Below are 72,089 nucleotides of genomic sequence, written 5' to 3'. Positions count from 1 at the left end.
ATCCAGCTCTCTGCGTGCACCTCCAAAGAAGAAAATCGCTAGACATTACCTGTAGCCAGTTTAGAGTGGATCAGTTACCAAAGTATGAATCTGTCATAGTCACAAAATGCCTTACCTAATGTTAATCTGGTTGTCATTGGAAACGGGCCTGGCTTCCTTGTGCTGCTGCAAACTCATCTTCGTGCTCATGTCCTGCAACAGAACAAATGAAAGTTTATTGGACTTGAAGTTTTCAGTTTTGTTTTTTGTTTTTACATAACTGCTTAAATCACTGTAATTTTTGGCTAAATGGTCAGCTAAAGTCTTATGCCCTGTACACACAGTCGGACATTCCAACGACAAAATCCGATGGGAGCACACACACACACACACACACACACACGTCTGGAATTTGCGACAACACAGTCCGATTGCACATTTCATTTCAGGAAATTCCAACCGTGTGTTCAGGGCATTGGACCTCGTTCACACAAGGCATTTCAATCTGTGCCCCATGTACCCACAACAGATGTTCCCTGCACACCTGTGCAGAAGGCCCATTGCTGTCATTTGGGACACAGGCGCTGCTCCCAATGTGACACCCATGCGGGTGCACAGCACCCAAGGCATCTTGGATGTGTTCGGGGCTATGCACTCGCACAGATGGCACATTGGGAGAAGTGGCTGTGTCCATGCCGCTGCCTAGCAATTGACAGCAATGGGACAGCCAGCATGGGGTTGTACAGAACTCCTGCCCATCCTCGTGTGGGTAGACACGGCCCTCGCACGCCCTGTATTAACCCTGGTGAAAGCTCTGACACTGAGTGAAGGGTATTTTGCAGCAGCTGCAACAAAGTAAGGGGTGGTGGAGAAATGCTGTGAAAGTTAGTAGTAGTGGGTCAGTGCGGGCTTTAAAAGCAGATATACAGGCAAAAACAAGATATAGATGAATAGCTCATGAAAAGATTAAACCAAACCAGTTACCGCAATATTTAGCTTCAGTTCAGAGATTTCCCTCACAACACTATTTCTTTTACATTTGTGTTTACCTACCACTGGATGTCCTCAGTCTGATGACCAGCATCATTCAATCCACCTCCTTCATTCTGGACCCACCCCAGCCCATTACTGGAGAAGGAACGGAGAAGCAGTACAGTAATGAGCTCATCTCCTTTCTTCTATCAGCACATGAACCAATGGGCTCCTAGTACCGCTTCTCCCTCTACCAGCCTGAGCTTTGCTGTACAGGGACTGTAAGGCTGGCCACACACGTTTTGAATCTCAGTCAGTTCAGTAGGAAACAGCTAAGATTCAAACCGTTAATAGGCAGGCTGAACGTACCAAGTTGATCGATCAACTTGGGTACAACAAGCCTGCCGAATTTTCTTTTAATTATCGCCAGCAGCTGCTAAAGCCGCTAGCAATAATCACAGTCTTCTACCGGCAGGGATGGCTTTCCCCGCACCCCGTTGAGAGAAGACAATTGCCGATTCCCCCATCAGCATGGTTTGTGTTGATGGGGGAATCTTGCAAACACCGTACATGGCCAGCCTAAGAGACCAATACCAGGTCCAATTCAGTTGCTTAACCACTTCAATACAGGGCACTTTCACCCCCTTCCTTCCCAGCCCAATTTTCAGCTTTCAGCGCTCTAGTGCTTTCAGTGACAATTGCGCGGTCATGCTACACTGTACCCAAATGAAATTGTTATCATTTTGTTCGCACAAATAGAGCTTTATTTTGGTGTTATTTATTCACGACTCCGTTTTTTTTTTTTTGCGATATAAGCGCAAAAAAAGCGGAAATTTGGGAAAAACACAATATTTTCTTTTTTCTATTTGAAAAGAAATCCAATAAAATCAAATTTTGTCATAAATTTAAGCCAAAATGTATTCTGCTACATGTTTTTGGTAAAAAAAATTCCGTTAAGTGTATAATAATTGGTTTGTGTGATCACGGACATATGTACGCAAATGATCATGTACATATGTGTGCAGGTGATCACGTACATATGTGTGCAGATAATCATTGGGACATGTGATTTTAGTGGGACATATGTGGGGGACATGTTTTTATTATTAGGGACATGTGTTTTTATTATTTGGGGACATGTATGTTTTGGGGACATGTGTGTTTTGGGGACATATGTGGGGACTGTGTTTTCACTGTGTGGTGTGTTGTGTGTTTACACTACACTGATGATCAGTGAGTAAAAAGCTGTGAAAAGCAGCCCATACTCACTGATCATCAGCCGGCTGCAGCATTCTGCTCTCCTCTTCTCATCGGTGACTTCCGTGTGAGGAGAGGAGAGCCGATTGCCTAGCAACCGGCTGTTTGTTTACATCACATGACGGCCGTGATTGGACACGGCCGTCATGTGATCAGGAGGGCCAATCACAGAGCCCTCCTGCCGATCTGAGATGTGCCGTGTCCGGGTGACACGAGCACATCGGGATCGCGCCGCTGCGCGGGCGCGCGCGATCCCGCTGCTCCTGAAGGACGTTCCTGAACGTCCTATCAGGAGCAGGCGGCTCCCACCCGGCCGTATATATACATTGGCCGGGTGGGAAGTGGTTAAACTTCTTGCATATAAATAAATTGAAAGAAGTAGTAATGATTATCGGAATGCATTCTTGACTCAACCGCTTCCTGGCCTTCAAGCAAAGCATCATGACATACTAACACCTCCATCCACCACCTATTGTAGCTTACAGTAGGGAAGGGGAAGAAAAAAATAAAAGTTTAGCTGTGCATTTTTTTTTTCCCACAATCCAATCGCGTGTCTAAGGCTGCATTCACACCTGAGCGTTTCAAAGTCGTGCATTTTTAACCACTTTTTTTGTCGCGATTTTGTATGGGTCAAAAAGGTCACCAATGTAAAAAGCAGAAAAACGTCTGTAATCCATTCCAAAGAAGCGAACGTTTTTTTTTTTTAGCTTAAAGCGGTTCTTCACCCTAAAGGGGAAGTTCCGCTAGTATTATCCCTCCCCCCCTCCGGTGCCACAATCGGCACCTTTCGGGGGGGGGGAGGGGGGTGCAGTTACCTGGATAATCCAGGTAACTGCACCCACTTCCGGACAGACCGCCGCATGGCTCCGCCCACCGCCGCATGGCTCCGCCCCCCACCCCCCCGTTGTGTTCTGGGAAGCACACAGTTCCCAGAGACACAGCGGGGAACCAGCGCAGCACGACTCGCGCATGCGCAGTAGGGAACCGGGCAGTGAAGCCCTCATGCTTCACTTCCCGATTCCCTGACAGAGGATGGCGGCGGTGCCTGCAGCGAGACGAGCGATTGCTCGTCATCTGCCGCCGACATCGCTGGAACCTGGGACAGGTAAGTGTGATATTATTAAAAGTCAGCAGCTGCAATATTAGTAGCTGCTGGCTTTTAATATTTTTTTTTTTTTAGGTGCAGCTCCTCTTTAAAGGCATTTTCCTTCAGGTGACAAAAAACTCTCAGATGTGAACAGGAGTCATTGATCAACGGGATTTTGCTTGCTGGGCATTTTTCAAGCGTTTTAGCAGCTTTTTTTTTTCTAACTGCAAACATTCAGGTGTGAATGCAGCCTAAATGAAACCTAAAGCCTGGTACAAACGAGGAGACTATTAGACAGATGATTTAGAGATGCGCAGATTTCGGCCGCCTAAAAAGGAGCAGATAATGGCACTGAAAAAACGTATGCGAATTTACTGCAAAATTACACAGATTTTACACCACTTATGGATTGTTTTTCCATAGGTCACGTGACTCAAAGGCCATATCAAAAACGTAACATGGGTGTGTTAATTAGGGGTGCAACGTATCAAAAAAAAAAACTCACGGATTGGATCATTTTTCAGATCAGCAAATAATAATTTAATTTGCAAAAACCTGTGAAAATTCCATCACCATATAGTCCCCACTGTAACATTCATGTCATCTCCCCACTCACTGTAATATCCACAATCTCCCCCACTCACTGTAATATCCACAGACATGTTGCGCATTGTATATCCCCGGATCATGTGGTTTTGATAAGTGAACCCCATCAGGGTTCTGACTTAAGGCCCTATGCACATTGGACATTTAGACCTGATGCACGAGGCTCCAGTGTGGGTTGAAGGCACGGGGCACCACGCAGCTCCACTGGCAGCCTGTTAAAACTCTATGAAATTCTAAAAGTTGCTGCAACTAGACCTTGCACCCAGTGCTACTGTTTAGGGCAGTAGGGACGAATGCCCAAAATGCAAGAATGCTGCATTCTGGACATCCATCCCAGAGCACATACTGCCCTAAAAATTTGTACAGCTCAAGGCACATACACAGCCCCAGCAGCTGTCAGCCTCTCAGGGTTTAGCTGGACAGTGCACATGTGCCTTCAAGTATATGACCTAAGGCGTAAGCAGCGGAGCGCTCCGCAGATCACATGGTGTGCCGATCCAAACAGGTTGACCAGTTCGGATCACGGAGCTGTGATGATCCGTTGCACCACTAATGGCTGAGTACGGCCGAGCATGGCTGGGTATCACCGAGTATTGCAAGGTACAGCTGAGAACATATTCTTTTTGATGACAATAGGTTGTGCAGTGTGTCGCTACCTATGGAGCATAATTCACGCGCACCCCCCCCCTTTTCTAGTATCTCAGTTAATTTAGTTTCATTAATTCATCTCCTTTTCTTTTTTGGTGTTTGCTTTGTTGCTAATCTGGCTTCCGGAGTCATGCTTGATGCCTGTTTCCTCTGTGTAGCTGACTTGCGCATTATTCTCTCTTCCATTGGCTTATTATCAGTGTACTAAGCTTAAAAGCGGCTGCCCGACGTCACGCCGTCACCGCTGATGAAGTCCCGCCTACTTTCTGGGACGCAACGCGTACGGACCATGTGACCTAAGCCCGTGACGTCATCCGCAAGCCGCCTCACTGATCCACGCATGGACGCTGTGTTTTATCTGTTTTCATGCCCAACACTCGGCACTGGAGTTCAGTGCACTAATATGTGAGTGTATTTACTTTACTACTGCTTCCTTTTAATAAATTTGTTCAAACGGAGAGCACTAGATTTGTTCTTTATGTTTTATATGGAATTATACCGCCTTGAGGATATGAGGAGGATTCTATTTTATGCCTGCCACATCTACTGAATGCTGTGATTTACCCATGAGGGGAACACGCTTTGTTTGACCTATCTGTGAGAACAGGGGTCCATATGTTGAGGTGAGAGTCCACCTTGCTTACCGGTGAAGGGATCACACCATCACTAGTTTTTGTTGATCGAAGACACGCTGCACAAGTGGATATTTCTTCCTTAATTAATGTCCATAAAAAAAAAAAGAAACCAAGTGAGGTTATTGTTTGTCTATGCACTATATTTATTGATTGTCATTTTTTTGTTTTATTTATTTAATTATGCGCTGTACTGTTACTTTTTACAGCTGGATATTGGCAGGGTATTGAGGGATGGATCCATGGATGTGACTGCAATTGTCACAGAGCAGCGCTGAGGGCACTACAGATCCAGCCTACAGCGCTGCTGCCATCCAATCTCTCCCCTCCACTGTACAGATCAGTACACAGAGGAGAGAGAGAGGAACCGGCGTCGGTTTGTTTAAAAGTGATCGCTCCGTCATTTGAGTGTACCAAGATGGTCACCACACCAGAGCTAGGCCGAAGCCGCGGCCTTTCCTAAGGCTGAGACAGCGGAGCACTCTGCGGATCGTGTGGTGTGCCGATCCGAACATGTTGACCCGCTTGGATCACGGATCAGTGACGATCCGTTGCGCCACTAGTGTTAATGATGTTTGCATTTTCAAAGCATTTGAATTGGGAGGTGCGTTTTTTGTAAGTTTCTTTAAACCAATCAAAAATTTAGCAAGCAGGATTTTTACCACCACAATGTTAGCGCAACGGACCAGTGTTCAGACATACATAGAATTTAAAAGGGATACATTTTTCTTGAGCTTTCCTTGCACTAAAAAGGTGCCAATAATGGCCAAAAGATAAATTCTAATTCATTTAAACTGAGGATATTAATTAAATAGGCGAATAGAATACAATTATATTAAAATATATTATATACTGTCATTTTTGATTTTCGGATAAGTGCATCCTGCATTTTCAGCACCAAAATTTACATTCGGTGCACCTCTAGAATGATTGTTCCTATTTTTGCATGCTAGTCTCATATCGAAAACAGATAGGTTACTGGAATGACGAATTCTCGCAAGACAGAATACAACTTCCTGCGATGATAAAAAGTATTGTATTATTTTGTTTCCGAGCATGCATGGCCCTCGTCATTCAATTCTTAATGGATGAACGCTGTACCGATTAAACAAAACTAAAAAAAAAAAAAAATAGAGAATTTTTTTTTTGTGTTTCTCCCTTCAAATAATTTCTCAAACTGCCTGATCGTTTCTCGAAACCTGTGTACTAGTGATCAGATTATCATCAGGCGATCACCCTGAAATCTGTATTTTTGTCTGATTTTCCCATCGTTGTCATATCATCCAAAAAAAAAAAAAAAAAAAAAAAAAAAACCTGCATGCTGTTTCAGTGTACTGGCTCCATAGAGAAAGACCTTTTACCTTGACAAGGCCGCCCAATGCAACTGGTAAGAATGAGCCCTAAACTGCCAGCAACAAACTGGAAAGAGGCAGCCGAGCCACTTTTTTTCTCTGCCGCCCCCCCCTTTTTGGGCGGTACATACTTCCACTTCTGCTTGGATCATTTTGAAAGTCATGCACCCCCCCCCCCCCCCCCCCCTCTGCCTGCAGCCTTTTGGGAAATGCCACAGATCCCAGTAAGCTGTGAGACCATTCACACAGCACGACGTGGCTCACACATACACAGTGGAAAGCTACAAGGAGTCACAGCCCATTTCCCACAGTTAGCGTGGTGGTGCCAGGGACCGAAATACCAGCAAAGAACTGGCCTGGGTGAGAATGGTGCTGGAACCCTGGACACAGTGGACAGGCAAATATGCGTTTAGTAAAAGTCAGCAGCTATAGTATCGGTACCTGCTGACTTTTAGGCTCCATGCACATTAGCGTTTTTTCGAAGGTAAAAAAAACCTTGTGCCTTTACAACCACTTTCATTTCGGGATTCACTCAGATGCCTGAACTGCAATTGGCTCAGCCTCTGTGTGCTGTTGAGAGCCTGAACCAGCCGCTCACACCTCTCCACAGCCCGACGCTCCAGTGAGCACTGGAGGGGCAGTGTAGAGAGCCGCTGAGTGGTCAGAGATCTTTGATTACTCAGTTCTTTGTAGAGGCAGCAATAGGGTTGCCACCTCCTGCTCTTAAGGCTCCATGCACACTGAAGCTCAAAAAAGCTTTTTCTGGACACCAGATTGCTGGCAGAAAACGCTGGTTGAAAAACTTGCTTTTAACAGCGTTTTGTACTAGCGTTTATGAGCTTTTATTAGCGTTTATTAGCGTTAGCGTTTATGGGCGTTTTCAATAAAAATACACAGAGGACATTCCAAAAATCCCACAGTACATTCCAAACTCCCACAATGCATTGAAAAAATAGAATGCCGAACACTAATTAACGCGTGTTTATGAGCGTTTATCAGCGTTTGTCGTTTTTTGGCACTTTGAACGCGAATTTCTGGTGTTCAGAAAAAAGCCCATAAACTCCACTGCTCATTAAACCTGAAAAACGTCCATGTGTGCATGGACACATAGGCTAACATAGAGTGGAGTTTATGGGCTTTTACAAAAAACGCCCAAACTCCAATAAACTGCAGTTTATCAGCTCCAGTGTGCATGGAGCCTAAAGAGAAAGCAAACTTCCATGGATTGTATTTATAGGTGAGCCTTACATATAGGTACAGTAAATATCTCCTACTTGTGCGCCGTTTAGGAGATATTTATTTCAAATGCAGCTGGGGACATCACCGATGCATGTGTTCTAATGGAACAGTATATCTGTGCTGTTCCTTCAGAGCCATGCCATAAACTGCGACAACCGCGTGCATGTGTGGAAGTGATGTCATCACTGAAGAACCACTGTAAGGCCGCGTACACACGGGCGGACTGTTCGCCCAACTTTGTCCGCTGAACAGTGTTTGGGCGGACAGTCCGCTCGTGTGTGGGCTTTCAGCGGACAGTTTCAGCGGACAGTTTGACGAACAAGGTTTTTCGGAATTTCCGAAAAACTGTCCGCTGAAACAAGGTTTCAGCGAACAGTCCGCTCGTGTGTAGGCTTGTTCGTCAAACTAAGTTCCGCGCATGCTCAGAAAGGATTTACACGCCGAAAGTTATAATGCAGTGTATAGGACGTCGTATTTTTCGTCCCGTCGTACGTGCCATTCACGTCATCGCGCACGGTTTCAGCAAACGTTCGTCCGTCGTGTGTGGCCATGTCCGTCCATGCTAAGTTTGAGCGGACTGTTTGCCGAAACTGTTTGACGGACAAAGTTGGGCGAACAGTCCCCGCGTGTGTACGCGGCCTAACTCCTTCCTGCCCCAGGGTCACTTTTAAAAATGATCGGGAGCGATAGATATATACACATACACACAGGTTAAAGTGGTGTTGCCACCAAAAAATTAAAAGTGCTTAAAATTCGTAAAAAAAATGTAAAAAAAATAATTGGCAAAAAAAAAATTTTTTACTCACCTCTAAATACCGGTTGCTAGGGGGTCCCTCGTAATCTGCCTTCCTCATTGCCCAGGCTGGTGACATCACTTCCCCTCGCGCCGCACATTCACCTGGGACCTGTCATGTGTCCCAGGTGACTGTACGGCGTATTACGGCGCCCTGCGCCACTCGCGCATGCGCAGTGGGTGCCCGGCTGTGAAGCCACAGCCGGGTGCCCACAGTATGCATGACGGCGCCGCGAGCGGAGCGGGGAGCGAGGGGGGGGGCTTCGTTCCCCCGCATCGCTGGACCCTGGGGCAGGTAAGTGTCCGATTATTAAAAGCCAGCAGCTGCAGTATTTGTAGCTGCTGACTTTAAATTTTTTTTTTTTAGGGGGTACCCCACTTTAATCCAGCATGGCAGTTGTACACATGCTGCAGCAAAGATTATACTAGCTGGAGCGTCCAGTGAGCAGTACCACTATAGTACACAAACCATTCAAGACAGGGTGCTGCAATTAGGTGCAAACGACACTTTTGGGTGCAGGATTTTTAGGATTAACCACTTCCCGCCTGTAGGCCTTTATATGACGTCCTGGAGAGCTGCAGGCATCATTGGGATTTTTTTTTTTGAGCCGGCGATTCCATGCAAAGTAAAAGCCATCATAGACTAGCCACTTCATTGCTTTTACAACATCCACTTCCCTGTGGTGCTTCTCCCCGCTCACCCATGCAATCGAGAGCCAGAGAATGAATCCACCAGCAGCGGTGGTTTGCCATAGAGCTTGCCCAGATCGTCCCTGGCCAGCTCTATGACCCTCAGAGGCCGGAAGCAGCGTCGCCGTCAATGTCACTTCCGGCACCAGCAGATGTAAACACTTGTTTTTTCTGCAATTTTTTTTTTAGGCCTCTTTCACACGGACGGCTGTTCTGCCGCTGTTAAAAGCAGATTTGGTTATTTTGAAATTCCAAGACTCCAGGCACAGAGATCACTTGCAGTTGTACATTGCTATTATCTGCGTTTACATGCGGCCGCATTGGAACATTCTTGCCATTTCTGATGTACTTCCCGTTTCTCTTTCCTGGTTGCCGCTGCTCTCTGCAGGAGAAATAGTAGTGCGATTACCTGCAGTTATGTGCAGATAGCTGCAATAATACGGTCCTGGACGCAGTCATATTTACTCTAACTGCACCAAACCCCATGTAACACAGTGTGTGAATGAAAAAAAAAAAATGAAATTAAAATTTGAATGGAAAGTGTAGGAAAAAAAAAAAAAAGCACCCCCTTGTGCTCGCACGCAGAAGCGAACGCATGCGCATGTTGCACGCGCATACGTAAATGGCATTTGCACCACACGTGAGGTACCACCGCGAATGTGAGAGCGAGTGCAATAATTCTAGTGCTAGTCCTCCTCTGTAACACTAAACATACAACCTGTAAAATGTTTTAAAGTAGTTGTAAACCCTTTACACCACAGGTAAGCCTATAATAAGACTTGCCTGTAGCTACTGTGATATCTCCTAAACCTGTACATTATACGAGATATCTCCTGTATCAGCACATGCACACTGAAGCAACTGCTCATTTGTGCCCTTGCTTTAGCTGACGTGCCGTTACCGGCGGGGAGTGACATCATCGCGGCGCCGGACAATCACAGCGCCGGAGCCCACGATACCCAGAAATAACTCCAGGAGACGTGTCGCCGGGAAGAACAGCGGTTTGGGACCGCTGCAGGGGCTTTGATCTAAGGTGCGCACTTTTTTTATTTTTTATATAATGTCCTAGTATGTTACGTTATGCATACTAGCTCATTATGCCTTTGTCTTACAGGGGTTTACAACCACTTTAAAGTGTCGGCTATAGAGATTTTTTTTAATGTACTTAAGTTTGGCGCTATTCCACCAGTGTGCGCAAATTTTAAAGCGTGACATGTTGGGTATCTATTCACTCGGCGTAACAGAATTTTTCACATTATACAAAAAAAAAAAAAAATTGGAACATTGGGCTAACTTTTTTTTTGTTTTTTTTCTTTTAAATTTAAGATTTTTTTATTTTTGAGGAAAGAAAAAAAAAAAAAAAAAAAAAACCCACACAAAACAAAGAACCAAGTTTAACCACTTGCCGCCCGCCGTATAGCAATATGACTTCTGCAACGTGGTTGCGATATCCTGACGTCGCCAGGATATCAAGCCGCTGGGCGCACATAGCGGTGATCGTTGTTGCGGTGTGGCAGTCTGACACAATGCAACTCCCATCTAGGTAAAGAGTCTCAGATGGCGACCCTTTACCACGTAATCAGCTGTGTCCAATCCCGGCTGATCACAGTGCAAAAGCCGCCGATCGACTTTTCCTCACTCGGGTCTGTCAGACGCAAGTAGGACAGTCGATCGGCTGCTCCTCCGATGGGGTGGGCCAGGGTCTGTGTTGTTTCCCTCCCCCCCCCCCCCCCCCCCAAGAAAGCCCACACTGGGACCACCCACGGCCAACAGGGATGCCAATCAGTGTCAAACAATAATGCCTGCCAATCAGTGATGCCCATCAATACCACCTATCAGTGCCCAGCATCAGTGCCACCTCATCAGTGAAGAAGGAGAAAACGTATTTACAAAGTTTTGTAATAGGAAAAAAAATAAAAACGTATCCCAAAAATTTTCAATTTTTTTATTTGTTTAGCAGAAAATAAAAACCGCAGAGGTGATCAAATACCACCAAAAGAAAGCTCCATTTGTGGGAACAAAATGATAAAAATTGTGTTTGGGTACAGCATCACCTGACCGCGCAATTGTCATTCAAAAAGCGACAGCGCTGAAAGCCCGTCTGGGCAAGAAGGTGTATAAAGTGCCCGGTATTGAAGTGGTTAAAAAAAAAAAAAAAAAAATTGCTGCACTAATACAGTGTGACATACAGAATTGCACAACTGCCATTTTATGTATTTTTATAAAATAAATAAAAATGTAGGAGAGAAATGGAAGGGTTAAAGCAGTCCACTACTTCTTGGAAATCGATCCACCACAGCCACAGATCGCTTTACAGAGGGAGGCGAGGGTTGCTGCCTCTGGTGTAAACACAAGGCCCGAGTCCTGAGCCATCACTATCACTACCTCCTATTCCATAGTAAGGGGCGCCTGTCCCCCCCCCCCCAGTTATATAATAAGGAATGCTGAGCCTTGTAGTCCCCTCAGGAAGGAGGTCTGAGGCCCTCCATGGAGTTCCCCCCCCCCGACAAGCCCACACTCACCACGGACGCCGCCACCCGTCTGCTCTCCAGCCTGCACACTGCTCTCGGTAAGCCTCCTGAGCGGTAGCAGTGGCGGCAGCTCCCGAGGGAGGGGTTTCCGGGACTAACACTGACAGTTACCGGTCCTCAGCGCTTCACCCAAAACACACACAAGCGAATATGGCGCCAGAGAGTCCCCAGGGCCCGGGACACTACTCCCGCCCCGCAGCCACTCAGAGAAGACAACCGAAGCAAGTCCAACCAATAGGCGCCTTCACTGAGTGTTCGCTGAGCCAATGGCGGCCAATCAATTCAAATAGGTAACGGTGGACGCATAGGCTGAAGAAGGTGCGCATGCGCTATTTGCAAGCAAGGGGTGTAACAGGTCACTGGTTGCCTAGCAACAGACAGGACGCTGAATGTGTTACAGTTACTATTACAGTTGCTGCAGGTTGCTGTATGTTGTGAGACTGTTCTTTTAGTTCTTTTAGTTTCTTCTTTTTTTTTGCTTAAAAGAGAAGCGTGGGATTTCAAAACAACATACGTATACACTTATGTGGATTCAGCATCAAACCAATGTTGCATGCGTCCCCTCACACCTGGGGTGGTCACCTCATCCCTTTAGCCCAGTTTCACACTGATCTGCGTTTAAAAACCTGCATGTCAGTTCGACTTCGGGGGTGATTGCAGAGACATCTGTGCGGGTTCCTGCGCAGATATCTATTGAAATCTCCCCTAAAGTCGCCAAAAGTAATGCAGAAACTACTTTTGGGGATCGGTGTGGCACTGCAAAGTGGGCGTTGCACCGGTTCGGACGGTGCCGCTGCAGGCCATAGCCACCAATCACCAATCTGACATGTCAAATCGCATGTCAAAACGACATGATGTGAACATGGGCTTAAAGCGGAGTTCTGCCAAAATTTATTTATTCTACTTAAAGTCAACAGCTACAAATACTGCAGCTGCTGACTTTTAAAATATGGACACTTACCTGTCCAGTGCGCCTGCGATTTCAGCACCTGAAGCTGATCTGTCCCTCGGCTCTCGGGTGGAGACCACGCCATCTTCGTTAAGGGAATCAGGAAGTGAAGCTTTGCAGCTTCACAGCATGGTCCCCTACTGCGCATGCGAGAGTCGCGCTGTGTGATCCCACTGGTTCCTTGCTGTCTTCTGGGACCTGTGTGTCTCCCAGAAGACAGCGCGGGGAGGGGGCGGAGGAGGCACCGGACATGGCATAGATACACGCGGATACTGCGGTCGGAGCAAATACCTGGATTAGACAGGTATCTGTTCCCCCCTCCAAAATGCCAAATGCGACACGGGAAGGGGCGGGGGGGAATCCGAAATGCGGAAGTTCAATTTTTGGGTGGAACTCCACTTTAAACCCAAACACAGGTTCTGTGGCTGATTAAATTGGTTGTAAACCCTGTACAACCACTTTTACCTACAGGTAAGCCTACTGTATATTAAGGCTTACCTGTAGGTGCTGAAAATATCTCCTTAACATGCACGGTTTATTTACAATATACGCTTGCGCCAATGTCATCGGCACATGCGCACTTTAGAATGGGGACAAGCGTTTCTAAAGGGATCGTGCCATGACTGGCGACTCCGGCCAGTCACATACCCGGAGTCTCTGGTCCCGGAAGGAAGAGCGCTGAAGGTGGACGCTTCCAGCCAGCAGGGACATTGCAGGCTTCGTTTTCAGGTAAGTGCCACATACTAGCCCATTATGCTTTAACTTTGCAGGGAAATAAAGAGGAAGTAAAACCCATCAGGGTTTACTTCCTCTTTAAGGTGGTAATTAAACTCACTTGGTGCCCTACCTGCATTAACCACTTCAGCCCGGAAGGTTTTACCCCCTTCATGACCAGGCCATTTTTAGTGATACAGCGATGCGTTACTTTAACTGACAATTGCACAGTCGTGCAACGCTGTACCAAAATAAATATATTGATGTCCTTTTTTGCCCCACAAATAGAGCTTTCTTTTGGTGGTATTTGATCACCTCTGCGTTTTTTATTTTTTGCGCTATAAACGAAAAAATACCGACAATTTAGAAAAAAATATATATATATATTTTTTTTTACTTACTACTATTAGGCTGGATTCACACCTATTCAGTTTTAGTGCTTTTTGCATTTTGCAGATTTGCACTACAAACCATTTACCATGGTTTCCTATGGAACGAATCTGCAAAATGCAAAAAGCATAAAAAATGCATAGGTGTGAATTCAGCCTAAGACCCCTTTTGCACTGAAGCGCAGCTAAAACAGCAGGCACTAGCAGGGCGTTTTTTTTTACGTGACCTTAAAAAAAAATCCAAAAAACACCTTGTTTTTCGCCGCTTTGGAAGCGCTTTGGAAAGTGCTGCCCATTAATTTCTATGGGCAGGGGGATTTTTTGAGCGCTTTTTACAATGGTTAAATTATCCTCAGAACCTGTGTAATTCTTAGGTGTTTGAGTTTGAAAGAGGAAGTAAACACTGTCTCTTTTTTTTTCTTTGTCCTGACCTGCAAAATAAAGTCATGTGCTAGTTTGGGTCACATACTAGCACATTATGTGAAACGTACCTGAAGACAAAGCCCTCATTGTCTGGAGGCCGCATCCATCTTTACCCATCTTCCTTCAGGGGCAGCAGACTCCGGCTGTGTGACTGTCCGAAATCATGTGACGTCATTTCCGTACATTCACGTGGTACCTGCCGGTCATGGCACAGGGCTCTGAAGAAATGGGACGTTCCTGTGTTAGAGAAGCATCTCCGTGGTCTTCATTCCACTTGGGCACAAGTCCAGCAGGCTTTGCGACAGGCTAATGATAGGTACAGACTCCATGCTGACAGCAGATGCCTGCCTGCACCTTCCTACCAGGTTTGGGTCAGGGTCTGGCTGTCATCTGGCAACCTCCGACTTCCTGTTCCCTCACTAAAGTTCACACCTCCGTTTATTGGGCCTTTCCGTATTCTTCGCAGGATTAACCCAGTGGCTTACGCATTAGATCTTCCTTCTAATATGCGTATTTCAAATGTATTTCATGTCTCCTTATTAAAACCTTTGGTCTGCAACCACTTTTCCACCTCTGTGCCATGTCAGTCATATGTGTCACGTACAGTCCATTGTTGACTCCCGTAGGTTCCGTGGGCGCATAAAGTACCTGGTGCATTAGAAAGGGTACGGTCCGGAGGAACTTTTTTGGGTCTCATCCTCGAACGTACATGACCCTGTCCTCCTCCGAGATTTCCCCTCAACACTCATCTCCAGCTCCCTGACGTTTGACTTGGCTGACTATCCATTTTGGTTCCTGAACTCTGGCTATGTTTTGACTACGTTTGTTCTATTTACTTTTATTATTAAACAAGTGTGATTTAACTGTACTTCTGTCTCGGTCTGTTTTCATGGTTTCTGACAGTTGTGTACGGCAAAGTGTTCTTGTTTTTTGGGACTATTGCCCAATTTGCTCTCTTTTCATCTCCAGACAATTCACCGTACTCTGGGTGAACAGATCCTGCTGTCTTTCATCTGTAAAGGGGTACACCAACTTCCACACTTTACAGCCGAGACTGAGCACACAGATGGGAAAGCAGAGAAGAGATGTACAGCAAACACTGTACTCTCATGTAGTGTAGTCTCAAAGTGGACTGTCTACAATCTCCTTTTAGCCCTTTGTCCAGAAGAGAACTGCCTAAAGCTAATTTTTTGAGCATGTGTCTTTCTATGTGAGGTGAGAGACAACACAGACAAATATATATTTTTTTTCTTGTCCACGGTGGTGCAAGACAGTCAAACATATCCTGCCGTAACAGAACGAGATGCGGATCATCCTTCTCTGTGTGGCTTCATCTTCTGTGAGAAGTAGTTGTGTACTGCAATGTGTTCTTTGTTTTTTTATGGGTCTATTGCCCAATTTGCTCTCTTCTCGTCTCCAGACAATTCACCATACTCTGGGTGAACAGGTTCTGCTGTCTATGCTCTGTAAAGGGGTACACCCTCTTCCCACACTTTGCAGCCGAGACTGCGCACATAGACGGGACAGCAGAGAAAAGATGTACAGCACACACTGTACTCTCATGTAGTGTAGTCCCAAAGTGGACTGTCTACAATCTCCTTTTAGCCCTTTGCACAGAAGAGAACTGCCTAAAGCTAATTTTTTCCCTTAACGTCTTTCAGGACAGCACCTGAGAGAGTGGCTTCTCACACTTGCCAACAGGAAACACCTCTTCCACTGAACTTTAAAAGGAGGCTCCTTCCCACATGTAGCCAGTTTTTGTGTTTCCTCCGGAGGCAACACTTAGTGGGGAGTCAGGAACTCTTAGGCGCTGTCCTGAGAGGCCAAGCTTCCTGCTCCACCGTTTTTTTCTTTTTTACCTCAGAGAGCCTGTTCCTCCTATTCCACAGAGTGAGGATCCGACTGCTGGATGGGCTCCTTATCCCTCTTCAAAGTGCTCAGAGAGCCGGGACTGCTGCGGGCCCCACTCCTGGGCGGCAGTGAGAGGTGCAAGCAGACATAATTTTTTTCATGTTCTCCATCTGCCTTCTTGAATGCCATTGCCATCTTGGGAATGGCATTCAGTGACTGAATCCGCTGGAAGTTAGGTTACTGGAAGGGGTGGCATCCACTGAGCAGGCGTACAGGGTCATTTCCAGTGGAAATCGCAGGGGAAGAAGGGAGGAACGGGGCTGGTGCATATTTGCCGGTTCCAGACTCCAATAGCGCTGCTGCGCAGGACTGGAACCAGCAAATATGCACCAGCCCCGTTCCTCCCACGCACACACACACCGCTCCTGGATGGAATCGATGGCGGCAGCAAGTGGGACAGGCACAGGCACCAGCAAGGCCCAGGTAAGGGGCAGATGTGATACTGCCCTATTTTTACTATGGGGTCTTTCTCTCTTTCCTCCCCCTGGTGGCACGGGCCTGTCTGTTCACATGAGGTGACTGTTGTTTCTCACTGTGCACCTGTGGGGAGCCGTCTTTGAAAGGACAGGTTGTCTTACTGGGATGTTTTTTGTTGTGTCCTTTTTGTATCACGGCAGGCTAAGAGCTCTGATCCGGTAGCAAAAAGGAAGTATCCTTCATGTAAAGCAAAACTACCCGAAGGCTGGAAGAAGACTTTGTGTCAAATTTGTATTGATTCTTTAGTTAAAGAAGAAGCTTTTTCCGCATGCAGAGATTTGATTGCATCAGTTAAATAAGAACTGAATGCCACCATTCAATCATTTCGCTCTTCACTAACAAAGCCATCCCTAAGTCAGCCAGCTACCTCACAATCCTCTCAGGGCTCACTATTAGCAGTGGAGACTGAAGCAGTTTCTCTTACCCAAGAGGGACAGTCCCCCTCTCATTCGAAGGAAGAATCGGATTAGGAGGAAGGTATCTAAAATACAACTTCTATATACAAACTGTCTTTAGAACAAGTAGATGACCTGTTAAAAGCAATTTATGCTACTCTGGGCCTAGAGAGAAAATAATTATCTCTGCATGACAGGATGTACGCAGGTCTCAGTGAGCAGAAAAATCGCACTTTCACTGTGCACTCAGTAATTTCTGAAGCTATTAAGAAGGAATGGGCAGAACCAGAAAGAAAGCCTTTTTTTTCCTAAAGCCCTTAAAAGGCGCTTTCCATTTGATGAAGACCCAGAGGCACTTTGGAATAAAAAACCCAAACTCGATGCAGCCTTTTCCCAGGTCTCAAGAAGATCAACTGACCTAGCATTCGAGGATATGGGTGTGTTAAGAGATCCCATGGATAAAAGGATGTATTAACAACTTAAAAGGGCTTGGCAATCCATCATGGGTAATCTCAAGCCAGCTATGGTGACTACTTGTGTCTCCAGGAATATTGGGTGAATCAACTCAAAGCCCATATTATAGCAGACTCACCAAAGCAAGAAATTCTGGATTCTTTCTTGACTTTGTCAGCTGCTGTAGCCTTTATTTCAGATGCTTCAGCAGAATTCATTAGAATGATAGCAAGATCTGCAGTCCTAACTAACTTGGCCAGGAGAGCATTATGGCTAAAGACCTGGCCGGGGGTTGCGGCATCCAAAAATAAGCTTTGTGGGTTACCATTCTTGGGAGATTTACTTTTTGGACCTGGCTTAGATTCAGTCCTAGATAGGACAGCAGATAAAAAGAAGTCATTTCCCATTAAAAAAAAACAGCCAGTTAAGCGTTTTTTTTCGACCTCAAAGTGCTCAAGAACAAAATCCCAAACCCCAAGAGAAGAGAAAAAAATTGGTCATCGCAGAAGGGAAAGGGCAAAGGAAATGTTCTTTTCTATCCTCCTGTGTCAACCAACAAAACGCAATGACTTGTCATTACCAGTGGGAGGAAGGCTTCAGAACTTCCTCCATCATTGGGCCAGCATAACAAAAAATCAATATATTCTGAGCATGTTGTCCCAAGGTTACAAAATAGAGTTTTTGGATCTTCCTCCAGAAAGATACTTTGTAACAAACCTACCAAGGGACTCAACAAAGGCCCTGGCTATGAAGAACCTATTAAAGGATCTGATGCATCAAAGGGTTGTGACACCTATGTCTCCAGAGGAAAGTTATCAGGGAATCTATTCTCACATATTCCTGATAAAAAAGCCATCCGGAAATTTCCGTTTGATTCTCAACTTGAAACCATTAAACAAGTCAGTCCTATACAAGAAGTTTTGTAGGGACTCGATCTTCACGGTCAGGAATATGCTTACCATGGAATACTTTATGGTAGAAATTCCTGAGCTGGGCAGTCAATATGGGGAAGGAGGTGCTACATCTGCAATTCAGGGACCTTCCTTTCGGCCTTTCATTGGCTCTGTGAGTCTTTACAAAGGTTATGGGGGAAGCCCTCAGCCCTTTTCGCCTTCAGGGGATTGCAGTAATCCTGTATCTGGATGACCTCCTCTTCTTTGCCCTGTCCAGGGAAAAGTTGCAAGAAGATCTGGGCAAGGCCTGAAGTAATTTGGAATCCCTGGGTTGGATAGTAAACATTCAGAAATCAAACTTCAATCCGGCCCAGCAAGTACAACTGCTGGGGTACCAAATAAATTCAGTGGAAAAAATAATTTTTCTCCTGGAAGAGAAAAAAATCAAGGTCCAGAAGGTAATAATACAATCGAATCAGCAGATGAAGATCAGTAAGTTTATGTCAGCCTTGGAAACTTAAACTTTGGCTATGCCAGCCATCCAATGGGCAAGACTACATTTCAGGCCACTCCAGAGGTTCCTTCTAAAAGTATGGAAGAGTATGCAAGAGTAAAGATCCCCACCAGAGTCAAAAGAACACTTTGGTGGTGGAAAAATCAGTCAGTGTTGCAAAAAGGTCTACTTTGGTCCTTCCCAACCAAAAAATTGTGACCACAGACACCAGTATGTGGGGATGGGGGGCCCACATGGGTCAGGATTTGGCACAGAAAACATGGATACAGACTGAAGCAGAAAAATCCTCAAATTGGAGAGAGTTAAAAGCAGCCGCCTTAGAGTTGGCTGCCTTCTCTCCAAACCTTCTAGGTTTCCATGTCCAGATTCTATCGGACAATGCCACTACCTTAGCCTACCTGAACAAACAGGGAGGTACGAGAAGCAAAACTCTTCAGTTACTGTCAGGAAAAATTCTGGAGTGGGCAGAAAACCATTTACTGTCTTTATACAGTCCATCTCAAAGGCACATTAAACAAAGTGGCAGATTTTTTTGACCAGGCAGAAGGTTCAGGGGGCAGAGTGGAGCCTGAAAACAGAGGTTTTTGCATTGATCACCGGGACCTTGGACCATCCACAAGTGGACCTGTTTGAATCAAGGCAAATTACACAGCTCCCGCAATTCTTTTCCCTTCACAGAGATGACAGGTCTCGGTGAACAGACGCTTTCTCTCACTCTTGGAAGTTTCGTCTGGGGTATGTCTTTCCCCCATTCCAACTAATTCCAATGGTATTGAGGAGAATACAGAAAGAAAGTGTTGATAATTCTGATTACGCCATTCTGGGCAAAGAGAGCTTGGTTTTCCACCATTTTGCAAATGGCAATCAAACCATTTTGGCAGCTTCCTCTCAGACAGGATTTGCTTCTACAAGGCCCAGTGCATTACTCGGATGTAGCCTGTTATCTGAAGAGCAGATGCTAAGGAACAAAGGCTTTTCAGAACTTTTAATAGCCACGTTACTTTCTAGTAGGAAGAAGGTAACTAGAGCTATTTTTGCCAAAGTGTGAAAGGTCTACATTTCTTGGTGTCATTCAGAAAATAGAGATGTGAAAAACATTGTCTCAATATTAGAATTCTTACAAAAGGGTGCAGACAAGGGTCTTGCAGTCAGCACTCTTAAAGTGCAAGTGGCTGCATTAGGGTTTTTTCTTGAGAGATCAATTTCTTCAGAAACGTTGGTCACAAGGTTTTTCAAGGCACTTAACAGATCCAGACCAGCTCCAGCTAAGCATTTTCCCAAATGGGATCTCTCACTGGTTCTGCAAGCCCTCTCAAAGGAACTGTTTGAACCACAACAAACAGTCTCTCTAAAGAATGTGACTTTTAAAACTGTGTTTCTAGTTGCAATAACATCTGCAAGAAGAATCAGTAAACTGCTCGCGCTATCAGTTAAGGAACCCTTTTTGTCCATTTATCCAGATAGGACTGTACTTAAGACAGATCCAGGTTTTTTGCCAAAAGTAGCAACGTTTCAGAACTAGTCACAGGAGATCAACCTGCCAACCTTTTACTCAAACCTTTCAGGAGAAAAGGAAGGTCAGTTTCACAAGCTAGATGTGAGACGAACCCTAATGCATTACTTGGTAGTAACGAAAGATTTCAGGTCCTCAGATTCTTTATTTGTTCTCTTTTCTGGAAACAAAAAAGGCCACCAAACATTGAAGAAATCAATTACCAGATAGCTTAAATCAGCTATTTTGGTAGCCTATTCTCAGATGGGTCTATCTCCCCTGCTGGGAATTATAGCTCACTTTACAAGTGCTCAAGCCACTACATGGGCATAAAAAGCTGGTGCCACCCCAGATCAAATTTATAAGGTGGCTACGTGGTCAAGTTACTTAACGTTTGTCCATCATTACAGACTGGATCTTCTGTCAGCAGGTGATGAGGCTTTTGGCAGAAAGGTCCTGCAGGCTGTGGTCCCTCCCTAGGGGGTAAGTCTCTTTTATCCTCTTAGGTGCTGTCCTGATAGACATTAAGCGAAAATTCAAGTTAGGTTTACCGGTAACTTGTTTTCCAGGAGTCTTTCAGGACAGCAACAACCCGCCATATTGTTTCTTTGTATGCTGTAACTAACCATATTGTGATTATGTGTTCCAGCTTGGGGCCGGAGGTTCTCTACTACTAATGGCAACATGTGGGAAGGAGCCTCCTTTTACTTCTGTGGAAGAGGTGTTTCCTGTTGGCAAGTGGGAGGAGCCACTCTCTCAGATGCTGTCCTAAAAGACTCCTGTAAAACAAGTTAACGGTAAGTCTAACTTGAATTTTTGAGCATGTGTCTTTCTATGTGAGTTGAGAGACAACACAGACTAATATTTTTATTTTATTGTCCGCGGTGGTGCAAGACAGACATACATATCGTGCCATGACAGAACGAGATGTGGATCCTCCTTCTCTGTGTGGCTTCATCTTCTGCAAGAAGTAGTTGTGTACTGCAATGTGTTCTTTGTTTTTATGGGTCTATTACCCAATTTGCTCTCTTCTTGTATCCAGACAATTCACCATACTCTGGTTGAACAGGTCCTGCTGTCTATCCTCTGTAAAGGTGTACACCCTCTTCCCACACTTTACAGAGGAGACTGTGCACACAGACGGGAAAGCAGAGAAGAGATGTACAGCAAACACTGTACTCTCGTGTAATGTAATCCCAAAGTGGACTGTCTACAATCTCTTTTTAGCCCTTTGCACAGAAGAGAACTGCCTAAAGCTCATTTTTTGAGCATGTGTCTTTCTATGTGAGGTGAGAGACAACACAGACAAATATATATATTTTTTTCTTGTCCCTGGTGGTGCAAGACAGACAAACATATCCTCCATGACAGAACAAGATGCAGATCCTCCTTCTCTCTGTGTGGCTTCATCTTCTGCAAGAAGTAGTTGTGTACTGCAATGTGTTCTTTGTTTTTATGGGCCTATTGCCCAATTTGTTCTCTTCTTGTCTCCAGACAATTCACTATAATCTGGGTGAACAGGTCCTGCTGTCTATCCTCTGTAAAGGGGTACACCCTATTCCCACACTTTACAGCCCAGACAGCGCACACAGACAGGACAGCAGAGAAGAGATGTACAGCAAATACTGCACTCTCATGTAATGTAGTCCCAAAGTTGACTCTACAATCTCTTTTTAGCCCTTTGCACAGAAGAGAACTGCCTAACGCTCATTTTTTGAGCATATGCCTTTCTATGTGAGGTGAGAGACAACACAGACAAATATTTTTTATTTTATTTTCTGCCGCAATGTTGCTAACCAACTAAAAATAGCAGATCGCTGCCATTATTAGTAAAAACAAACAAAAAAATAAATAAAAGTCTCTAAATCTATCCGCTATTTTGTAGACGCTATAACTTTTGTGAAAACCACCAATCAATATACGCTTATTGGGATTTTTTTTACCAAAAATATGTAGCAGAATACATATTGGCCTAAAGTGATGAAGACATTTTATTTTTTACATTTTTTTAATGGATGTTTTTATAGCAGAAAGTAAAACATTTTTTCTTTCTAAATTGTCGCTCTTTTTTTATTTATAGCGCAAAAAATAAAAACCGCAGAGGTGATCAAATGCCACCAATAGAAAGCTATATTTGTGTGGAAAAAAAGGACATCAGTTTTATTTTGGTACAGTGTCACACAACCGCGCAATTGTCAGTTAAAGTGATGCAGTGCTGTATCGCAAAAAATGGCCTGGTCATTGAGGGGGTAAATCCTCCTGGGCTGAAGTGGTTAAATACCATTGAAAGGAAGTTCTATTTGTGTGGAATAAAATATGAAAAAAATATAATTAGTGTACAGCGTTGCATTTGTCATTCAAAGTTTGACAGAGCTGAAAAGATGAAAATTGGCTTGGGCAGGAAGAGGGTAAAAGTGCCGGTAAGCAAGTGGTTGAATGGACTAAAGTGCATTTCTGCAAAGAGCAAAATAAAAACACATAGGTGTGAACCGAAGAAGCAGAAAAAAAAAAACCCACACCCCAGTAGCAGCAGCGTTTTGCCAGAAAAAATGCATGAGGCGTGTAAAGGCGCACTAACGCTGGACACTTCCTAAGCGGTAATTAATTTAAATTGCCAGAATATTTGACTATTCTGGCCAATGAAATTAATGCCCAAGCATTTGAGGTGCCTTTACACGCCGCATGCATTCTTTTCTGCCAAAATGCTGCTGCCAGGAGGAGAGGGGAGCTGGGAAAATACTCTGTGTGCATGTGGCCTAAAAAATGTGTAATTATTACACAAAGCCAGGGAGAGTTTCTAAACACAGAAGCAACGTCTAACCCTGACACGCTGTCACAGCCAGAACAACAAACTACAATCACAGTATGGGCATTTGCCCTCAGCAATGATGGCGTCCAAGCCGCCCGTGACTGACTAGAGTGTGAGACAATGAAAAATGGCATATTGGTGGTGGTGGGGGCGGACTGGTTACGTCACTTCCTGTGTGTGACACATCGGCAGGCTGAACACCGGCTTTTCCCCTCCCCCTTTGCTGTGTATGGTGTTCCGTGCCCTGGGCGCCCTGCCCCGCCTCTCTCCGCTGTCTGCCCGCTCTCTACTCATTGCTGTCATGAAGCCGCTCGTGGTGTTCGTGCTTGGCGGGCCCGGCGCCGGGAAGGGGACCCAGTGCGAGAAGATAGTGGAGGTGAGTGACCGGCAATTGAATTGGGGCGACCTCTATGAGGGCGGGCATCGCTGCCTGTGCCATGGCATGGAGGGGCAGCATCCGAGTGACTCGGGTGTCTCGGGTATGTACACATATAAGCGCCTCTGTGATAGAAGACCCCGTATTCTCTACTCTGCCTGGGCGCCTATATCTTCCTTATATTACCCCCCCATATACTTCATGGTTCCTTCCTCTGACCCCCGACCCCTCTATAGCACATGGGGGACGGAGGAAAGAACCACTGCATGTGGCGGGGGGGGACACGGCATTTGACACTACCAGAAGTGTCAGCATTTTTGGAAGCTTTGTCCTTAAAACAGTGAAAGCGTCAGATAGGAGACACCGTGTGCTGGGGAGGGGAGAGTATGACAGGAGTCTAATACTCCTTAACTACTTCAGCTCCCGAAAGGTTTAACCCCCCCCCCATCCAGACAAGGCCATTTTTTTGCCATACGTGACGCTATACCCAAATAAAATGCAATTTTTTTCCCTACAAATAGTGCTTTCTTTTGGTGGTATTTGATCAGATCTGCTGTTTATTTAAAAAAAAAAAAAACAAATAAGCGTATATTGATTGGTTTGTGAAAAAGTTATAGCGTCCACAAGCTATGGAATCAATTTTTTTTTATTATTTTTTTTTTTTTTTTACTAGTAATGGAGGTGATCAGTGACTTCTAGTGGGACTGCAATATTGCGGTGGACAAATCTCTCACTGACGCTTTTTGGGAACCAGTGACACTAATATAGTGATCAGTGCTAAAAAATAAATATTCACTGTACTTATGACATTGGCTGGGAAGGGGTTAACATCAGGAGCAATCAAAGGGTTAAACGTATGCCGAGGGAGTGCTTGCTAACTGGGGGGGGTACGCAGGGAATATAAAGGTCTGTGTTCCTGCTTAGCAGAAACGCAGTATCGGCACATTCCCCTCAAAGCGGTGGTCTGCCTTGTTTACAGAATGATCGCGTCCGCCGGACCCATTGATTGGCTCCTGCTGTGCCCAATCACAGTGGAAGTGGGAGGCCAGTGGCGATGCCCCCGACTTGGAAGTGTCAGGTCACATACTAGGTACGTGATCTGGCACAGAGTGGCTGCCCTGCAGCAGTGTAGGTGCATGGGGTGGTTAACCACATGCTGACCAGCCGCCGCAGTTGTACTGCGGCAGAATGGTACGGCTGGTAGAAACATTATGTAACGACGCTTCACCCTGTGGCCATTAGGGGGCGCATGCACGTCCCCATTCGCTCCCTGAGCTGATGCGCGTGACTAGCGGTCTTGATCACCGCCGGGCTCCCGCAATTGCAGTTTCCGGTTCTCTGAACAGAGAACTGACAGATCGCTGTTCATACTCTGTATAAACAGACGATCTGTTTCCCTGTACAGACCTATCCCCCCTTCAGTTCGAACACATACTAGGACACACGTTAACCCCTCCCCTGCCCCCTAGTGTTAACCCCCTTCACTGCCAGTGACATTTGTACAGTAATCCATGCATAAATAAAAGAAAAGGTAAACTGTGTGATACATTGTAACAACTCATCACTCTGGTGTCCATTTATGAAGCAGTGAACAGCGCTGATCCAGAGGAACGCCACTGATCCCACTCCATAAATGGTTTATGAAACAGAGATAATCGGGGAAGAAGTGTTTGAACTTGTTCTCTCCCCGATGATCTCCACACACAGAGAATCCTCATTGACTGACACCGTAACGGCCAGTTTATGAAGCTGCGATCTCAGCGCTTCACTGGCGATCTGTCAGAATCCACCTCCCCAATTCACCAGCTCAGAGGTGGAGAATCAGGGAGTGAAGATGGAATACGAGGGGATCTGAGGAGGAAGAAGGAAGATTAATCAACTTCTACCTCGATCAGGTCCCCCCCCCCCCCCCAAGACAGTAACTATGCCGCCCTGTCCTATTTATATAGGGGGACTCTTTATTTTATTAGCAGTAACCATGCCGTCTTCTCACTTTATTAAAGTGGTTGTATAGTAATTTTTGGGACTTTTACCTACAGGAAAGCCTATAATAAGACTTACCTGTAGGTTAAAAAAAAACCTGTACAGTTTAGGAGATATTCCCCTTGCAATGCATCGCTGACTACAGCGGCGCATGCACACAGGGGATTCTCAGCTGAAAGTCCAGCAGACGCCAGACCCTGCCGGGAAGAAATCTCCCACGTGCGTGCGCGGGACTGACGATATCGCGGCTCCGGCCACTCACAGCGCTGGAACCGCGATACCTGGAAGAAACAAAGAGGGAACATGTCAGCTCCCTAGGCGTGGATCGGGCCAGATGTCGGGGGACCTCGTTCTAAGGTAAGTATTTCATAATGAGCTAGTTTTCCTTTGCAGGTGACTTAAAAAAATAAAATAAAAATCTGTGGGTTTACAACCGCTTTAAGCAGCGATAAATTATCACTGCTCAGTACACGGACATCTCTGTGTTTCGATGAATTTCTGGTACTGTAATTTCGCAGTCCATACATGGCCGAATTTTGAACAAATTTTCTTTTCAAAATCAGAAAGTTCGTTTTTTTTTTTGATTTTTTTTTGTGATCCGATGATGCCACCATTGATTTTCAAAATTCGGCTGACGAAGCCTTCAATATCACCCCATGGTGCTACAGAAAATAATTTTCGTGGCCGGGAATCTTCTTTTCTCTCCGTAAATTTTCTTTTCTTATTACATTTCTCGCACGATTCTCCCATCATTGATTAGAATATCGTTTGTTTTTTCAAAAAATTTCCAACATGTCCGATTCCTCAAATTTGATTTCCAGATGTAAATCTGCCGTTGCCTCAGCCCACTAATGGTGCGAAATTCATACGAAAAGTCTTAGATACGATTTTCGAAAGAAAATTCTTTCGAAATTTGAACCGTGTATGGCCGGCATTAGTGTCTCGAGATATCAGTATTGGGGGGCCGTTTTGCACGGTCTTAAGCGTTTGTAGATCACTTCACTCCTCCAAAGGAGAAGAGATCTACAAAGCTTCATAAACTGGCACTCCTCTGAGAATGATTTAATCAGAGAATGCCGGAGAATAACGCAGTGAAATTACCTCGGCCCCTTCAGAACACTGTCCAGAATTTGGTAGATTAGTATAATAGCTTTCAGAAAGTTGGCGGTACTAACTGCTTCTTGGGTTGAATCCTTAGCCTGGACATTATCTGCATGGGGTTTGCATGTTCTCCTGTGCTTGTGTGGGTTTCCTCTGGGGGTTTTTTCTTTCCTTCTACACGCCAAAGGCATGCTTATTGGTTAGATGTCTTTTTTTCTGTATTGGCCCTGATAGGAGTGTGGGGTAGGGGCCCTTAGATTGTCCTTGAGGGCAGGGACTGATGAGAATGTAAAGTGCTGTGTAAATTGTCAGCACTGTATGAAGTCTCTCTAATAAAACGATTATCATCTATGTGTGGGAATAGCATTGATCCTGTGTATATGATGTAGCCAAACAACGGATAATACTAAGGAGCTATCGCATTACCGGCTCATTTCTGCTTTGTATGTTGGTCTGGGGGAGTGGGGGATCCCCAGCCTGAGCACCGAATCTCAGAAAAAAGTTTTCAAGTGTGTGGGTGAGTTTGTGTATTTTCTGTTTGTATATGTGTGGGACCTGGTCATAGAGGAGGACAGGTCACACCCATGAAGGAAGCTTGTGAGCTGGCAGCCATCGGTATAAGGCTGTGTCACCAGCAACATTGTAGCAGCCCCGGGGCTTCTCGGATTCTTTGTATCTTCTTATCATTCTATCTGGATGCAGCACTGCTCTGTGCAGATGCAAACCACATGCCAACGTGACCATCAGCTGATCCAAAAAACACAAGGAGCCTCTGAAGCTGTTTATTTTGTATCCAACTTCAGATGTTGGAATCTCCGTGACACGACTTCTCTCTGACCACAATGCAGATTGTCCTAGAAATGGGCATTCACCATTCAGAGATTCTGTAGCTTTCCAGTTCATGTAACTTTATGATTTAAAGTTGATACTTTTTGTTACCTTTTTAAAGTGGTTGTAAACCCTTACAAACCACTTTTACCTACAGGTAAGCCTACATTAAGGCTTACCTGCAGGTCCAAGAAATATCTCCTAAACCTACACGGTTTAGGAGATATTTACTAAAAGATAGTCACCGCTGTCTACGGAGCACAGGTCCACTATCACCGTTAGCAACATGCTTCTGCTAACAGCAATATGCCGTTAGTGGCGGCTCCCGTGCCCATGCGTGGGAGTGACGCCACTCACAGTGACGGAGCAGCGATACCCGAAAGAATATGGATGCTCCATACTACAGGGGACAGCGGTGACTTCGCTGGCTCCTGTGTCAGGTAAGTGACACATAATGGGCTACTATGCGATGCATAGTAGCCCATTATGCTTTACCTTTGCAGGTAGACAAAGAAGTAAAACCCATCAGGGTTTACTTCCTCTTTAATAAAAGGCAATTGTTACAGCACAGACCTAAAGTGCAATCGGTACTATCCATTCATATTATACTGCACATGGCTTATCGCAATGCATCAAACGCATTTGTGTGATGTACATTTTAACATTTTTTATGTGCATTGGCATGCGTTTTTTGACAGGTCCCTGGAAGGGTTAGAGCCTGACAGCACGTCCGATTATTTTAGAGCCACTTTCCGGCTGCTTCAGTGGGCAGGGGCGCTTTAGGAGCGGTGTATACACTGCTCCTAAAGTGCCCCAAAGATGCTGCTTGTGGGACTTTTTTTAACGTCTTGCCAGCACAGCGCCCCAGTGTGAAAAACTCCTCCAGTGTGAAAGACATCTAAAAGTGGAAGTAAAACCCTCCTATCCTTTTCAGCCAAGGAAGCTGCCATCTTGGCCTCTGTTTAATCTACAACTGCCATGATGCTGCACATGTGATCCCTTAAATGGCTCGGTCACAATGACTTCACTCCCACACATGTCCACGGAAGTCACATTATTGTGCCATAGAGTGGTGTCGTGAGTGTGTGCTGAGCCACGCATGCGGGGCTCAGTATGCATTATGGCTGATGTCAAATGCTTTCCCGAGAGACCTGTCAGCAGTTTATTAAAAATTAAAGTTTAACGTAGTAGTAAGGAAAGGAAGTCACACAGCTCTGCAAAACTCTACAAAGGTTTACGACAGCCTCAGCCCAGGCTCCAACCAGGCCACATTTACACTGTTAGGCCCCTTTCATATGTGCGGATCCATATTCAGCCACCCGCTTGCTCAGCAGGGATCGCTCAATTGACCTTCCTCTGAGCCGGCGAATGACAAGTCCATCTGTGCACACTGTGCAGGGATGGACCTGTCAGATCTCCGCTTTCCTCTGGGGGGGAATCGGATGATTATGGATCGCTTGTCCGTTTTCATCCGATCTGGATTTTGCGGATTGGGGCGGATCGGATGTCAGTGGACATGTCACTGCTGACATCCGTCGCTCCATAGAGATGTATGGAGAGACCGCTCAGGTCTGCTGAAAAAACTGACAGGCGGATCTGAACGGCCGGCACGTGTGAAAGGGCCCTTATACAAGCTGTACACTCAATACTTTACATTGTAGCAAAGTGGAATTTCTTCAGTATTGTCACATCAGAAGATATAATATTTACAAAAATGTGAGGGGTGTACTCACTTTTGTGAGATACTGTATATACTTAGATGTGAAGGGAGACGTTTGTGAATAAGTCTTGTACAGAAAGATTACAAATCAGAGTTTCTATTGTATTCTAATTACTGCAACTAGAATGACAGTTCCAGTATTCTGGACCCGACCATACACAGTTCCAAAAAAAAAAGACCGATGTAGAGAACTATATACAGTTTTGTGGATACTGTATACCTACAAGCATCTAAATGCCATTTTTACCTTCTCTTTGCTTTGTTTTACTTGGTTTTATATCTACGTTTTAATACCTTAAGTCTGCATCATCATGAGTGATAATTACTGCTTGCAAAGTACATGAGCCACGTTCTTCTTTGGTCTAAGTGCACAGGGTGTGTCGTGTCCGCAAAGAAATGTGAAGCTGTCATTCAGCAGTGGGATCGGCTTTTCTGTCATTAGAAACACGTCAGTATCGGAGGGGGGGGCGCCGGCATCTACTGCCCTATTTTTGCAGTTTAGAACTTCTATGTTTATCATGTGACGCGAGTATTGATTTCTGTGTATGGTCTGTATTGGACATTGCACCCCATGCAGCTTTCTCTGAGGTCAGTAGTGACCCCTTCGTACTTGTGGCATTTGTTCATATCTAATTTGGCAAGAAAATCTTGTTTCTAGTGGGACATCAATGGCAGAAAGCTCTGTACAAAGTGCACACAGGCACCGCTTAGACTGCAATACAGCAGGGGAGATTTACTAAAACTGGTGCCGCTGTGCATGATAACTAATCAGCTTCTTAGACCCTAGCTACTTTTGCTGCTGCTTTACTGTTGTTTTAGCGACGCTGTTCGGCTGCTTGCGGGACAGTTTTAACCCCCTGCTAGTGGCCAAAAAGGGGTTAAATCCGCCCGCATAACGCAGCTGCAGCGCCGCTGCCCCATCGTTTTCAATGGGCAGGAGCAGTGTATTCACCGCTGCAAAGAAGCTGCTGGCAGGACTTTTTGTGACGCTCCCCTGCCAGTGCAGCGCCCCAGTGTAAAAGCAGCTGAGGCTTTTTTCAGGCACTATTTTTAACGCTGTAGCGCCTGAAAAAAGCCTCCAGTGTGAAGGGGCCTTAAAGAGGTGTTCCCATTATAAAAGGAAAGTTTAAGTCCGCTACAAATACTGCAGCTGCTGACTTTTAATAATCGGACACTTACCTGTCCCAGGATCCAGCTATGTGTGGGATCGAAGCCCTGCTCGTCTCCCCCTCCGTTTGGTGGTGCCAGCATTGTAACTGTGGGCACAGCCGGGCACCCACTGCGCATGCGGCGCCGTGATTGACCACGCAATCATCTGGGACCTGTCGTGTGTCCCAGATGATTGACAAGAGGGAGGGGCCAGAGCTGAGCCGTTCCTGTGCTGAGGGGAAGTGATGTCAGGAGGCAGACTACTAGGGACCCCTAGAAACATCCATTTAGAGGTGAGTAAAAAAAAAAAAAAAAAAATTCCAAATGTTTTTTTTTTTTTTTTTTTTTTTTTTTAGGCGTATTAATGCATTTTTTTTTTTCAGTGGAACACCACTTTAAGGTTGTTCAGTTAACCTTTGAAAATAAAACCTAGAAGCTGATTTATGTGCACAGCTGCACCAGCTTCTGTGTGCACCAGTTTTAGTAAATCTCTGTGTAATCCCAAAGGATTTTAGGGTGATAGTTTTTTTTTTCTTCGAGTCCACAATAATTAGCTGGCAATGTCCAATACAGTAAAACATTGGATTGCGAGCATAATTCATTCCAGAAACATGCTTGTACTTCAAAGCACTTGTATGTCAAAGTGAATTTCCCTATAAGAAATAATGGAAACTCATGTGATTCGTTCCACAACCATTTATTCATAAATCCTTCAGTTTATAGTCCATATAAAAAGATTATAGCAATGTGATTGTGGGTTTTGTAACCATAAAATGTCCATCCACAAATGGGAACCTCTACAAGGGGATTAAAAGCAAAATCCAGCAGGAGCTGCAGAGTATAACAGAGAAGAGAGGTGCCTCTAAGACCCCTTTCACACCGAGGGCGTTTTGCAGGCGCTATAGCGTTAGAAATAGCGCCTGCAATCCGCCCTAAAGAAGCTGCACCATTGTGTGTAGTGTGAATCCCCGAGGGCTTTCACACTACAGCGGTGTGTTGGCAGGACGTCAGAAAAAACTCCTGCCAGCAGCTTCTTTGGAGCGGTGAAGGAGCGGTGTGTTTACCGCTCCTCCACCGCTGCTCCCCATTGAAATCAATGGGGCAGCGCTGTAATACCGCCGGCAAAACGCCGCTATTGCGGTGTATTGCCGGCGGATTTAACCCTTTCTCAGCTGCTAGCGGGGGATAAAAGTGCCCCGCTAGCGACTGAAATGTGCCGCAAATCCGGCGGTAAAACGCCGCTAGAAATAGTGGCATTTTACTGGCAGCGCAATGGGCGGTGTGGTGTGAAAGGGGTCTAAGTGTAGCAATATGTTTTTAAATGTTGTACCTTCATTAAATGTAACTGTATTGGTACACTTAGATCCCTTTCACACTTGGGCGCTTTGCAGGCGCTACAGCGCTAAAAATAGCGACTGCAAAGTACCCGGAAAGCGTCGCTCCATTCACTCCAGTGTGAAAGCGCAGAGGGCTTTCACACTGGAGCGGTGCGCTGGCAGGACAGTAAAAGTCCTGCTAGCAGCATCTTTGGATCGGTGTGTATACCGTTCCTCCACTGCTCCTGCCCATTGAAATCAATGGGACAGCGCTGCTATACCGCCGGCATGCGCAGTACACAGGACAAGCAGATTCCGAAAATAGCCGAAGATGAACGGCACCTGCGCCGTGAGTCCAGGTTCTAGCCCCACCATCCAAGTGGACATAGAGTTAGAATAAATAGAGCGAAGTGAAGCGAGGCCGTGCCTGAAGCGTGGCGAGTGAAGCGAGCTTCCGAGGGGCCCTCTGATATGTGCAATCCTGTGTCCACTTGGATGGTGGGGCTACCACCTGGAGTTGCGGCGCAGGCGCAGTTCATCTTCTGAGATTTTCCAAATCTCCTTCTGCTCCGTACTACGTAAGCACTACGACTGCGCAGTTCAGAGCGGACACTTTTCGATGGCCGGACTGTACCGGCCATAGATGGATCGAAACTCAGCCGGTTCAGCAGGGACTGGCTAAGATTTGAGCAGGCTGATTGACTTGAGTACCACCAGCATGCATCTATTGCCAGCAGCTGTAGCCACTAGCAGTCAACCACTGTGTTTTCCTGGCCGGGATGTATTCCCCCCCCCCCCCCCCCCCCCACACGGTTGGCAGAACACAATGGTTCAGTGGGAGGGATTCCCCCATTGACAGTCAGTGTTGATGTGGAAATCAAGTGAAGTCCTCCTTGCACCGATGGTTGCAGGAAAGAAAAGCGCATAATCTATGACTGTTAGTGATTTCCTATATTGTCCTATATAATGGAAGTCGATTTTTCCCAGCTGCATTGTGTTTTCTTCTACTGTAGTTGGTAAGAACTAATTGTGTATAGATTTTTGTTTTTCCTTGTATGCCTGCATATTGCATGCTGTAACACAGCCTGTCATACTTGGAAATCCTATCAGTTGGATCCAGCCAGTTATTTACTGTTGCATATAATAAATTCTAGGCATTTTCAGCCTTGCAGCCATACTTTCTACATAGTTTTGATGGCGGGTTGTAAACAAATGCTAGATGAAGATATTTGCTTTCTGCAACACACGTTTTATTCAGTCTAGTCTTCTTAAAACAGAACTATACTGATACAGGGCCCCGGAGCTTCCTCACTGGATGCTTCACACACTCCTCTTCTTCTGGGTTCCCAATCTTCAGCCTTTTTCATTGGCCAGCCCAAGATGATGTCATTCCTACACATGCGTGGGAGTGCATTCATCTCAGCAGATGCCAAATTGTACACTGGGCTCATTGTACAGCAACGGGCAAGTGGATAAGGATTGTTAATCCCTGTACACACGATCCGAAAATTGGACGACAGATCGTCCGTTTTTTATTTTTTTTATATGCTAGTCGCATTTGGAACATTAAGAGTTTACATACAAAAGTTACGAAAATTCTCATACGTCAGAATAAAAAATCGGACGTGATGTTTGTATATTTGTATTGTATTTTTGGATGACAACTGTACTGATTAAACAGAAATCGTAAGATCTGGTATCATATGAGAATAATTTTCGTGTTGTTCCAATCGGATAATATCAGATGAACTGTTGTGATCGTCTCAGGAAAGATCTGTACTAACGTTGCAATTATCGTACGTTTGCTTTTAAAGTGGTATTTATCGTAGGATTTGTGGATCGTGTAAACGGGCCTACTGTAGAAGAGACAATGGGGTTTATTTACCAAAACTGGAGGGTGCAAGATCTGGTGCAGCTGTGCATGGTAGCCAATAAAAAACACAAAAGTGAAGAAAAAAAAAAAAAAGTGCCTCTAGTTCAACCAATAAAGGGGGGGGGGGGGGAATTATACAATCCCTTATACACAATTCTATACCCACAGTTGATCCAGAGGAAGGCAAAGAAAGCATGATCCAAAATTCTTTCCTGACCCTCGAAGAGGCAATCTGATATTCCCTGTTTCAGCTTTACCTATAAATGTTAATATCTAGTTATATTATCTACATTTAGGAAAGAATCCAGGCCTTTTTTAAAGCAATCTACTGAGCTGGCCAGAACCACCTCTGGAGGGAGTCTATTGCACATTTTCACAGCTCTTACTGTGAAGAAACCTTTCCGTATTTGGAGATGAAATTTATTTTCCTATAGACATAGTGCCCCCTTGTCCTCTGTGATGACCTTAAAGTGAACAAGAATAAAAGGTAATGTTAAATAGTAGGTGAGGTTGAAAAAAGACAAGTCCATCAAGTCCAACCTATCTGGGTGATTATATGTCAGTTTTACATTGTATATCCCTGTGTGTTGCGGTAGTTCAGGTGCTTATCTAATAGGTTTTTAAACTATCAATGCTCCCTGCTGAGACCACCACCTGTGGAAGGAAATTCCACATCCTGGTCACTCTTACAGTAAAGAATCCTCTACGTAGTTTAAGGTTAAACCTCTTTTCTTCTAATTTTAATAAGTGGCCCCAAGTCTTATTAAACTGCCTTCCACAAAAAAGTTTTCTGCCTATTGTGGAGTCACCAGTACGGTATTTGTGAATTAAAATCATATTCCCTCTCTAGTACAGTGTTCGTAACCTTTCCTCATAACTAATATCCTCCAGACCCTTTATTAGGTTTGTTACCCTTCTTTGTACTCGCTCCATTTCCAGCACCTCCTTCCTGAGGACTGGTGCCCAGAACTGGACAGCATACTCCAGGTGCGGCCGGACCAGAGTCTTGTAGAGATGGAAAATTATCATTTTATCTCTGGAGTTGATCCCCTTTTTTGATACATGCCAATATTCTGTTTGCTTTATTAGCACAGCAGCTTGGCATTGCATGCCATTGGTGAGCCTATCATCTACTAGGACCCCCAGGTCCTTTTCCATCCGAGGTTCCCCCCCCAGTGTATAGGTTGCATTCATATTTTTGCCACTCAAATGCATCATTTTACATTTCTCTACATAAAATCTCATTTGTTATGTAGTTGCCCACCCCATTAAGCAACTTTTAACGTCAGCTTGTTCAATTAAACTTACGAAAAACCTGGAAGCTGATTGGTGCAGCTCTGCATAGAAACCAGATTGTGCACACTCCCCCCCCCCCCCCCCCCCCCCTTATAGTATGTCTCTTCTGCATTAAAAATCCTGCTTTTACACCATGGGTTTTTATTTAATTTTTTTTATTAAAGTTCCACAAAGCCTGTAAAGTTGTTTCCATTTTTCTGTTCATTAAGTGACTGATCAAAGTTTTTTTGTGCTTGCCTTAGCTAAAGTCCGTTCTGGCCAAAACTTATTTTTAGTTGTGGACGGTTTGGTGATGATTTACTAAAACTGGAGAGTGCCAAATATGGTGCAGCTGTGCCTAGAAACCAATCCACTTCCAGGTTTATTGTCAAATAAATGAATCCTAATTGAATGGAGGCCCCTTTCACGCGGGGTGGATCAGCTTGGCGGACTCCACCAGCTCATTGGGGGATCGCTCCGCTGATCCCCGCTGAGCCGGTGGATGACAGATCCGTCTTCGCTCACTGTCCAGGAACGGACCTGTCAGAGCCCCGCTCTCCTCTATGGAGGATCGGATGAAAACTGATCCACCTGTCCGTTTTTCAGGCAGATCCGAGCGGGACACCCATTGACTTGTATGGGCGGGCGGTTGTCATTGGAGATGTGTCCGCTGACACCCGCCTGCCAGCCGATAAGATCCACTCAAAACAAACGGATGGTGATATGTTCGCCATCCATCCAGTGGATCAAATCGCCATCCGTCTGTTTTGGGCGGATCTTATCGGATGAAAAGACGGGTGTCAGCGGACACTTCTCCACTGACATCCGCCCGCCCATACAAGTCAATAGGTGGCCCGCTCGGATCTGCCTGAAAAATGGACAGGCTCGCTCGGATCCGCCTATCCTGTGAAAGGGGCCTAAAGCTGAAGTTGGAAGCTGATTGGCCTCCATGCACAGCTGCACCAGATTTTGCACTCTTCAGCTCTAGTAAATCAAATCTTTCCTTTCCATTTTATTTCTCATCATTTCCAGTAAGTCGGTCATTGACATCAGAAGACTTAGGAGATGATTTATTACAGAGAGCAGGTTTCGCTATTCATTCTCCTCTGAGATCCCCACATTTTATAAATAGTTGCCTGGATTGTCGCTGTGTAGATAATTTAACTCCTCCATGGCATGCACTGTGATCTTTGTAAATCAATTAGTGATTGTTAACTGCTTGCCAACTGTGTCCAAAGTCACAGCCCGTTCCTGTCAATGCGACTTTGAAAGTCAATGAATTTGAAAAGCTACCTGCAATGCTTTGATGCGACTTTGATCCAGAGAGAGTAAAGTTGGATCATAATTGCCCTCAAAGTTGCGTCAGTTGCACTCTAGCCTTGGGCTACCTTCCCACTAGTGCACCTCCAAAGCTGTGCAATTTAGAGTGCAGCTTTGATCTTTACACTCTGATCAAAGTAGTGCAGACACCTTTTCAAAGTCGCTTAGATGGAAACATTTGCCATTGAAATCAGTGGGCTGTGACTTTGTGTCCAAAGTCGCATGACAAGTCACACTAGTGGAATCGGAGACTTAAACTCATTACTTACATGTAGCACCCTCAGCTGGGCGTGTGCCACACCATGCACACAGTGCCCATTACAGTGCCACACCATGCACACAGTGCCCATTACAGTGCCACACCATGCACACAGTGCCCATTACAGTGCCACACCATGCACACAGTGCCACACCATGCACACAGTGCCCATTACAGTGCCACATTATGCACACAGTGCCATGCAGAAACAACCATGTGGTTCTACACTGTAGAAAATCTGCAGCATGTAGATTGTAATCTATCTTCCAGTTTCTAACAAACGGAACCGACTTCCAAAGCCTCCCCCCTCTCTCTCAGGAGAAATGGCTATCCAAAACGAGCCTATGAAGACAGGAGAAGATCTGAGTAGGAGGGAAGGGAAGGGATGGGGATGGGGGCGTGTAGGAGAGGAGGACAACGTTTTCAGGAAGTGAGGTCCCCCCCCCATGCAGAATTCAGAAATGAGGAAGTAAGTTTGTCCCTGAAGAAAAGGAAGAAGCGGATTTCTGTCTAGCTTTGGTTAGACTTTCTAAGCTTGGTGTTATATCAGCCTCTAACCGGCCTACTGCGCTTGCGTTTTGTGCAGCATAAGGGACGTTGTCTTGCGGCCATCTTGGTACACCCGCACTTGTCCACACTAAGCCTGGAGTTATAAGTTGGCAAGTGGACATCTTTATAAACCCACCGGAAGTCTTGCTTTTCATAGTTATTTTTAACAGTAAACTCAACTTGTATAGTAAAATGCAGTATTTAGAAGTCTGTAACACTGTTTTGATGTTCAAATTTAAAAGCAGCGGCAAGCCTGATGATCTCACAGGTTTGCTGATGTGACTAATCAGTGCTGCTTTTAAAATTTGAACATCAAAATAGTGATAAGGACTTCTAAATACTGCATTTTACTATATAAACTGAGTTTACTGTTAAAAACAACCATGAAAAGCAAGACTCCAGTGGGTGTATAAAGATATCCGCTTGCTGACTTCTAACTCCAGGCTTACTGCTGACGAGTGCGGGTGTACCAAGATGGCCACAAGGCAATGATAAAGATAGATATTTTTCATATAATTTAATAGAACGTTTTTCCTTTTTGACTGGACTTTCACTTGAAATTCTCATCTTTCCTAGCATAATCGTTTTGTCAGCATCCCAGATATCGATGTTGCCAGATCAACTTCCTTCACTGCGATAGCATAATTTCTTCATGTTGTTTTTAATATGCGGAGCTGTGTCACCAGCTGCCAAGTGCTCTGCGCCGCAACTACAAGAGAATGTCTGCATGTTCTCTGCATCCATTGAGCTGTGACCTAAATGGTCATTTCGCCGACAGCTCTTACCTGTCAGTTACAGAGAAAGTTCTCTTCTCTTAGTTTGAATATGACGGCGGTGCAGAGCAAGAAGGGAGGCCATTCGGAAAGCAAAATCCCTAAAGATAATTCCCCCTTTTATGACATCATCATTGCTGCCTGCAAAAGAACATGATGGCTTCATATGCACAAGCAATGTGTGCTTCACATCCAATGACCACCATAAATGCGTGTTTGTTGTCCCAAAAATAAGAGAGACTGACAGAAAGATGGGCAGCGATCTCTACTTGAAAAGTCATCATTACAGGCCAATTGCAGCTTTTACATCATGTTACAATTACCCGTATTTAAGATGTGACATGGTGCCAAGTTCCACTTGTACGACCGCACCATTCCTTCTCTGAGATCTGTGAATGAATGAGCCACAAGTCCAGTCTTGTATCTTGATCTGCTATCTGGTTCTCAGTGAAATACAAATGTGATCACTGCACTCTATTGACGCGTCCTCTTGCTTTTCAACGGAGATCCTCGATGTGAACAGGGAGCTAAGGAAGAGTCTGCAGGAGCCTGGCTTTGCACCCGCTATCCAGATCATTGGTGCAATAGTTTGCAGACTCCTTTTAACTACTTCCCACCCGGCCACTGTATATAAACGGCCGGGTGGGCGCTCTCTCCTTCTGAGAGGATGCTCAAGAACATCCTTCAGAAGGAGGGGGATTGCACGTGCGGGCCCGCTCAGCGCCACGATTCCAATGCACGTGTCACCCGGACATGGCGCATCTCCGATTGGCAGGAGGCCTCTGTGATTGGCCCTCCTGATCGCATTATGGCCGTGTCCAATCACAGTTGTCATGTGATGCAAATACAAAGCTGGTTGCTAGGCAATCGGCTCTCTCCTCTCCTCTCCTCACACTGAAGTTGTCGGTGAGGAGAGCGGATCACTGCAGCCGGCTGGTGATCAGTGAGTATGAGCTGTTTTTTTTACAGCTTTTTACTCACTGATCACCAGTCTAGTGTCCCCACAATGTAAAAAAACACAAAGTAAACACTCATGTCCCCAAAACACATGTCCCCACATATGTAACAGTAAAATCACATGTCCCAATGATTATCTGCACATATATGTCCGTGATCACCTGCGCGCATCTGTACATGATCATTTGCGTACACATGTCCGTGATCACACAAACCAATTATACACTTAACAGAATTTTTTTTACCAAAAACATGTAGCAGAATACATTTTGGCTTAAATTTATGACAAAATTTGATTTTATTGGATTTCTTTTAAAATAGAAACAAGAAAACATTTTTTTTTTTCAAAATTTCCGGTCTTTTTTCGCTTAAATCGCAAAAAAATAAAAAACTGAGTTGTGAATAAATACCACCAAAAGAAAGCTTTACTTGTGCATACAAAATGATAAAAATTTCATTTGGGTACAGCGTAGCATAACCGCGCAATTGTCATTGAAAGTGCGAGAGCGCTGAAAGCTGAAAATTGGTCTGGGTAGGAAGGGGGCAAAAGTGCCCAGTATTGATGTGGTTAAAGAATCTCTCCTTCTGTCTTTCTCCTCATTGGACAGATTGATGGCCATTGGCTCCCACTGCTGTCAATCCAGTCCAGTGGGGCTGAGTCCCACTGTCTGTCAATGGATGCAGCAGCAGGACTCGAACGAGCACACACCAGTTCCCCCCAGGGAAAGCAGCTTTCTGTGGGGGCAAACGATGAGGAGGAGTAGCCTGGAGTGCTGATGGGGGCTGCTCTGCAAAACAATTGCACAGAGCAGGTAAGTATAGGCATGTATGTTTGTGGGATTTTTTTTGTTTTGTTTTTTTTAAACGAGGGTTTACAACCCCTTTAGCACTTGCCTAGCTTTTGAAGGGGTAATGGTGTAGCATATAAGCAAAGACTTTACAATGACTTTAGATCTCCTTTAACCACTTGCTTACTGGGCACTTAAACCCCCCTCAGTCCCAGACCAATTTTCAGCTTTCAGCGCTGATGCACTTTGAGTGACAATTGCGCGGTCATACAACACTGTACCCAAATGAAATTTTTATCATTTTTTTCCCACAAATAGAGCTTTCTTTTGGTGGTATTTAGTTACAGCTCGGAGTTTTATTTTTTGCTAAACAAACAAAAAAAGATGCAAAAAAAAAAAAAAAAAAATCATGTTTTAATAGTTTGTTATAAAATTTTGCAAACGGGTCATTTTTCTCCTTCATTGAAGTGCGCTGATTAGGCGGCACTGATGGGCTGCATTGGTGGGCACTGATGGGCTGCATTGGTGGGCACTGATGGGCTGCATTGGTGGGCACTGATGGGCTGCATTGGTGGGCACTGATGGGCTGCATAGGTGGGCACTGATGGGCTGCATAGGTGGGCACTGATGGGCTGCATTGGTGGGCACTGATGGGCACAGATAAGGCGGCACTGATGGGCACAGATAAGGCGGCACTGATGGGCACAGATAAGGCGGCACTGATGGGCACAGATAAGGCGGCACTGATGGGCACAGATAAGGCGGCACTGATGGGCACAGATGGGCACAGATAAGATGGCACGGATGGGTAGCACGGATAAGTGGCACGGATGGGCACTGATAGGTGGCACTGATAGGTGGCTCTGATAGGTGGCTCTGATAGGTGGCTCTGATAGGTGGCTCTGATAGGTGGCTCTGATAGGTGGCTCTGATAGGTGGCTCTGATAGGTGGCTCTGATAGGTGGCTCTGATAGGTGGCTCTGATAGGTGGCTCTGATAGGTGGCTCTGATAGGTGGCTCTGATAGGTGGCTCTGATAGGTGGCTCTGATAGGTGGCTCTGATAGGTGGCTCTGATAGGTGGCTCTGATAGGTGGCTCTGATAGGTGGCTCTGATAGGTGGCTCTGATGGGCGGCACTGCTGGGCACTGATGGGCCGCACTGCTGGGCACTGATGGGCGGCACTGCTGGGCACTGATGGGCGGCACTGGGGTGCAGCACCTTTGAGGCAGATTTTGGGTGGCACTGCTGGGTGGCACTGCTGGGTGGCACTGCTGGGTGGCACTGCTGGGTGGCACTGCTGGGTGGCACTGTGGGCACTGCTGGGTGGCACTGTGGGCACTGCTGGGTGGCACTGTGGGCACTATGGGCACTGCTGGGTGGCACTGACAGGGGGGCACTTTATTTCAGGATGGCACTGCGGGTGGCAGGTGGGCACTGGCAGGGGGCAGGTGTCCGCTTGAATTGTTCGCCGTGATCGGGACTGATGTCCCGAACACGGCCGCCGGCGATCGGCTTTTTTTTTTTCTCCTCGCGCTGTCAGCGCGAGGAGGAATACTAGCCGATTACCGGCTCCGTTTTATCACATGATCAGCTGTCATTGGCTGACAGCTGATCATGTGATAAGGGGTCGGGATCGACCCCTTACACGGATCGGTGATCAGGCGAGTCTCACGGACTCGCCGATCACAGAGCGCGCCGCGCGCGCCCCTCAGGGGGCGCGCAGGCCGCTCGTAACCGGGACGACGTCAATAGACGTAGTCCCGGCAATCTAGGTCCGCGCTAATGCCGTCATTCGGCAATAGCGCGGATCCCAAGTGGTTAAAATGTTGCAATTGTTACTGTGCTTTTATTTACGCTAATTTGATATTTACTTCCCTTTTGTGTTTTTATATATTTTTTTTCTTTCCCTCCTTCAGAAATATGGTTATACACACCTGTCAGCTGGGGATCTGCTTCGGGATGAGAGGAAGAGACCAGGTTCTGAATACGGAGAGCTTATTGAGTCCTACATAAGAGATGGGAAAATTGTTCCTGTTGAGATTACAATCAGCCTCCTGAAAAGGGTAAGAAGAATGCTCTGCAACTTAATCCAGGTCTAATGCCAAGTGTACAGGACTAATATTTAATAGCAAGGTCTGATGTAGACGAGAGCTGTGAAAGTGGAATTGAAGGGAAATGGCTAAACTCACGGGAAAAATCAAAGCTGAACTCCAGGAGAAAAGACAAATACTCTTGACATGGAGAGCTCATACTGCAAGCATTAAACGCTCTTTATTTTTTTTCCTAGGGTATCAGTAAAAATTACTTTTATTTACATTATCCCTTGCCCCCCCAGCAGCCGGCTCTCAGGCGCTTTGGGTTGTTTATGGCCCTCGGCATCCTTACAGTGTAGCACTGTTTGTAGTTGATGATGTCAGAGCTGCGACTGCTGGCCAGAGAGCTTTGGGGGAAGTGGCTTCTGGGGACCAATCGCATTAATGGAGGAGCATATGGGAGCAAGGGATAAGGTAAATGTTTTTTTATTTTTGTACCCTAGGCAAAATAGAGCATTTAACTCCAGTCCCACTGTATTATTTTCCCCGAAATTCAGCTTAAGCCTAGGTTCACATTGGTGCGATTTGACATGTCAAATTGCATGCCAAATCAGGGGCTATTGCTGGCAATGGACCATCCGAATCGGTGTGATGCCACGCCGATTCCCAAAAGTAGATCCTGTACTACTTTTGGTGACTTTGTGTGTGGTTGTTATTTATTTTTTATTTTTTCAATAGGCATCTGTGCATGAACCTACACAGATGTCTCTGAAATCGCCCCAAAGTGGGACTGACATGCGGGTATGAAATTGTGTGAGTTCACCTGAACTCGCACGATTTCAATCCGCAGCAGTGTGAACCAGGGCTTAAACTGTTTTTCAGTAATTGGTAATTTTTTTTTTTTTTTTTTTTTTAAGTTTGACAATTGTGCAATGAGGAGGCTGGAGGTGATGAAGTGATATACGAGGCTAAGTTACTGAGAATATGTGTAAATGACAGAATTTCCTGTGCAGAATTAATGATCTGGAAGGTAAAACGGTAATCTAGTAGATAAAGTTTTAGTTTACACCCCATTCACACTTGTGCGACTTGTCATACAACTTTGGACATCAAAGTCACATGACAAGTCATACCCCATGTTTTCCAATGATAACCACTCATATATACCGTAAGCAACTTAAAGTCGTTTATGCACTACTTTGGTCTGACTTTTATGCAACTTGAGGGCCATAATCTTCAACGGCCTTGTACACACTACTATTTTTTTTTTTTCATTCAACCCGGCAGGTTGAAAGAAAAGTCAGCTCAGGTTGGAGTCACTGTACTAACAATCTGATGTTACTACAGCAATCTCCCCTGCTGTGCTATTGTGTTCGGACAGGGGAATGGGGCCCCCCAACCCAACCAGAACACTCTGAAGAGTGACTTCCATTGGTTGAGAGCACTGACTGGTAGCCGGTCAGGAGTCATTTTTCAGTCATGACCCCATACACATAGGCCAAATGTTGGCCAGTTTCTATTGAACTGACCAATGCCACCCGACATTCAGCCCAAGTACAGGCTTAACCCTGAAAAGTTGCATGTAAAACGTTCAGGTGCGAATTTCATGCAACTTTTGAGGATTAACATCGAAGTCTGTGGCTCTCAAGTTGCATGAAAGTTGGACCTGAATATTTTAGTTGCAACATGTAGGGTATGACTTTGCAGAGGGACAACAGGTCACATCAAAGATGTGCAACTTTGGAATCAAATAAGTGTGAATGGAGCTGTAGCCTCGCTAGCGGTATGATTATATCAGATTTTTTTTAAATCTCAAAGTGGTACATTGTTTTGCATAGAAATTTGGAGTTTTATATTGTGTGTGTGTGTGTGTATATATATATATATGTGTGTGTGTGTGTGTGTATGTGTGTGTATGTGTGTATGTATGTATGTATGTGTGTATGTATGTATGTATGTGTGTATGTATGTATGTATGTGTGTATGTATGTATGTATGTATATTATAATATAATATTATAATTTTTTTTTTCTCATGCAGGGCATGGGACAGAAGGGAGGTCAAATTATTTGATACAGTACACTAATCTGTAAGATTACATTACTGTGTTATGTACTTTTTGAATTTGCCACCAGGCTCAGGGCCCATGCGTCGCTATGATCGCAGGGAATGGAGCCCGGCACACAGAGCATCGGGCAGAGGACACAGCGGGGAGACATTGCAGGATCTTGGTGACAAGGTAAGTATGCTGTACCAGGCTTCTGCTATGCAATCCTGAGTGTGTCTCGGGGGTTGCCGTTAATGGTACTGAAATTTTAATTCCAAGCTACACTTGGGAATACTGCCAGGGGGGGTTAAAGGAGAAGTCCAGCCTGAGCTCATTGGGCCATGCTTCTCCGAAGGGTCACAGGAGTGCAATTAGTTTTGCACTCCTGTGACCCGTTTTCAGCAGAGAGGTCTGAAGTCTGCTCTCTGCTGACGTTGCTGGAATCAGTCCAGGTACTCGCATCACACCGTGTCTGGATCCGCCAGGTGCTGGACTGATGGCCCTCTCGGCTAACCGCTGAGACAGCCGCTTCCTGCCCCTCCACAGCTCAGTGCTCCAATGAGCATGGAGGAGGAGAGCTGCTGATTGATAGGCAGCAGCTCTCTGCTCGGGGGAGGTGAGACAACCGCGCCATCGGATGTGTTCGGTGGCTCGGTTATCAGTGAAGAGGCGGCGGGGGACAGATGCAGCATTGGACTGATACTGCATCCACCTAGGTAAGTATGGTTATGGGATAAAAAATAATCCCATACTTCTCTTTTAATGGTTTTTCTGACTCTTTGATTTAGACGGGAACTTCTGCTTTATAAAAAGAATATAAATTGCCAGGCATATTATAAAATTAAAAATCTGCTCTATCTGCCATACTCTCCTTGTCTTCAGCGATGTTCCCTGCAGACTCTCCACTCTGCGTCAAGTCCTCTTCCCCAACCCACTTCAGTGAGCCCCGCAATGTGTCACAACATTGGATGGTTAACAGTAGAATACTGCAGAGATCAGTCCTGATATAATGTCACTGCTCTGCAGTATGGAAGACTGTCTGCAGTCAGCTTGATTTAAGATGTGAATAAGGAGTACGTTTTTAAAATTTTCAATGGAAGAGGGATGAAGGGAGAATGGGGGCTTTTTATTTTCAAACAGGATATCTGTGATAAATTCCCCAGTAATCTAGCATTTGTGAGCATCACAAGTGCTTCCCATTTTTGTGTGGCAGCAAAATTGTTCTCAGCGCCAGTTCTCAGTGTGGCGTGTTGTAGTATCATTCATTGCGAATTGCACTACAATATACTGTATGGTAGAGCTGTGTTGTGCCTTGCAAAAAATAAGTCCTATCTTTTCTCTGTGGTAATCCATTGAAAGCCTAAATGAAATAGTTTTAGGTGTGAATACGCCCTGGGTTTTTTTTTTTTAATTTTTTTTTTTGTAGTAGAGCGGTGCAAGCAAAGGACCATTTACAACACTCCTTCAACGTGGGGATCAAAATGCAGGGTTTAGAGGTCTATAGCTTATATTTTTGTACACATCTGTATAGAAGTCCGTACATACAATGGCATACACATCCAGTCAAATTTCAGTATACACAGGCAACAGCAACTGCTCTCGCTGGCTGTTAGAGCAGACCTGATTGGTAATTTTATTTGCACTGGTGATGGGATGCAGGCGCCAGAATCCCCCTGTGTGCTAGCATTAGCTGAGCAGTGGTGGTGGCCAGTAGAGGCCATTTACACTGTTAGGCTGTCTGATTGTAAACACTGCTCAAAGCTCACATGCGTACTGTGAACACAGCGTTTATACGCAGCATCTGCCAGCAATATCCTGGGTAGAAAACTGCTGTGCTGTGTGAATGAGGCCAAAGGCGGAGATTTGCTTTATAGCTTCAGCTGTGTATATCTCTAGTTCTATCAAAGTATGCTGGGAATTGCATTTTTTGTTGTTAGAGAAGTCTGGTTTGCTCATCCCTACATCGGCCATAAGCTGAGATAAAAGGTTCATTGCAGACCATTCCCAGATCATTTACATCCTGTTTCCACAGTGAGCTGAGTATGCTTTTCCTACATTCCGCCTTTCAGTAAAACCTTCCATAATCTATTACTGTATTGTACTGCCTCGTATTTTCTGTCCTATTCTGCTGGCTAGCACAGTATACAAATAACCATAGTCTTCGATTTGTGTCAGAGCGGTTCATGCACAGGAATAAAAGTGTATGTCAAGCCAAACCTTTTATATGTAGCTGTTCTCATAAGTTTACATTCACTGGTAGAATTTATGATTTCTTGGCCATTTTTCAGAGAATATGAACGATAACACAAAAACATTTTTCACTCATGATTAGTGTTTGGCTGAAGCCATTTATTATCAATTAACTGTGTTTAGGCCCCATTCACACTGGGGCGGTGCGGCCGTCGGCGGTAAAGTGCTGCTATTTTTAGCGGCGCTTTACCGTCGCTTTAGCGGCGATCTGCGGGCGCTAGCGGGGTGGTTTTAACCCCCGCTAGCGGCCGAAAAAGGGTTAAAACCGCCCGCATAGCGCCGCTGCAGCGGCGGTATTGCCGCGCTGTCCCATTGATTTCAATGGGTAGGAGCGGTGAATACACTGCTCCAAAGATGCGGCTAGCAGGACTTTTTTCACTCTCCTGCCAGCGCACCACTCCAGTGTGAAAGCCCTCCGGCTTTCACACTGGAGTGAAAGGGGCTGGTTTTTTTCAGGCGCTATTTTTAGCGCTGTAACGCCTGAATACCGCCCCAGTGTGAAAGCAGCCTTACTCTTTTGAAATCATAATGTGAACAGAAACTACCCAAATTACCCTGATAAAGTTTATACCCCAGTACCGTGTATTGCCTCCTTTAACATCAATGACAGCTTGAAGTCTTTTGTGGATGAGGCTCTTTATCTTCTCAGATGGTAAAGCTGCCCATTTCTCTTGGCAAAAAGCCTCCAGTTCCTGTAAATTCTTGGGCTGTTTTGCATGAACTGCGCATTTGAGATCTCCCCAGAGGGGCTCAATGATATTGAGGTCAGGAGACTGAGATGGCCACTCCAGGACCTTCACTTTATTCTGCTGTAGCCAATCACAGGTCACCTTGGCCTTGTATCTTGGATCATTGTCATGTTGGAATGTCCAAGTATGTCCCATGCGCAGCTTCCGGGCTGGTGAATGCAAATGTTCCTCCAGTATTTTTTGGTAACATACTGCATTCACCTTGTGAACAATTTTGACCAAATTTCCTGTGCCTTTTGTAGCTCACACATCCCCAAAACATCATCAATCCACCACTGTACCTTTCATCATAGGCCTTGTTGACTCCTCTGCAAATGTAGTATTTATTGTAGTATTTATACTTTGTGGCATTTGCATAGTAATGGCTTTCTTCTGGCGACTCGACCGCACAGCCCCCCATCTTTCTTCAAGTGCCTCCTTATTGTGCATCTTGAAACGGCTAATCCACATGTTTTCAGAGAGTCCTGTATTTCATCTGAAGTTATTTGTGGGTTTTTATTTGCATCCCAAACAATTTTCCTGGCAGTTGTGGCTGAAATTTTAGTTGGTCTACCTGATCATGATTTGGTTTCAACAGAACTCCTAATTTTCCACTTCTTGATTGTCATTTAGCGGTGTTAAAACTATTCCCAATTCCTTGGATATCTTTTTATATCCCTTTCCTGTTTTATACATTTCAACTACCTTTTCCCGCAGATCCTTTCACAATTCTTTTGTTTTCCCCATGACTCAGAATCCAGAAATGTCAGTGCAGTACTGGATGAAAGATGCAAGGGTCTGTCAGGAGTCCAGAAACTCATGGACCTTTTACTCACACTCACTCACTCTATTTACAAGCAAACAGATCACAGGGGAGGATGGTTACATTTAATAGCCATTCAAACCCCTTTGTGTCAAATGGGGGGATGTTATCAGGCCAAAATCGCCAGGGTGTGAAAACTTTTGATCAGGGTAATTTGGGTAGTTTCTGTTGCCATTTATGATTTAAAAAGAGTAAACACAGTTAATGGCTTCAGCCAAACACTAACCATGAATGAAAAATGTTTGCGTTTATAATTCATATTCTCTGAAAAATGGCCAAGGAATCAGAAATTCTGCAGAGTATGTAAACTTATGAGCACAACTGTATATAGGTATCGGCGAGTACTAAAAAAAGGTATCGCTACTTTTACTCATTGTAAAGAAAAAAAATGGTATCGGTGCATTCAAAAGTTAAGTTATGTGTAATAAAATGGAATGACACAGGGAGAAAGTATTGAACACACAAAGAAAGGGAGGTGCAAAAAGGCATGAAAAGCCAAGACACCAGCTGAAATCTATCAATGATTAGAAAGCAATCCTGCCCCTTGTCAGTGCAAATTAATATCAGCTGGTTTAGTCTCAACTGATGGCCCATAAAAAGGTGTCTCGTTACCAAGGTGTCACACAAACCATCTAATGATGGATAAAAGCAAATAGCTCTTTCAAGACCTTTTCAACCTTATTGTTGCAAAACATACATTGTTTACAGAAGTATTTCTAAATTTCTGAATGTTCCAGTGGGCACTGTTGGGGCCATAACCTGGAAGTGGAAAGAACATAATTTCACTGTAAACTGGCCATGACCAGGTGCGCCTCGCAAGATTTCTGACAGAGGAGTGAAAAGAATTATCGGAGGAGTTGTCCAAGAGCTGCCAAGGACCATTTGTGGAGAGCTTCAGAAAGACCTGGAATTAGCATGTACAATTGTTTCAAAGAAAACGATAAGTAGTGCACCCAACCTCTAAGGCCTGTATGCACGCTCACCATGCAAGACTTCATTGCTGAAGAAAAAGCATGTTGAAGCTCATTTGCTGCACAACGTTTAGGCAAGCCTGTGAAATACTGGGAGAATATAGTCTGGTCAAATGAGACCAAAATGTAACTCTTTGGATGCCATAATACACACCATGGGGTTGATTTACTAAAAGCTATTCCGTTGTGCACTGCAAGTTCATTTGGAAGTGCAGTCACTGTAGATCTGAGGGGAAGCTCTGCTGATTTCTATCATGTAGATGCTGTTTTATATTTTCCTTAGATGTCCCTCTCAGATCTACAGCGACTGCACTTGCAAGTGCACTTGTAGTGCACAGTGGATTTGTCTTTAGTAAATAAACCCCCATGTTTGGAGGTGAAATGGCACTGTATATCATCCCAAAAACACCCCCATACCAACAGTGAAGTTTGGAGGTGAGAGCATCATGGTGTGGGGCTGTTTTTTAACATACGGTACAGAACTGGCAAACTTCATGCCATTGAAGGGAGGATGAATGGAAAAATGTACCAAGATATTCTTGATAAAAATCTGCTGCCATCTACCAGGATGATGAAGATGAGATGAGGGTGGACATTTCAGCAAGACAATGATCCCAAACAGAAAGCCAAGGAAACTCTGAATTGGTTTCAAAGAAAATAGAGCTGCTAGAATGGCCCAGCCAATTCCCTGACTTGAATACAATAGAAAATCTATGGAAAGAACTAAAGATCGGAGTTCATAGAAGAGGCTCACAGAGTCCTTAAGTTTAGAAGACTGTGTGGAAGAATGGGCCAAAATCACACCTGAACAATGCATGTGACTAGTTTCGGCATACAGGAGGCGTCTTGAAGCTGTCATTACCAACAAAGGATTTTGTACCAAGTATTAAAGCGACGTTCCACCCAAAAGTGGAACTTCTGCTCTAAGCACTCCTTATCCCCTGACATGCCACATTTGGCATGTCATATTTTTTTGCCCTTAATTCTAATTAGCGTTGGATTTCTTGTCCCATTTCCTTCTTCCTGCTCTTGGCTGCCTAGGCAGCGACTCCTCGTCCACTAGGTGACCCCCCTCCCTGCCAGCAATCTTCTGGGATACATGGCAGGTCCCAGAAGATTGCCTGGCCACTAGAGGAACACTCGCACATGTGCAGTGCGCACCTGGCCATGAAGCTGAAAGCTGTCACGGCCGGGTGTCCACAGTGGCAATGATGGTGCTGGCAGAGAGGAGCGAGGCTCTGGGCGGCCGCATTGCTGGACTGTGGGACAGGTGAGTGTCTGTTTATTAAAAGTCAGCAGCTACACTCTTTGTAGCTGCCGACTTTTAATGAACTAAAAAATGTGTGGAACACCGCTTTTAAGTAAATTTCAGTTAGTGTGCCATTCCATTTTATTACACATAACTTCGTTTCTGAACTTATTTGTTTTGGTTTCTTTGTATGTATGCAATGCATGAGTTGTTACTGACATGTGTTGAAAATTTCATGTCAATAGTTCCTTTAGAAATTGATTTACCTAGAAAAATGGTCACTTGTTCAAAACCAAATGATATAACTGATATGCAAACACTCAGAAATGCTTGTTCTTAGATGATGGAAGATTATTTTTTTTTTTTTCCTCCTAAAATGTGTCTAGGTTAATCAGAATGATAAATACTTAGTCTTCTGGTTTTCCTTCTAGGCAATGGAACAAACCATGGCAGCCAATGCTCACAAGAACAAGTTCCTCATTGACGGTTTCCCAAGGAACGAGGATAACCTGATGGGCTGGGACAGAACAATGAACGGAAAGGCAGATGTGTCTTTTGTCCTCTTCTTTGATTGTGATAATGAGGTAGGTATACAGTCTTACCTGAGAATTACATAGAGAATCTTCAGAGCAACTAGGGGCAGGCGGGTTTTCTGGTTTGTGTACATACAACCTTGGTTTTCCTTATGACCTTTTGGTACTGTAGATATTCATTGTGAGCAAAGGTCAGGCAAATGTGGGTTTACTAAAGGATTAAAGCGTGTTTCAACATTTGTCATCAAATTTGAGAAAATAGGTTTGTACTCCATTCACACGGCATACCTTTAAAAAACACACAAACACAAACACACACACTGTGTGTGTGTGTGTGTGTGTGTATATATATATATATATATATATATATATATATATATATATATATATATATATATATATATATATATATATATATATATATATATATATATCACATCACACAATATTCAGACCCCCTTACATTTTCCACTTTGTTATATTGCGGCCATTTGCTAAAATCTTTTTAAGTTTATTTTATTTTCCCCCTCATTAATGTACACACAGCACCCCATATTGACAGAATTGTTGACATTTTTGCAGATTTATTAAAAAATAAAAACTGAAATATCACATGGTCCTAAGTATTCAGACTCGTTGCTCAGTATTTAGTAGAAGCACCCTTTTGATCTAATACAGTCAAGTCTTTTTGGGAAGGATGCAACAAGTTTTTCACACCTGGATTTGGGGATCCTCTGCCATTCCTCCTTGCAGATTCTCTCCGGTTCTGTCAGGTTGGATGGTACACATTGGTGGACGGCCATTTTTAGGTCTCTCCAGAGATGCTCAATTGGGTTTAAGTCAGGGCTCTGGCTGGGCCATTCAAGAACAGTCACGGAGTTGTTGTGAAGCCACTCCTTCATTATTTTAGCTTTGTGCTTAGTCATTGTCTTGTTGGAAGGTAAACCTTCGGCCAAGTTTGAGGTCCTGAGCACTCTGGAAAAGGTTTTCATCCAGGATATCCCTGTACTTGGCCGCATTCATCTTTCCCTCGATTGCAACCAGTCGTCCTGTCCCTGCAGCTGAAAAATACCTCCACGGCATGATGCTGCCACCACCATGCAGTGCCTGGTTTTCTCCACATATACCGCTTAGAATTAAGGCCAAAAACTTCTATATTGGTCTCATCAGACCAGAGAATCTTATTTCTCACCATCTTGGAGTCCTTCAGGTGTTTTTTTTTTTTTTTTTTTTTTTGCAAATGCCATGCGGGCTTTCATGTGTCTTGCACTGAGGAGAGGCTTCCGTCGGGCCACTCTGCCATAAAGCCCCAAATGGTGGAGGGCTGCAGTGATGGTTGACTTTCTACAACTTTCTCTCATCTCCTGACTGCATCTCTGGAGCTCAGCCACAGTGATTTTTTGGGTGGTTCTTTACCTCTCTCACCAAGGCTCTTCTCCCCCGATAGCTCAGACGGTCAGCTCTAGGAAAGGTTCTGGTCATCCCAAACGTCTTCCATTTAAGGATTATGGAGGCCACTGGGCTCTTAGGAACTTTAAGTGCAGCAGAATTTTTTTGTAACCTTGGCCACATCTGTGCCTTGCCACAATTCTGTCTCTGAGCTCTTCGGGAAGTTCCTTTTGACCTCATGATTCTCATTTGCTCTGACATGCACTGTGAGCTGTAAGGTCTTATATAGACAGGCATGTGACTTTCCTAATCGAGTCCAATCAGTATAATCAAACATAGCTGGACTGTGTAGAACCATCTGAACTTAAATGATTTTACCAAATGGCTGCAATATAACAGAGTGAAAAAATTTATACGCGCGTGCACAAGCACACGCGCATATATATATATATATATATATATATATATAATATAATTTTCAGTAATTCAATGCAAAAAGTAAAACTTGTGTATATATTTTTATATAGATACGTTGCACACAGTGACAGATTTCAAGCATTTCTTTCTTTTAATTTTGATTATGGTTTATAGCTAGTGAAAACCCAAAATTCAGTATCTCAGAATTTTTTTTTATATTACATAAGACCATTAAGAAAAGGGATTTTTAATACAGAAATGCTGGCTTACTGAAAAGTATGTCCATGTATAGTATGCACGCAATACTTGGTCGGGGCTCCTTTTACACAAATTACTGCATTAATGCGGCTAGGCATGGAGGCAAATCGGCCTGTGGCACTGCTGAGGTGTTATGGAAGCCCAGGTTGGTTTGATAGCGGCCTTCAGCTCATCTGCATTGTTGGGTCTGAGGTCTCTCATCTTCCTTTTGACAATAACCCACAGATTCCCTATGGAGTTTAGGTCAGGTGAGTTTGCTGGCCTATCAAGTGCAGTGATGTCATCATCATTAAACCAGATATTGGTACGTTTGGCAGTGTGGGCAGATGCCAAGTCCTGCTGGAAAATGAAATCTGCATCTCCATGAAGCTGGTCAGCAGAGGGAAGCCTGAAGTGCTTTAGAATTTCCTGGTAGAGAGTTGCACTGACTTTGGACTTGCTAAAGCACAGTGGACCTACACCAACAGATGACATGGCTCCCCAAATTATCATGGACTGTGGAAGATTTTTAATTTCATTTGGAAATCAAGGTCCCAGAGTCTGGAGGAAGAGTGGAGAAGCACAGAATCCAAGTTACATGAGGTCCAGTGTGACGTTTCTAAAGTCTGTTTTGATGATATTCAAATTTTATTAGATATGTATGTATTTCTTAGGAGGAGGCACCATGCCTGACTGCAAGCATTTAAGTCTGGTCTATACGAGTAGAAAGCCTTAGGACAGCTTATGATGAGCTCCCTCTCCTTGACCTACAGTCGTGAGCCTGGGCTCCAAACCTTGGCACTTTGTTAGGACAGACTGTGTTCAAATCTAGTATACAACTGATGAGATCTGCCAGCACAGTGCAGACAGACTTCTTTATGGCAGAACTTTAGACACCCCTGAGGGAGCTGTATTGGCTTGGCGAAGCTGATTGGGTGTTGATGTTGGCACTTTGGATGGCCATTTGAGGCTCTATATTAATACATAGCTTAAATGAGCTTTGGCTGCACTCCTGTGATCTGTTTTCAGCAGACTGACATCACAGAGCCAGTCCAAGATCACGACCCTATGGTCAGGATCTGCCCACATGCCTGGACCGGCACCCGGCTCAGCCTCTCGGAGCCGATTAGAGCCGGCTACTCTGGCCCCCTCCACAATCCAGAACTCCGGTGAGTATATGGAAGGGGGGCGCAGAGCAGACAGCAGGGACAGACATTCACCAGCTCTCTGCTCAGGGAGCCCTGAGAACCGAGCGATCCATGCTGTTTGATCGCTCAGGTCTCAGTCTTAGAGCCGACGGGGGACAGATGCAGCATCCAACTAGGGAAGTATGATTCTGAAAATAATCCCATATGTTCTTTTAACTAATTTGGGACACTCATAGCAGTTACTGGCAGAATCTGCTATAGTGCATCTGGATGTGGACTGATGAGTCTCACAGTGCAAATTATCCAGGGGACGCCTATAGTGGGATATCTATTGTTTGATACTATGAGCGGTGACATGTATCCATCTTCAGTGGGAGTGCTCCATCATACTCAGATAATTCAGTGCAGCTGCATTGCCAAGGAAATCCTGAGATGTGCACGAGCCATACACAAAGGAAGTATACCTGTTTTTTTTTGTTTTGTTTTTTTTGTTTTTTCCTTTGGTTGTCTATATACAATCACTCTGAAGAATCGGTCCCTAACAAATATGCACCAAATATACAGCTCAGTATGAATCTTTGAACAGTTCAAAACACTTCCACTAATGATATCTCATTGGAAAATTATAGAGATTAACATACCTCCTGGGCACACACATTGGAGATCGTTGGTGTAGAAGTCTTATTAACAAACAGTCTCTGAATATAACTTTATTGTTTATACTCAAGTGTGAACACTTCTTCTTACACAGGACATGTGAAGCATATCCAGTCATTCTGCCCTGCTGCCGGCACTCTCCCTACCACTACACAGCAATTCTCAGCTCTGATTAATCAAATCCGGTGTTGCTATGTACACAGAGCAGCTCTTGGCAGCTGTAGCTGCCAAAAAAAAAAGGAAGCTGTCTGACTGCATTTGGCCCCTTTCACTCGATCCTCCATTCTCCTCTATGGGCAGTGGGATGTAAACAGACACTTGTCCAATAAAGTGGAGCTCCACCCAAAAGGGGAAGCTCTGTTTGTTCGCTCCCCTACAACTGCCACATTTGGCACCTTTCAGGAGGGAGCGGGAACCAGTTTGTGACAAGTACCCATTCCCAGTTCTGGGAGACCTCGCCACATTGAGGTCCCTCAGTTTAGCCCCCCTCCTCCTTCCCCCGCCACCAGATCATTCATAGAGCGCAGAGCACTTTGTGCATGCACAGTAGAGAACTGACTGCCGGTTTCCCTTACAATAAATGCCGGTGACGGCACCCAAGAACGAACTGAAAAATTGGGGCGCTGACATTGTGGGATCCCTGGACAGGCAAGTCTTTTTTTTTTTTTTTTTTTTTTTTTTTGGTATGGGGGGCTGGAGCTCCTCTTTAACACCCTGCTACCTGCTATCTCATCTGGCAAAAACAAATGGAAGGGGATCTATTTACCTCCACCTGGCCCGGTTAATCGGTGAGCTGTGTCTGCTCTGCATAAGTGTAGAGGGCAGAGATCTGTTAACTGGCTGATCCGCTAAGCTCTGCAGGGGATCATCATGGGCCACATCAGCATTCTAGTTGCGGCATTATTGGTAAATATTGATGACGGGTGGACAATTTATGTGGGATTATGATATGAACACTGTCTGGGTGTGGACTGCTTAAGGAGGTTTGAAATACATCACAATAAGCTGTCCTGGGTTGGATTTAATGTGCCACAATATTTTTTTATCATCTTCGGTACAAACCAAATGGGCTCTTAAAGGAATCGCACTCCTAGTTCTTTGGTTTAGAAGTACTTTAAGGTTTTGTTTTTCAAAAAATATTAAAACGTTTTGAAAGTGTTCGGTAGTCTATACAACGTATTGAGACGTGTAAGTACCTGAATTTAATCTGGTATTAGCATTTTGCAGTCCCTGTACAGCAGAGCTGGAGTACAAGAGGAAGAATCAGTACAATGTGCCTATCAGTTCATGTGCTGACAAGACGGATGCTCATAGGAGGAGAGAGCAAACTGACAGATGAGCCCATCACTGTGCTGCTTGTTTTTTCACTGTCCTGTCACAGGCTGTGGCAGAGTCCAGGAGGACCAGTGGGTTGAATGGTACTGGCCATCAGACTGAAGATTTAGTGGCAGAAAAATCTCTGGATTGGCTGAATAGTGCAGCGAAAGTTGGTTTTGTTATTTTTAGCTTTCTATTGGCTATTCTTTTTTTCCTAATTTTAAAAACAAAAAAAACTGGTGACTAGAGTTTGGCTTTAGCAGTAGGCTACATTTATTTAGCAGATTACCCTGGATTCATACAGTACATATGGCACAATCAGCCAGAGTAGAATGTTTCACAATGAGCAAAATTGGTGCTTCTGAAGGGATCTTTTCGCTATTCTAAAAGAAAAAAATGTGTAATGCACATATGATGATCAAAGCTGCTGTTGCTTTATGTTCTTTCTTACAGATCACATTTTATACAATTTTTTTTTTTTTCTTCATTTACAGACTTGCATTGAACGCTGCTTGGAACGAGGGAAGAGCAGTGGAAGAAGTGATGATAACAGGGAGAGCTTAGAAAAGAGGTAATGGAATCCATTTCAGCCTTTTTGCTTCTGTAGAAGTGGTTTTGGCATATGGCACCAACAAAGTATGAATTGGTGATACATAATGGGAACTTTTTTTTTTTTTTATCCTGTGGTGGGGACCAGCCATTTTCATTGCCTGCAGTTCAAAAACATAAGAGAACCAAGAAATTGGTGCTGATAACTAATGTTCTGTTACTTTAAAGCTAAAGCTGTGTCTTAAAATTATGAAGAACTTTTCCGCAATGCTTGCACATTTCCCAATGTCTTATTACCTTAAAGACCCTGCAGGTACAGAAGAATACCTGATTCTGGCAGAAATGCAGTCTGCTAATATGCTAATTTTCTGACAGGGGCTTGATAACACAGTGCCCTGTTATTAGAGGAAATGTTCTCAGCCCTGCTTATTTGTCTTTCTGAACTACTGAAACCTCCCCCTCTTCTCATTTCTACAACAAAGGGGAGGTGTTGTGTCCAAAAGAACAACTGGGAGGGCTGATGAGCCTCCTTGAGATAACACCGGACGGGGACACAAGATACAGGACAGATCTGACTTTCGGACCATTTTTTTTTTTTTTTCCGGGTTTAAGGGGTCTAAGTAGGAAAAAAAAAATTGACTTATGATTCTTAAATATTCGCACAGGCACAATTATCACTAGTAGCCAGCAGTGTTTTATTTGATTGAAGCATTTAAGAAATTCTGCATTATGATCACCAGGTGGAACTGCCAATTATAGGAGATAATCATATTACAAAAAATACGGGGATCCCTTTATGTTCAAATGCTTAAAGTGTGGAATTCCAAGCTTGAACTAAGCAAGCTTAAAACTGCTCCAACCCACCTTCTAATACCTGTAATGACTACCTTGTAGAAGGAAAATGCATATACTTGCCTATTCTCAGGGAGGTCTGGTTGCGTGATCGAGCACTGGCATCAGGGGAGAGGAGTAACAGCCAACAACGAATGCCCCATAGTAAGCATATGGGTGATGTCACCATCCAGGCATTTCAGCCATTGTTGGCGCTCTCTCGTCTACCCTGAAGCGGCCGATGGGAGCTGATCTTGTAAACAGACTGGAGTGCTCTGAGAATAGTTAAGTTTAACTACTTCAATACAGGGCACCCCCCCCCCCCCTCCTGCCCAGGGCAATTTTCCTTCACTGATAGGCAGCACTGATGATGAGGTAGTGACAGGTGTTACTGTTTGGCACTGGTGGGCACTGACAGGCATTTTTGATGGGGCTCTGACAGACGTTTCTGATGGGGCACTGATTGGCATTGTTGGTGGCATATCTGATGGGGCTGTGCTGATAATTGATGTGCTGATTATCAGCACAGATCCGACCCCCGCCCCCCCCCCCCCCCCCCCCCGCGCAGAGGGGTAGAGCCGCCGGTCAGCTCTCCCTGTCAGCGTGAACTGAGGAAAGCCATTTACCGGCACTTCCTGGTTCACGCTGTGATTGACACACAGCACCACAAATCGCCACGCTGTGAGCGCCCGCAGGCATGTTGTCCTGTTGGACGTCGTATCAGTCAGGATAACTGGACCACTGCCTGGCCGTCATTCTACTATAGCCTGGGTTGGAAGTGGTTAAGCATTTTAGGTGTTTTATGTATCGAGGGTTTAGGTAAGGGTAGCGTTACGAAAAGATTTATTAAGGATACTTATGATGTAAGTGACACTTTGAGAATTTCTAGAAGTATTCATAGTTTTTGGCAAAAAAAAGCCCTGAATTGAGAATTTATTTTACGTATTTGCAGACTCACAACTAACTTCCTGGAACATGCATCAGCAAGCATTTGAAATATTGTACACCGTATAAAAAATTATGTTCTGTAAAGGTTACACATATTAAATGAACAGAGAATACGCTGTGATCTGTGAGCTTCACCGAGGGTCTCCCTTGTATTCCAGGATTCAGACGTACCTCCAGTCTACCCGGCCTATCATTGATCTGTATGAGAAGAGGGGAAGAGTTCGGAAAGTGGATGCCTCCTACTCTGTAGATCAGGTCAGCTGAATTGACTGGTATAGTAACAAAAACGTAGTGTTTTTCCTGTGCCTTTTGATAAGACCTAGACGTAAACTCATTACATTTTTTTTTTTACTTTTAAAACAATGTTTTTGTTCTGTGACTCAGATCCTTTACATCACAGCTCCCTTTATATCCTTGGTCTCTGTCTCCTCCTTCACATCAGCCCCCCCCCCTTTCAAATCGCAGCCCCCTTGCAATTCCAAGCCCCTCCGTCGAATAAAAGCTCCCCCCCCCCATTCCTTACATCATGGTCTCACTTTGCAATTACAGCCCCTCATGCAATCCTCGCCCTCCTCGCAGCCCCCCTTGCAATCAAACTTTTTTTTTTTTTTTTAATCACTTTTATCCTGTTACTGTTACATGTACAGAGCCTTCTACCCCTCTTATCTTCTTCACAAGATCATGGTTATAGTGACAACTATTACTTTCTGTGGGATCTTTATACACTCCAACTGTGCTGAAGTCTTTCCTCCTTACTTTGTTTCAGGTTTTCGGCAAAGTCCAGGAAGTCTTTGATCGGGAAGGATAACGATGTTCCACGGATAGGCATTTTAGATCCTTCGGGCTTAATTCTTATTTACTGCATATTTCTTATTTACTTTTTTTCTATTCCTTTTTTACGTAAACATTGTAAACATGGGCTTTATCTTATTGGTGTATTTGTCTCATTTTTGCCTACCCATCTCAGCTCAATGGCTTCCGTCCTTTTATCACTACATGAGATTGTATTTTTTACGAGCTGCCGGTGAGGGCTTTTCAGGCTCTGTCATCCAGATCTGAGGCAGCCGCAATGGATTTTAATTCCACTTTTTAAACACCTTGCTTTATATTTGAACAGAAAGTAGAGAACAAAATTGTATCTGCAATGTACCCTTCACTACTCACTGACAGTGCAAGCCATTTACCTTTTTGAAGAATGCATTTAAGGATAAACCTTTAAATGGAACTCCCTCCACACCTTTATCCTGGTCTTAGAAATGATGACAACTAGAACATCCAATATTTGAAAGTGTGTAAATATATATTTTTTGGCTATGTGGTCAGCTTAGAGCCGCCACATCTTTTTATATATTCCAGCCATATTTTAAGAACGGAACATGGTCATTGGGTTCAGGATGTAACTTGGCATAGAAAAGGAGTCGGTGTCATGATGCGGTGGGGGGTGCGCCTGCAGTTGTTTTTTGTCCGGTCTCTTCCCTAGCCAATGCACATTCTCATATTTTGATATGGTGTAGCTAAAGCTGCAGTGGCTTCGTTCTGAAGTGCAATGTTCCATAAATGCAGTGAGGGATGCTATGGTTAATTATGCTGAAGCTGGGAGGAGTGGTTTAGAATAAAAAAAAAGTTACCTTTTTTTAAATGTATTTTGTTGGTCATTGGTGAGACAGGCGGTAATTTGTTTCTTTGTTAAAGGGAATCCATCACCTGTCCATTCAGGGTAAAGAGGGAGGTTCTCATAAAAGCCCCCATTCCACCCATACTGAGCTGTTCTCACTGCATTACTGTATTGGAGTTTTCAAGAAAATCTGTTTTTCTTGAATGAGCAAAAGTGATTTATTTACTTTTAAAGAGACCCTATCACTGACTTCAAAATTGCAGCTAAGATCACAGAAAGATCAAGTGATTTAAATACTTCCTTGCAGAGTTTTCCCTTTCCAAATTGCAAGTAAACAATGTAAAACGAGGAGGAAAAAGGCAGCTACTTGCTTTTCTGAAGATTGTAGTTTTTATTGCTGGTGGAGTTCAGGAAACGGCGGCTTACATGTTCTGTTAGCCCTAATCAGCCATGATTGGCTATGATTAAGGCTAACATTCGAAACGCGTAAGCCATTGCATATTCTGCACTCCACCTGCAATAAAAGCTACAATTTTTCGAATGATCCAGTTGCCAACTTTTTCCTCCTCGTTTCAGGTTTGGGTGCTGGAAAGACCCCCACAAGCTAGTGCACCATTTGCTTGCCTTCTCTGGGAATCAGCCTGGACATTGCCTTTCCATTGTGCTTGCAATGTGCCTCTGAACTTGCTATAAAATCTGACTATTCGGTTTCATACCATAAACCTCTCCCCTTTTGAAAATGTCTAAATACACTCTGTGCTGGCCCAGCTCCTGTACCCCTCCCCTGCCTTCATAATTTTTTTATAGCTGCTCAGGGAGAAGTGAAAGGGAATGTAACTTGAGTGACAGCTGTGACTCTGCGTGGGATGCTGATAACACATCCAAGATGTTGGCACCCAGCAGTAGTCCCAGCTTTCAAATGTTTACACAAGGGAGGCTTTTGTAGGTAAATGGCATGTCTAAAATGTTAAATGCACATATCTTGTAGGAAGATTGTTAAAATAAATGGTCTGGTGACAGGGTCTCTTTTAGAGGTCGACCAATATGGGTATTTCTCTGGCCGATGCCGATATTTAGAAATCACGGCGGCCGATATATGATGCCGATTTTTTTTTTTTTTTTGGGCCGATCTTGGGTACAATTGGCCTGCCCAAACATGGATTGAAATTTGGCGAGCCACTGCTGGCTATAGTCAGGTCTTATTGAATAGCACAGAGGTGTGTAGTAACTTATCCAGCAACTGGATTAAAAGCCCTGATCCGGCACCATAACCTTCCCAGGATAAAGAAGTTGACCACCTCAAAAGCCACCTCCCAATGTGCATGTTATTCTACATCCTTCTGCAAAACAAAATCCTCCTGTGCTGTACTTCCAGGACACTTGCATGTAAGAACTGCAGGTCTCCTAGATCCCCGTAATGTCAAAGGAAGAGATCTGTAAGCCACACATAATGAAGCAGACCCATGTGCATGAAGTGAGATGAATGGCCACCTCAGTCTGGACTCCACCCAGGCCACGCCCCTAATGTATTTTGCTTAAGCTCTAAGTGGTGGAGTTAAATGTTTTGGGGGGCCTGGCTCGTGCCTGGGTCAAGGCTGCCATTCATTTCCCTCAATGCACACACGTCGGCTTCATGTGTGGCTTATGGACCTTTTCCTTTCACATTGCTGCAGCTTGGAGCTAGGACGAGCTCCTTGTCCCTGCCTGCACTTTGCCTACCCAAGGGGCACCTATATTTTGTCTTTTTTGGGTCTCAAAGATCCCAGTGCTTTGGTCATGTCTCTGCTTCCCTCTCCCCTGCAGGCCATTCACAAACAACAAAGCCCAAAGCATTTTCTTTGATGGCCCGGGAGACTTGTATCGCTTACATCTGAGCGGCTCAGAAGTACAGCCAGAGCTGTGCTAATCCCAGCATGTAAACAAGCAGATTTATGGGATCTAGAAAAAAAACATACATGATGGGAGGGGGCTTTTCATGAGAAGGAGTGTTTTAAAGGCTTTACCTGGTAATGTTCTTGTCCCCAGAGTTGGGTTTTAATCCTATGTAGTTTAGTGTGATATCACTTTCCATCCCATCAAACATTATGGATGAATTTTCACAGTTTGGAAAGCATAATTGTGTTGGCATTAGTCGGCAACTAAAGGCCGCTGGGCACCGACTTCTGTGCTATGGCTTGGGGGGGGGGGGCTTTAGCAACAGAATAGACAGTAAAAGGCAATAAACACTTATTGTTTGAATCTGCACTGATTTTTTTTTTCTTTAATAGAGCTATTGATCTGACCTATACTACAAAAGAAAGCTATTAAAAAGCAGCATATATTCAATGGGTGTTGTTTGCAAAAGGCAAATCCTCTGTGCACTGGAAGTGCAGTTTCTTTAAATCTGAGGGAAAGATCTGAAATGAGGGGAAGCTCTGCTGATTTTATCATCCAATCATGTGCAAGCTAAAATCCTGTTTTTTTATTTTCCTTGCATGTCCCCCTCAGATCTACAGCGACTTTACTTCCAAGTGCACTTGCAGTGCAAAGTGGATTTTCTTTTAGTAAATAACCCCCAATGTCTGCCTTTTCCTGGGATGCCAGCCTAATACTTCCGTACCTAGTGACTGCAGTGGAATAGGCATGCAGCTTGAGCAATGTGTTGGGACGTATGGTATGCACATGCATGTTCCCAGGCGGTGGCTCACACTGTGGTTGAGGATGGCCACATCAGCTCTTGTACCTTTTTAGAAGCAAGTTGACATGACAACTCGTGTACTTCTTCTATTCTTTTCAATAAAAACACACTATCTACCTCTGATTCAGCTACGCAAAGGGGAACGCTTACTAAAATTGGTGCACACAGAATCAGGTGCAGCTGTTCATAGTAACCAATCAGCTTCTAACTTATGCTTGTTCAATTTAAAGGGGGGGAAATAAAAAACCCCTGCAAGACAAAGGCATATCGAGCTAGTATGCATCTCATATTAGCTCATTATGAAATACTTACCTTTAGATCGATGCCCTGGATCGGCGTCGGCCCTCTTCCACTGGAGTTACTTCCGGGTTCGTCGCTCCGGTGCTGTGATTGGCCAGAGCCGCAATGATGTCATGCGTGGGAGCTGCTGGTAATGGCACAGCTACTGAAGAAGTGGCCCGTTTCCTCAGTGCGCATGAGCCGATGATGGCTGCAGCAGTGCAGATACTGAATATCTCCTAAACTGCAACTACTTTGAGACCTAGATTCGGAGTATATTTAAAATTCCACTCATCTCTGAGAGCTCTTTCAATTGACAGAATTTAAGTCTCTGCAACGGTTCCTGTACCCTTTTGATCTGACTTTGACACGGCTTCAATGCCAAGGAGTGTAATAGTTGTAGGAAAAATAAATAGCTGGATCGCTGCACTCCAAAAAATTCACCTTTTATTGTATAAAAATGGATATCAAAGCATCACAAATGGGTACAGACTAACTGCACAGCCGCTGACGTGTTTCACACCAATGTGAAATGCGTCAGCTGCTGTGCAGTTAGTCTGTACCCATTTGTGATGCTTTGATATCCATTTTTATACAATAAAAGGTGAATTTTTTGGAGTGCAGCGATCCACCTATTTATTTTTCCTATCACGCCTGTTGCAAATAGAGCCTGCATCCTGCTTGAATGTGGAGACAGCTGATTCTAGGAGAGGTAATTATCCGTGAGCGGTGAACTCCCACACTGTAATAGTCTTATCATAGTAGGACTTCACTGAAAATTGCACAACTTTGGAGTTGGCTAGTTTGACACGAGCCTTAAACCTAGAAGCTGATTGGTTACTATGCACAGCTGCACCAGATTTTGTGTGCACAAGCTTTAGTAAATCTCCCCCAAAGACTTTCAATCCAGGCACCTCATACTTACTACTGTTAGTTTCTTGATTTGCTAATGTTGGCATTTGGGTACATCCAGATTCCATATCTGTTAAACTGTCCAGTCACTAAATACTCTAAAAAGGGAAAAATATGTATTTTTAGTGAGTACACGTTATGAATTGTTGTCTTTTTTTTATGACTTACATGTTTTACATTTCTTGCTGTGTCATTATTGAAATAATTGTATGTTGCATACTGTTTAGAAGGTTGTGGTGGCTGACTGTATATCAGTACAATCAGCATAGATGTTGAATAACTGCTGAGATAAAAACTGGTACAGGTTAAGCCAGAGTCTATATTTTTATTTTATTTCAGTCCCTGCATTCACTCATTGCCTTCCACTTTGGAGCTGCTGAACACAATTACTGTTCGATAGTGGACAATAAGGAGTCACATAGCTGTGTGGACAGCCATTTTCTAATCAAATGTATTCTCGTCACGTTATTAGAAACCAATACATTTTAGGGGTCGGAGGGAAGAAATTTATTAAATTCAGTTCCTGTTCACACACCCAAAACATTAAACTGAATTTTGGTATTTTTAGTGTGCATTTATCTATGCCTTGTGATGAGTGCCGGACCAAAAAAATTAGAGTCCAAATTTATTCATTGGTATTGTACTAAAGAAAACAGCCAATGTGTTTCGGGGGCCAGAGAAACTCCCCCTTCATCAGGGCTACAACAAAACATAATATAATTGTGACTGATACAATTATGAGTCTAACAATTGTAGAACATCACAGATAATATACGTATGTGTACATCCAAACACACACATACATGTGCACAGAAATTAAGATTTCTCTCAGGGCTACACAAGCGTAACAAAATCTTATATTATCTGTAGTCCTCTTTCTCTTGGTTAAAAAGTGTGAATTATGTAACATCCCCTTTAGAAGTATACAGAACATGCATTGGGTACCCATTCCATGTTGCTATGCCTAGTGTTACCAGAATGGTTTCTGTATTATTCAGATTGCATATGGCAAATCTAGAGCAGGGGTCTCCAAAGTTACTAAACAGGGCCAGCCTACTGTCCTGCAGACTTAGGGGGGACAGAGTCAGTGTCAGTTGGAGGATTAGTGCACCATCATTGGTGTTCTTGGGAGAAATAGTGCCCCATTATTGGTATCAGTGGGAGGAATAGTGCCCCATCATTGGTGTCAGTGGGAGGAATAGTGCCCCATCATTTGTATCACTGGAAGGGATAGTACCCCATCATTGGTATCACTGGAAGTAATAGTGCCCCATCATTGGTATCACTGGAAGGGATAGTGCCCCATCATTGGTATCACTGGAAGGGATAGTGCCCCATCATTGGTATCACTGGAAGGGATAGTGCCCCATCATTGGTATCACTGGAAGGAATAGTGCCCCATCATTGGTATCACTGGAAGGGATAGTGTCCCATCATTGGCGTCAGTGGGAAGAATAGTGCCCCATCATTGGAAGGAATAGTACCCCATCCTTGGTGTCATTAGGAAGAAAGTGCCATGTACTTGGTTTCAGTGAGAAGAACAGCACCCCATGGGCCAGATAAAGGCAGGCAAAGGGCCTTACTTTAGAGACCACTTATATAGAGCACAGTAGGTGTTTTGGGCAAATTTAATGAGCTAATTACCAACCCAGAATATGCAAACTGACTGGAATAAGGGCTGAGTAGGGTTAAGCTCTACAAACCAGGCTGTCTATCACTTGGTGTTTGTGGGCTAAAAATGTGTTTTATGCTAAATGTAAATGTTTTATCAGGAGGGCCTGAGAATTGGTGAGATATAAGTGAAGAAATAGAGTTGAGCTCTTAGGCCCCTTTCACAGTGGGGCGGAGCGGGAGCGGCGGTATTCGGCCGCTAGAGGGGCAGTTTTACCTCCCTAGCTAGCGGCTGAGCAAGGGTTAAAACCACCACAAAGCGGTGCTGCAGCGGCGCTTTGCCGGCGGTATAGCCACGCTGCCCCCTTCATTTCAATGGACAGGAGCGGTATACACACCGCTCCAAAGATGCTGCTAGCAGGACTTTTTTTTTACTGTCCTGCCAGCGCACCGCTCTAGTGTGAAAGCACTTGGGCTTTCACACTGGAGTGTGAGGAGCGGCTCTTTCAGGGCACTTTGTAGGTGCTATTTTTTGCAATGTGGCGCTTGCAAAGCGCTCCAGTTTGAAAGGGGTCTAAAACAAACAACAACTTCCTCACGCTTAATGCAAACTGTGATAAATGGGCTCTATAGAAACCAATGCTGTAGGTCTCTGAATTGCTAAAAAAAAAAAAATCAGTTCCTCGATAGGCGATACTTGACGTCATATCTCTCATAGGGCAGTGCATAAAAGTCTGTGATAAATTCTCCACGTGATGTGACAGATCACATTAACAAACAAAGTGAGTAGCCACCACCACATAAATCGTTTGTGGCCAATACCCAGCCAGGGCAGAGCAGAAGAAACCAGACCAGCAAAGCTCCACTGGATAAATCCTCTCTCGGGCACCATGATTATAGATCTATGTGTCCCCCTGTCCTGCCTTTCCTTCTTGTTTTGTTCAATCTCCAGGTCTGTGCTGTCATCAGGCTGCACTCTGGACTCCGCTCCTGAGCTTCCTGTAATTTTATCTTGCAAATAAAAAGCGTTGGTTGCTGACAGGTACCTAGCGTTATTAACTCCTACACACTTGGTGATATATGGTTATTCTTGATATACACTATGTACAATTTCGGTTTTTAAATCTCACACGTACAGGTCCTATTAGAAGTGATGGTTTGTATCCCACAACTAGCATTTGGTGAACACAATATTGTTCTTAGAAGCACACGTGTGAAAGGGTTCCTGTTGTGTGAAATATGATTAATGTGGAGACCGCTGATCCCAGAAACCTACAGAACTAGCTGTATTTTGTGTATGCATTTTTACCTTCATCAAAAATGTGTGCAACATTGCAAAGGGGCTCTAAAAGTCATTTTTATAACCTTGCAGTACCTTTTATTTTCCTTGGTTCTATTCACATTTAGTTGTAGGGTACTCCCTCTACTGGTTATGTTTTCAGCAGTTCAAGTAGCATAGCAAAATTATAGCAGCTATGTGTTTTATAACTGGATACCCCAAACCTAACATATTTTATTTGAGATTTGTCCATAGACCTGCATTGTGGTGAGATGGCACAAGCCAATCAAGTGTGTGCCTATACACATGTACACATAAGTGTCTAGTGCAATAATTCATAATCATCTAACTCCTTACACTACTTTACTAAATAAGCCTGAATATTATGGTAAATGTGACATGACTGTCAGAACTCTCTGAAACCGAAACATATCAATTCATTTTATAGTTGGACTTCTGAAAAACTTAAATATTATTTAAAATAATAAAATGTTTAAAAAAAATCAAAAAAACTTTTCAGGTTATCATGAGACTGTAAAGTACACACTGTCAGATTTTCTGCAGATTTTTTCCTTCAGATTTACCAAAACCATATAATATGAAGTCAAACTTTAGGAGATTCAATTTATATGCAATCAGGCAGGCCCTTGCACTACATGGTTTTGGTAAATCTGAAGACAAAAATTAGCAGATAATCTGATAGTGTGTATGGGGCTTAAGATTGAAGTTCTTCACTAGTGTGGCCACTGGTGACTTGCTATGAAGGTTTGTGTTCCTGTGCTGTCATCCTCAATCTTGTCTCACTATTAAGCAAGTCTACTGACCCAGATTGTGCACATATTGGGTATTGTCACAACAATAACGTTGATGCTTGTTCCAAGTGAGTTGATCAAGGAGTGTAGTTAGTATGATCGCTTTGTAACATGTACCTTTAACCATTTCAAGCCTGGGCCAATTCTGGCATTCCTCTCCATGTAATAATTTTTTTTTCCTAGAAAATGACCAAACATAATAAATATATGGCCTAAAGAATAAAATGGCGAGCGTGGCATATGTTTGTCACACAATATGTGTGCAGTGTTTTTTCAAACGCAAATATTTTGGTAAAGATACCATTTTAATGAATTTTAATTCACAAAAACACAATATAATACCCAATTATTTGGTAAAATATAAAAGATGATGTTTCTCTGAGTAAAGAGATGCCAAATATGTCATGCTTTAAAATTGCATCCTGCCATGGAACGGTGCCAAGTATCTAAAAATCTAAAAAATCATAGGCAACACTTTACTGGTTTACAGTTGCACAGGAGGTTTGCCACAAAAATTTTTTGCTCTTGCTCTGACGTTTGCGGTGATACCTCAAGCTAAACCATAATGAAAATGTCTTATTAAAGGGAAAAAAAATGGCCATTAAAAAATATAAAGGGGATGGGTCATTGTCAGCATTTCAGTACTATAAGGAATGCAATAGTGTAAAAAAAAAAAGACTATGATGAGAGAGACACAGCAGAGAAGAGTTAAAAAAAAAAAATCTAGTTTTTTTTTTTTTTTTCAGACGTATTTATAGTACAAAAGCGAGATCAGATCACATTGCCCACATAAAAGACGATGAAGGGAGAGAGGATGGCTACGGATGACACAGAGAAGGCAACTTCTTCTCAGTTTTTATTCAGGGACAGTAGGGGTACACCGATCATGATTGTATTGTTATTAACATGTTGTAGGACGTACCTTTGTGGCTAACAGAGACCCGAGTGGAGAGAAGACTAGAAATGTTTGACACAAATAAATCACCAGGACCAGATGGCTTATACCTGAGAGTCCTCAAAGAGCTCAGTCAGGTTATGGCTAGACCATTATTCCTAATCTTTGTGGACAGCGTACTGACAAGAATTGTACTAGCTGATTGGCGTGTGTGGTACCAATATTCAAAAAAGGGCAGAAATATATTCCAAGAAACTACAGGCCAGTCAGCATAACATCAGTGGTATGTAAATGATTTGAGGGGATGATAAGGGACTATATCCAAGAATTTGCTATGAAAACAGTATCATTAGTAGTACTCACCATGGGTTTACAAAGGGTCGTTCCTACGAGGAAGTGAGCAGCCATCTAGACAGGGGAATGTCTGTGGTATATCTGGATTTTGCTAGAGCATGCGATACAGTTGCCCATAAACTCTTAATCTACAAACAGGTCTGTAGGCATGGACCATAAAAATAAATAATAAAAACTATTCATGGTGTGTTAGAGGACACAGCCACACAATGAGATTGGAGGAGAAGCGGTTTAACCTTAAGCTGGGTAGGGTTTTTTTTCACTGTCAAGACAAGTAGGATGTGGAACTCTCTTCCACAAGTGGTGGTGTCAGTGGCGAGTTGATATTTTAAAGAGACTCTTGGATGTGCATCCTAGTGAACACAACATACAGGGATAGGGGAATTGATTATCGACACTGACACATGTACCCTCACACAGGTTGATCTGGATGGACTATTGGCTTTATTCAACTATGTATGTGTGGTGCAATTGGCATTTACACATGTGTACAGGACCTAAATGTGTGTTTGCATTTGAAATTTCACTGTAACATCGGCACTTAAAAAGGTGTTTTTGTTTGTTCCTGTTTTTGCTGCACCTTTTACCTTTTTTTTTTTTGATTTTTTTTTTTTGATTAACTATTGCTATTGCAAAGGATGAGCAACATCCTTTACAATATCATGGGCTGTGACAGACAGTGTTAATTTTTATGTCAAATTTCAATTTAGTTTTACTCATAGGCTGTTACTTAGGAAAGAAAAATCCTCTTTGCACTACAAGTGCACTTGAAATTGCACTGAAAGTGCAGTCGCTGTAGATCCGAGGAGGACATTCAAAGAAAATAAAAAAAACGCATTTTAGCTTTCACATGATTGGATGATAAAATCAGCAGAGCTTCCCCTCATTTCAGATCTACACCTGAGATTTAGAGCGACTGTACTTCCAAGTGCACTTGCAGTGCAAAGTGGATTTGCCTTTCGTAAATAACCCCCATAGTCTTTTGACTAAAATGCCATTTTAATTTTAGGTGTACTTTAGTTATCTGAATTATTTTTTTATTTTTATTTTTTGCAAATATCTGTTTTATTGGTTTTATATCACATGAATACAGAAACAGAAAATAGAGGATAGACCCACAAATCCCGGTCCCAAGAGGTCAGATACAGAAACGTACATACAGAAAAAAAAAAGGTAACTTCTACAAGCGAACACAGGACATCCTCTCTACCAGCTATAACACATTGGCATGTGAGTAATATTGTCCATAGTACAGTTCTCTTACGCCAGGCTCTCATATTGTCCACGCCCCTCTGACACGCAGATCCTAGAAGGTCGGCGATCCGTGGGCCTCACCAAAGAGGAAAGACTGAGAAGAGAGTGAAGATGGGAAAGAGAGGAGAAGGGGAGAAAAGGCAGAAGAGGGAGGAGAGGGGGTGGGTGGAGACGGGATAGGAAAGATAAGTGGGGAAAATCGGGTCAAGGGAGGGAGGGGGGGGAAGGGGGATGGGAAACAATTCTGGACATGGCCCCTGAAACAGCCAGGTTCACAGAACCAGAGCTTATCCAATCCTAACATTAACTAGTTTGACCCAAACCAAGGAGGGTTTTGCCCTCTTCTGAATATTTAAAAATATTCCAGTGGGTCCATGTTTTCTGATACACCTCGTGTTTGTTATTCGCGGTCATTATCAGATCTTCCATTCTATTAATTTCTTCTACTTTTTTCAGCCAGAGTGTTATAGTAGGGGGGTTTTGCTGTTTCCAGAGTAAGGGAATACAGGACTTGGCAGCATTCACCAGGTGACGTAGGACAGCTTTTTTGTACGTTTTGACAGACATGGTAGAGACATGCAACAGAAAGAAAGCGGGATCCTCCGGGATTATGAAATCCGTAAACTTTTGAGAGATCGAGCGGACTGTCGTCCAGAAGGAGGTTAATTTGGAACATGACCAGAAAATGTGTAGGATCGTACCCTTGCTCGTCCCACACCTCCAGCATCTATCCGATGCCTCGGGGAAGATAGTTTGGAGTCTGCTGGGTGTCAGATACCATCTCGTCAAAATCTTATAGTTATTTTCCTGTGTTTTGGTGCAGATTGAGGATTTAAAGGACAGGTGGATCATATTCTGTATTTGTGTTGCCGTGAACGTACACTGCAGATCAGTTTCCCATTGTCTGATGCTGGGTAACAAAGGCTGGGTAGGGGGGGTGTTCAGCAGATTGTATGTCTTGGACAGCGTATGTGGGAGGGGTTCCACCCCTGAACATAACTCTTCAAAAGTCGTAAGTTGCCTAGCATATGCTTGCGGGTCCCTCAAGGTTTGAAGGAAATGGTGTAGTTGTACTGCCGGCCAGAAGGTAAGTCTATAAAGGCCTAAGGGGTCTATCAGTTCCGCAATGGTAGGCCATCTGTCCTGCCTCACGAAACCTGATGCCACGGTCCTGTCGGTGTCTCTTAAAGTCCGGAAGTGTGCGGTTGACATGCCCGGTGGAAAGCTAGGGTTCCCTAATATAGGGGTCAGAGGAGAAGTCCGAGTGGTTTGCTGTGTCTTCAGGATAGCTTTTGCACTTTGTGTCAGAGTGTTTCCAATCAGGGGATGTGTCTTAAGGTCAGTTGGGATCCCATCCCAGCACCAGAGTGCCCTATTTAGGGGGATGGTGGATTGCTCCTGTTCTATCTGGGCCCACAGCTTCAGTGCCCCGTGTCGTTGCCAATCGACGACTCTGGCCAATTGAACCGCCAAGTAGTAGCCTCTGACATCCGGGAGGGCGAGGCCTCCCAAATGTTTGGGCGCAGTCAATTGTGAGCGCTTGATGCGGGGTTTCCTGTGGGCCCAGACAAACTCCGCAAACAAAGCCTGCACTCTTTTAAAGAATGTGCACGGTATAGCCACCGGTAGGGCCTGAAAGAGGTAGAGGTATTTTGGGAGTATACTCATCTTTAGTAGGTTACATCTCCCAAACCAGGAGATTAGGTTCGTCTGCCATTTAGACAATAGTACTTTAGTAGTTGTAAGCAGGGGCGGGAAGTTCAGCTCATATATTCGCGAAAGGTCGGCTGGAATTTTCGTGCCAAGATAAGTCAGTGCTGTAGATGTCCACTTAAATCGAAAGTCAGTTTGCATCGTCCGTAGAGTGTTTGGCGGTATCGCTATCCCCATCGCTTCCGATTTCGTGAAATTAATCTGTAGATTGGACATAGTCCCATAGATCTCAAATTGGTTAAGCAAGTTCGGGAGAGATATTGCTGGGTTTGTCAGTGTAAATAAGAGGTCGTCTGCGTACGCCGCAATTTTGTGTTGCATTTTACCAACCCGTATGCCCTGGACGTCGGGGTTCAGTCTGATCGTGGCCAGAAATGGTTCCAAGGAGATAGCAAACAGCAAGGGGGAGAGTGGGCAACCCTGTCTAGTGCCATTTGTAATCTGGAAGGAATCGGACAATATCCCATTTGCCTTTACCTGTGCCGAGAGGTTAGAGTACACTCCCGCTATGCGGCGCAACATCACCTCCCCCAGACCCACCTGTCTCAGGACGGAGAACATGTACGACCAGTCCACCCGGTCGAACGCCTTCTCTGCGTCCGTGTTAAGAAGGACACAGGGTGTGCCGCTAGAGCGGGCTATGTGTATTAGGTTAAGCACCTTAGACGTGCTATCCCTTGCTTCTCGCGCGGGTATAAATCCCACCTGGTCTAGATGTACTATCCGTGAGACATGCTGGGCCAGGCGGGTGGCCAAAATCTTGGTGTACAGCTTCAGGTCCGTGTTTAGGAGCGAGATGGGCCTGTAGCTACTGCACAACATAGGGTCTTTCCCGTCTTTATGTATGACCGAGATGTGGGCTTTTAGTGTGTCCCTGGCGAAAACCGAACCCGAGTCTAATGCATGAAACAGTTGTAGCAGACGGGGACCCAGAATTGGCAGCAGTGTTCTGTAATATTGTGTGGTGTAGCCGTCCGGCCCCGGTGCTTTCCCCGGTTTCATAGAGCTCAACGCTTTCTGGAGCTCCATTAGAGTGATGGGTGAGTCTAACTCTTCCCGGATTTCTGGAGGCAGTGATGGCACTTGGG

At 44.3% G+C, this 72,089-nt stretch overlaps 2 protein-coding genes and 1 long non-coding RNA gene across 3 annotated transcripts in view; 2 read left to right on the top strand and 1 right to left on the bottom strand.

Moving 5' to 3' along the window:
* Positions 1-11,980, bottom strand: part of STIL (STIL centriolar assembly protein) — a 64,645-nt gene extending 52,665 nt beyond the window's left edge. The window contains exons 1-2 of the mRNA XM_077450291.1: positions 11,778-11,980; positions 116-192 (exon numbers count right to left, since the gene is read on the bottom strand). Coding sequence (XP_077306417.1) covers positions 116-189 — 74 coding nt within the window. The 5' untranslated portion in view covers positions 190-192; positions 11,778-11,980. The remainder of the gene's footprint in view (positions 1-115; positions 193-11,777) is intronic.
* An 11,428-nt stretch (positions 11,981-23,408) lies between these two features.
* On the top strand, positions 23,409-58,530 carry CMPK1 (cytidine/uridine monophosphate kinase 1). The gene is made up of 6 exons (XM_077450290.1): positions 23,409-23,581; positions 41,390-41,536; positions 50,006-50,158; positions 55,767-55,843; positions 57,759-57,855; positions 58,367-58,530. Exons 1-6 carry the CDS (start codon positions 23,435-23,437, stop codon positions 58,406-58,408), a joined length of 663 nt encoding a protein of 220 aa, XP_077306416.1. The 5' UTR covers positions 23,409-23,434; the 3' UTR covers positions 58,409-58,530.
* A 670-nt stretch (positions 58,531-59,200) lies between these two features.
* LOC143926504 (uncharacterized) lies at positions 59,201-62,125 on the top strand. Its single transcript, XR_013262094.1, has 2 exons — positions 59,201-61,559; positions 61,604-62,125. It is a non-coding gene; the product is annotated as an uncharacterized LOC143926504 (long non-coding RNA).
* Positions 62,126-72,089: the final 9,964 nt, after the last annotated feature.

The sequence above is a fragment of the Lithobates pipiens genome, unplaced genomic scaffold (genome assembly GCF_037356315.1).
Source record: "Lithobates pipiens isolate NorthernLeopardFrog02 unplaced genomic scaffold, aLitPip1_a1.2 Scaffold_23, whole genome shotgun sequence".
In the NCBI taxonomy this organism is placed as follows: domain Eukaryota; kingdom Metazoa; phylum Chordata; class Amphibia; order Anura; family Ranidae; genus Lithobates; species Lithobates pipiens.
Note: the sequence above shows the minus strand (reverse complement) of the source record. Positions and strands in the feature narration are given on the sequence as shown.

Coding starts and splice junctions, on each gene's coding strand:
- CMPK1 (XM_077450290.1), top strand. CDS start 23,435: ATGGTGTTCCGTGCCCTGGGCGCCCTGCCCCGCCTCTCTCCGCTGTCT. Junction 55,844..57,758: donor AGGGAGAGCTTAGAAAAGAG/GTAATGGAATCC, acceptor CTTGTATTCCAG/GATTCAGACGTACCTCCAGT. Junction 57,856..58,366: donor CCTCCTACTCTGTAGATCAG/GTCAGCTGAATT, acceptor ACTTTGTTTCAG/GTTTTCGGCAAAGTCCAGGA.